Source organism: Ricinus communis, chromosome 6, assembly GCF_019578655.1.
Source record: "Ricinus communis isolate WT05 ecotype wild-type chromosome 6, ASM1957865v1, whole genome shotgun sequence".
NCBI lineage: Eukaryota > Viridiplantae > Streptophyta > Magnoliopsida > Malpighiales > Euphorbiaceae > Ricinus > Ricinus communis.
Window position 1 is genome coordinate 10,025,737 of NC_063261.1, and position 72,089 is coordinate 10,097,825.

General features: G+C 35.6%; 3 protein-coding genes and 2 non-coding genes across 6 annotated transcripts; 2 read left to right on the forward strand and 3 right to left on the reverse strand.

Annotated features, from left to right (window-relative positions):
• Positions 1 to 12,998: 12,998 nt before the first annotated feature.
• Positions 12,999 to 14,468, forward strand: LOC107261380. Its single transcript, XM_048375274.1, has one exon. The coding sequence runs from the start codon at positions 12,999 to 13,001 to the stop codon at positions 14,466 to 14,468; it is 1,470 nt and encodes a 489-aa protein (XP_048231231.1).
• On the reverse strand, positions 13,512 to 13,618 carry LOC112535133. Its single transcript, XR_003079325.1, has one exon. It is a non-coding gene; the product is annotated as a small nucleolar RNA R71 (small nucleolar RNA).
• Positions 14,469 to 29,547: 15,079 nt separating the features above from the next.
• Positions 29,548 to 33,348, reverse strand: LOC8270581 (beta-glucosidase 17). 2 transcript variants are annotated; one of them, XM_002520591.4, is made up of 13 exons: positions 32,799 to 33,345; positions 32,603 to 32,672; positions 32,417 to 32,475; positions 32,269 to 32,344; positions 32,103 to 32,180; positions 31,945 to 32,032; positions 31,608 to 31,860; positions 31,391 to 31,506; positions 31,078 to 31,295; positions 30,957 to 30,988; positions 30,740 to 30,842; positions 30,558 to 30,660; positions 29,548 to 29,921 (listed from the first exon to the last, which is right to left on the reverse strand). In XM_002520591.4, the coding sequence occupies exons 1-13, from the start codon at positions 32,952 to 32,954 to the stop codon at positions 29,714 to 29,716; spliced, it is 1,560 nt and encodes a 519-aa protein (XP_002520637.1). In that variant the 5' UTR covers positions 32,955 to 33,345; the 3' UTR covers positions 29,548 to 29,713. The 2 variants fall into 2 exon arrangements, with proteins under 2 accessions (XP_002520637.1, XP_015575609.1); XM_015720123.3 differs by lacking the exon at positions 32,417 to 32,475 and having other exon boundaries at positions 32,269 to 32,355; positions 32,799 to 33,348.
• Positions 33,349 to 44,258: 10,910 nt separating this feature from the next.
• Positions 44,259 to 45,272, reverse strand: LOC125370274. Its single transcript, XM_048375275.1, has one exon. It carries the CDS (start codon positions 45,270 to 45,272, stop codon positions 44,259 to 44,261), a length of 1,014 nt encoding a protein of 337 aa, XP_048231232.1.
• A 57-nt stretch (positions 45,273 to 45,329) lies between these two features.
• Positions 45,330 to 45,436, forward strand: LOC112535131. Its single transcript, XR_003079323.1, has one exon. It is a non-coding gene; the product is annotated as a small nucleolar RNA R71 (small nucleolar RNA).
• Positions 45,437 to 72,089: the final 26,653 nt, after the last annotated feature.

The window sequence follows — 72,089 nt, forward strand, 5'->3', positions numbered from 1 at the left end:
ATTCGAATCAATATATCAACCATGCACGTAAATACAACCCATATTATAATACCCTATTGAATAAATAAATAAAATATATTTTTACTTTTACGGGACGAGTGGCTGAGTAGAACCCTAACCCCAAATTCTAGTAGCCATTTTGGCTCTCTTAATCCAATAAGACTAGCGCCCAGAGAGCAATGCTCGACCAGGGACCTTTACTCCGGCATATCATTCCAATAGGGTGGCCGAGCGGCTCGACGAGTCCTTAACTCCAAATTCAATCACTTAATATTCAAATAAGCCGGCGCCCAGACAGCGAAGCTCGACCAGGGTCCTTTACTCTGGCATCTCACTCAAATCAGTCCAGAGAGCCATGCTCGACCAGGGAAAAACTCATAATAATCTTATTACCGCAATTTACTTAAATCAGCCCAGAGAGCCATGCTCGACCAGGGCGAACTCATAAAAATCTTATTACCCGTCCATGATCATTACCGGTGCGCACACGGTCCTGATGTGACCCATCAGGCGGCATGTTCTACAAGCCATATTTCCCAAATCGCAATCACCACATTTAATAAATATTATTGTCTAAAGAAGTCATTCAACCATATCAAAATAACGATTAACAATTTACAGTAAGACATCATGCAACTCACGTGGAAAACTGATAATATTTGGTATTATCATAACATTACTATAATAATACTTATATTATCTTCAATAATTAATAATCCAGTGAAATTATTTACGTTGCGATACTAATAACCATATTAAGCATAAACTTTCAAAATAGCATATTAAATTCAGACTTAGCAATAGTGCAACGATTAAGTGACTTTAACTCACAGGATCAGGTGACGGTTAGAGCAAGCCGAACAAACGGACAATCTAGTCACGGAAAATAATTTATCAAAATGCTGAAACAATCGATCATTAATCCTAGGTCTAGACTCCTAGGACTGACTGTCTAAGAATCTCGACTCGGGAGAATTCTACCGAAAATCCGGCAGAACCTCCCCTACAATACGGACATTTACCCCCCATAAAAATGGGTCTAGGACCTATCAGAAAAACACTTCAAATATTCAACAATTCGAGCAACGGGAGTCGGGTCCCCAAACTTCACTATTTCCCGACTCCGCCACATAACACAAAATACGAGGCAGGCAAACTGACCGATAATTATTTTTGACTCACAAATATTAAATACATAACACAAAACAATAAGCACAATTCTAAATCAAAGGATTTCCAAGATCAACGGGCCAGAGAAAATTACCGAGACGCTCGGTCGCTTGGTTGACTCGCCTCCGGCAGCTGGAGTCTGATTGATGATCCGAACACACCATCGGACTCATAACAACGCGCTGACGACGATTTCCACTTTTGATTTTCTGATCTGACACCCGATCATCCGGAGAGATTTGCGGACGATCTCGGCCGTCGATTTGCAAACGGAGCCCGATCGCCACGAAACCGGTGCCAATGTGAAGCTTGAGCTGAGGAGAGTCGGGATATGTCCTCTGATCGTCCATATCTCCGCCGGAGCTCACCGGAAAAATCCAAAAACCTCTACTGCCTCCATTTTCTCTCTCCACCGCGAACCTTCATTTCCGGCCACCATTGTCGACACCACCACCGCCAAAACAAAGCTAAGGCCGAGAGGAGTCGATCGGCACCAAGATCAGCGGCCACCGATGCCGGAAGTGCCCGCACGGCGGCAAGGAAGCTTCGGCCATCGTCCTCCTCGCGCGAGTTCTGCCGCTCATTGGTGCCACTGCGGCGGCCACGCCGCCAACCAGGTGCCTGGACGGACGGCCCGACGCCATGACTCCTTCCTCCGCGTGCTCCTTTCTCTCCCCCGACATCTCTCTTTCTTTTTCTTCTTCTTCCCTGATTCCATTCCTTCTTTCTTTCTTTCAATATCGACATTAAGCACCCAAACTTTCATTTAGCCTTTCAATTAAGCCTCTAACTATTTAATTTGGACCAAATCCGAATTATTGAAAATACAGAATTACATAAATACCCCTGACCGACATATTTATTTACGAAAATACTAAACTCACAAATTTCCATTAAAACTCCATAAAAATAAAATTATACTTTCAATCCTTATTCCAAAATTAATTTCCAATTTTGTCCTAACATAAAATTAATTTAAATAATAAATTTCCAACTTAAAATTTAATACTACTAATCAATTATAATACCAATTTTCCCAAAATTCTTTTATAAACATCCTTTACAATTTCTAGCATAATTTTCTAATATATAATTTTTATTTATACATATACATATACATTAGGGAAAAATTAGAATAACCAAAAATATATTCTACCCTTCAAATAATTTTCTTGATTAATATCTTAAAATTTCAAACTAATTGAGTATAGAAAAATAACTTATTATTAAATATATAAAAATTTCGGGTATTACATCACATGAGGCATTTCTTGGTTGTTGGCTATGGAGTTATAGGAACTCCAAAGGTAAACATGCTTGGTTCAGGTAAATCTCAGGATGGGTGACCTCCTAGGAAGTTTTCGAATCTGCTAAGGGGATAAAACTATGAGGCATTTAGGGGCTAAAGTGGATAATATCTCATGTGATCTGGTTACAGGTCGTTACAAATTTAATAAGTGGTATCTAAATAGCGATAAATTCTGTTGGGTCTCTAAATAGCTACCAGGTTAGCAACCATAAATAAGTGGTCTATATATAGCTACCACACCACGTAGTCGCCAAATGGAAGCTAATTGGTTTCTAAATAGTCTTCTACATGAGTGCATCAGTGACCAACTAGAGACCAAGTAGAGACCACTTTCTATGGTCGCTATCTATAGCGACCACTTCAAGTTTTGGTTGCTATTTTCATTAGCGATGAAGGTTTTAGAGATCACAAGATCTAATCTCTTAATTTAGGATGAATTTGATAGAGACGGGAGGAGGAAGAAAGTACTAGCACTCAAAGCTGGTACAAGAGCATAAAAGAGAATGATATCCCAAGTGATGATGAAAACCAAAAAGAAGCTCAAAGTGAAAGTGATGATGTGCCTCTAATCACTAAGTATGTCAATAGGATTTTAGAGGCTAGGAAAAAAAGAAGCATCAAGCCTTTTACTAACAAGAAGTCTTCCTCTAAGCCAAGACCAAGCAAAAACAAGAAGGATGATGTTACTTGCTATGAGTATGGAAAGCAAGAACACATCAAACTAGATTATCCGAAAGATTTGAAGAGAAAGAATGGAGACAAGAAATAGAAGAAAAGACTTAAAGGCTACATGGAGTGATGTATTCTTAACCTCCAATATGGAGAGTGATAAAGATGAAACGACCAACTTTTATTTCATGGCCAAAATTAAGGACTTGTATGAGGTATGCTCTACTCCTCAGTCTTCTAATTCATCTAATCATTTTTTTGGTGATGATATATTTGATATGAGGATGAGCTTTTACAAAATATGCTATCAAAATTCAATTTTTATAAAAATAAATGCTCCAACTTAGAAAAAGAACTTAAGATTTTAAAGAAATAAGTTACTACTACTCTTAAAACTTCCAATGAGGACTTAAGAAAATCATTGATGAAGTTTCAAAAGAAAAGCTTAAAAGAAATAATTCTTTGAAAAATAAAGTTGAAGAGCTTAGGGATTTAATCTCCAAGTTTCCAAAAGGGAAGGAGTCTCTTGATACACTAATTGTATCTCAAAGACCACCCCTTGTGAGACATGGAGTGGGATTTTATGAAGCTTCCTCATCCACATTTCCAATATTTCACACAATCACTTTTATAAAGGCCACTCAACCCTCAATGGTTGAAAGTACTCCTAAAAGAGCTCAAACGCCAAACCACATATGAAACCTCCCACTTAAAGAAGAGAGGGATAGGATCACAAGTTCCTAAGACTAGGCCAAAAAGAATAAAGCATGCATACATGTATAGGAAAAAAAAGTTAACAAATCTTGCTCATACATGTGTAATAATATGGTGAATGCATTGAGGTCTATACCTCAAGTAAAGGTAGCAAAGAAGACCAACTCTCACACTTCCCAAAATCCAAAGGGCATTTGCCATTATTGCTTGAGGGTTGGCCATGTTAACATTAAATGCAAAATAAGGAAGATGCATATCTTTATGGATGACACTTCCAAAGCTAACACCTAAGGATCCAACCTTGTATGGGTACCTAAAACTAAGTGAATTGACTTTTCCTTATAGGTGTGTCTTAAGTCCACAAGTATAAATCCTTAGCATGTTAAAGGCACATGACAGGAGACATGTCTCTTTATAAACATAAAAAATGATGATGGAGGCAAAGTCACATTTGGTAATGACGCCAAGGAAAAGGTAATTAGCATTGGTTCTATTAGTAAGAATGGTCAATCTTTTATTAATGATGTTTTCCTAGTTGTCAGATTAAAGCATAATTTGTTGAGTGTAAGTCAATTGTGTGACAAAGGTAAGAAGGTCACTTTTGACTGTCATAGATGCTATGTTAATATCTTAATGGATGACACAATAGCACTCAAGAGAGAAAAAAGTGGCAATACCTACTCAATTGACTTACACAAGGTTGCTAACCAATCTTTCAAGTATTTTTTTCTATTAATGATGAATCTTCACTATGGCATAGAAGACTCAGGCATGCAAGTATCAATGTTCTACAAAAGTTAGCCAAATAAGAACTTGTAAATGCACTTCCTAAGATGAAGTTCATCAAGAACAAACCTTGAAAACCATGTTAAATGGGAAAACAACATCCATTATCATTCAAATTATAGAACATTATAAGTATTTCTAAACCACTCTAACTTCTACATATGGATTTATTTGGACCAATTGGAGTAGCTAGTTTGGGTGGAACGTCATATGCATTGTTATTGTTGATGACTACTCTAGGTTCACTTCAGTTAATTCCCTTGCTTATAAAGTTTTACAAAACGTGTTTAAAATGAAAAAGGATACTTGATTTCCTCAATTAGAAGTGGTCATGGAAAAGAATTGAAAATGATTTTTTTTGAATCACTTTGTAATAAAATTAGTATTTCACACAACTTTTCATCTTTAGAACACCAAAACAAAATGGAGTTGTGGAGAGGAAAAATCAAACTCTAGTGGAAATGGCTAGAACAATGCTCAATGAGTACAAACTTCTTACTTTTAGATGAAAGCCGTTAACTGTAGTTGTTATGTTGCAAATAAAGTTTTCGAAAGACCTTTGTTAAATGAAATATCTTATGAGCTTTGGAATGGAAGAAAGCCTAAGGTCTCATATTTTCGAGTGTTTGGATGCAAATGCTACATTTTAAACACCAAGGAGAATCTTAGAATTTTTGACTTCAAAACTGGCATAGAAATTTTTCTAGGCTATTCCACATCAAGCAAAGCTTATAGAGTCTTTAACAAACATACTTTAGCAATTTAAGAGTCTATAAATAATATGTTTGATTAATTAAGCAAGCTTGATCTTAGGAAAGGTATTTGTGTGAAAGATCTTATAGGTGTATTTAAAAAGCTTAATGTCAATCTTGATAACCTATCAAAAGAGATTGAAGAGTCCATTGAAGACAATCAAGAAAGTTAACCAAGTCATAATGCAACTCAAGAAGATCAAACTATTAAGAAATCATAAAGTTTTCCTAAGGAATGGAATTTTAAAAAGGATCATCCACTCACTCAAGTCATTAGAGATATATCAAAAGGTGTAAATACTCATTCTAAACTTATGGCAGTGAGTAATTTAGACTTTGTTTCTCAATTTGAGCCAAGGACTATGAATGAGCTCTAAATGATGAAAGTTGGGTGATTGCTATGCAAGATGAACCCAATTAATTTGAGAGAAACAAAGTGTGGTAACTTGTTCCCAGGAACAAGTTGGATGAGCAAGGCTCTATTTGCTAGGAATAAAGCTAGATTGGTTGAAAAAGGCTACAACCAAGAGAAAGGCATCGGCTGTGTTGAGACCTTTACTCTAGTTGGTAGATTAGAAGCCATTAAAATTCTTTTAGCTTATGCATGTCATATGAATTTCAAATTATTTCAAATGAATGTGAATAGTATATTTTTCAAATGGTTTTATTGAGGAGGAAGTATACGTTGAACAACTTCCCGCATTTGAAAGTCACAAGTTTCCAAATCATGTGTTTAAGTTTACTAAGGTCTTATATGGTTTAAAGAAATCTCTTAGAGCTTGGTATAAAAGGCTTAGTTCTCTTTTAATTGAAAATGATTTTTCAAAGGGAAAAGTTAACACTACCTTGTGTGTAAAGAAACATAAGCATAACACTCTCATTATATGAACTTACGTTGATGAAATTATATTTGATGCTACTAATGAATTACTTTGTGATGACTTTGCTAAGTGTATGACTAGAGAATTTGAGATGAGCATATGATAGGAGAGCTCAGATTCTTTCTTGGTCTTTAAATCAAGCAAAGTAAGGACGAAATATTTATTAACCAATCCAAGTATACAAAGGAAATCTTAAAGAAATTTGAGATGGATGGCCAAAACACCAATGAGTGTCATAATAAATTTGGAGAAGGACTAGAAGGGTAAGAGTATAAATAAAAAGCTTTACAGAGGCATGATCGGTTCACTTTTATATTTAACCACCTCTAGATCTTATATCATGTACAATGTTTGTCTTTGTGTTAGATTTCATTCAAATCCTAAAGAGTCTCATTTAAATGTCATCAAAAGGATTTTAGAATATTTACATGGCACATTTCATTTAGGACTTTAAATCCTAAAAATTCATCTTTTGACATCATTAAGTTTTCAAATGCGGTTATGCGGGAAGTATTTTAGATAGGAAAAGCACTTTCAGAGCTTCTCATCTTCTAGGTGAATGTTTAGGCTCATGGTTTAGTAAGAAACAAGTTTCGGTTGCTCTCTCCATCGTAGAAGCCGAATATGTGGTAGCGGGATATTGTTGCACTTAAATCTTGTGGAAGCAATGCTTAAGAGATTATGTGAGAGAGGCTGATCACATTCCTATTAAATGTGACAACACTAGTGCTATAAATCTTCTAAAGAATCCTATTCAACTTTTTAGGAGTAAGCATATCGACATTAGACATAATTATTTAAGAGATCATATGCAAAATGGTGATATTGTATTAGAATTTATTGATAAAAGTAACAAACTTGTAGATTTTCTTACAAAATCTCTAAATGACGATAGATTAAACTATATGAAAAGAGAGCTAGGAATGATTGATGGAAGTACATTGGATTGATTTTATTTTTTCATAATCATTTCTCATAATTGTGTTTTCTTAATGATTGACATGATATGCTTTATTAGGTCTACTTGTATATTATTTCCTTTATGCATCTCTATTTTATCAAATTGAGTATTTACAACTTTTTTGGGGATGTGAGCTACACAATAGCCCATTAAGCCCTTTCACATTGAATAAAATTAGTTTGTGATCAAAGCATAACTTAGCATGGATTCAAAAATTTCATAAGCTTCCTTCATGTTATATTGAAGATTAAGAAGAGGAAGAGGAAGAGCAAATAGAAAGAGCACCTCACATTGATCTAGTAGTGCTGCAAAAGGCAAGGCTCCATGGTAAAAGAAGAAAAAAAGAAGAGGATGATTAATTTATTTTCAAAATTTCTTTCTTATTTCCAATATTTCTTTTCTTTTCTTTTCATGCATAGTCTCATGCCTTTGATCACATATCCTTAAATTCACTTTATCTTTTGATGTCTTTATATTTATGTTTCTTCTTTTGATTTTGCTAAAGGGAGAAGAAAGTGAAAGATGCTAATAAAGATAGTATTTGTTAATCATAACTTAAAACAGAGAGTGCCTAAATCATTAGGAAAATTTAGCCTTAAATGATAATCATCTCACATTAAAGGGAATATAAGAAAAACACATACATATTAAGAAGGAGAAAAATCACCTAAGAAGACACCTTTTTCTTAAAAAAATATTTTAGTATTTCTTGACATTTTATATCACTTTCTTGAAACCTACTTAGATTAAATGAGAGTGCATATTTCTAATATTGAATTTGTTTATTGTTCATTCATAAAGAGACAAAGTTTGGACAAAAGTGCTTAAGCTTCTCAAGAGTATTTTAAAAGAGCCTAAAAAGCACGAGGGCGCTTTTCAACTGGTTAAAATTGACCATCTATGTGGAAAGACCCCTTGAAAGACCCTCATTCTCATCAGGACACCTGGTAGTCAAAGAGAGCACAAGGGCGCCTTAAATTAAAGAGAAACATAGTTTTTGGCAGGAGGTTCCGTAAGCTGGACCGTGGGGATGCGCTTGAAGTGCAAATACGACTTTGCGAGGGGGCTTCTAGAGTGCAAGGGCAGATTTCATAATTAATTTTGAGTTAGTGATCATTACAAGGACAACCGCTATTATAGTGCCACGTGTCTGGAGCCTTTGGATATCCAACGACTCTATTTAGAAAGCGCGAGGGCACTTTTCAAACAGAAAGTTTCTTTTTGCTAAATCATCAAGGTTTGTATTAAATGAGTTATGGGACCCTTGAAACATCTTTAATATGTTGGTATGAGTATAAATAACCCTTATAAAAACATATTATATAAGTATGTGAAATTATTAGTGCCCAAACTCTTGCACATTAATTTCTCAATTTACTACACTTAATTCTTTCTTTCTATAGTATTCTAAGTTGAATATCTTTATCAACTATACGAAAAAGGGTTGTTGTGTGAACCTACGTCTTAAAAACATAAGGAATTAGTTGTTGAGTTTCCATTAAAACTCAAGAGTTAAGAGACTTAGTGAGAGATTGATACACTGAGGGAAGAAGTTTAGTGTTAGCTTGTTAAAACATCAAGTTGTTGGGTGAACTTATTAAAATCCAGGTTTATAATCAAAATTGATTATAGTGGAATACTCTAGTGTGAGCTTGAGGAGTGGATGTAGGGCGGATTTTCGAACACTATAAACCCCATAGTACTCATCCTATTCCTCTTTTTGTTGATCATTAAGATGGAGAGAAACTCCTTAGTGAGGTTTTCATACCCTAACTCTAAGGATTGGGGTAGAAAACTCCTCTAGACCTATATTTTCTAGGAGTGAATGTACCTCTTCAGAAATATCAAGTTTGATAAGTGCTTCTTCATCAAAAATTAGTTTGCTTGAGTCTTCTTTCTTTCTATTATTATTATACTAGAGTATTTTCATCAATCATTTCTAGTTCTCTTTTAATGAAGTTTAATCTCTCCTCATTTAGGGATTTATGAAAATATCAGCTAATTGGTTAGTTGTATCAACAAATTCTAATGCTACAACACCACTTTGTATATGATCTTTCAAAAAATGATGTCTAATATCTATATGCTTAATTTTAGTATATTGAATAGGATTCTTAGAGAAATCTATAGCACTAGTGTTGTTATATATAATGGGAATGTGATCAACCTCTCTCACATAATCTCTTAATTGTTATTTTATCCATGTGTGAAAAACAACTTGCCGCCACATATTCGGCTTCCGTGATGGAGATAGCAATCGAAAATTGTTTCTTGCTAAACTAAGATACTAAGCATTCACCTAGAAAGTGACAAGTTCTAAAAATGATCTTTATATCTAAAAGACTTTCCATATAATAGGCATCCAAATAGCCTATTATGTCAAAAGATGTTTCTTTAGGATACCAAAGACCTAAATGCAAAGTACCATGCAAATATTTCAAAATCTTTTTTACGGCACTAAAATGAGATTCTTTAGGATAAGATTGAAATCTAGCACATAGACATATACTATACATAATATCAGGTCTAAAAGCGGTTAAGTATAAGAGGGAGCTGATTATACCTCTATAGGTCTTTTTATTTACACTCTTACCCTTCTCATCTTTGTCCAGTTTTGTTGTGACACTCATGTCAGTCTTGGCTACTTTACAATCATCCATCTCAAATTTCTTTAAAGGTCTCTTGTGTACTTGGATTGGTTGATAAATATTACATCATTACTTTACTTGATTTGAAGACCATAAAAGAATTTGAGCTCTCCCATCATATGCTCATTTCAAATTCTCTAGTCATACACTTAGCAAAATCCTCACAAAATAATTCATTAGTAGCACCAAACACAATGTCATCAATATAAATTTGAACAAGTTAAAGTATCATGCTTGTGTTTCTTCACAAATAGTGTAGTATCAACCTTTCCTTTTAAAAATCCATTTTCAATTAAAAAGGAACTAAGCTTTTCATACTAAGCTCTAAAGGCTTGTTTCAATCTATATAAGACTTTAATCAATTTGAAAACATGATTAGGAAATTTATGACTTTCAAAACTGAGAGGTTGCATAACATAGACTTCCTCCTCAATAAATCCATTTAAGAATGCACTTTTCATATCAATTTGAAACAATTTGAAACAATTTGAAATTCATGTGACATGCATAAGCTAAGAGTATCCTAATAGATTCTAATCTAGCAACCATAGCAAAGGTCTCATCATAATCCACTTATCTGTTGGATCTATCCTTGGTGATCAAGCATCTTAGACTTATGGAGTACGACGACTGTGTAACTTTACCCAACTTACGAGCATCCGCCTTCTACACACTTGTGAGACTTTGCTGCCAGTACGGGCAAAAGCAGCAGATTTTGGAATTTTCTCCTAAATTTGAAGGCTTCCTACTGAGACAAGATTTGATGGATAAGATTGAAAGACTCTAGCCCCGTATAGAGCGCACTTTGATTATGAAGCTGATCTGACCATGGATAACAACTTCAAAGCTTGGGTCTAGTTTCAGATTACCACTTGTAATGGATTTGCAAGGTTAAAGAGGACTTGAGAGCTAGCTGTTGAATTTAGGAATACAGATGCAAAGAGAAAAAGAAGATGAAATATGCTTCTTTTTAGATCTCATTTATTTTGCTTAGAACTTTAGCTTTAGTTTTTCTTTCAATTAGTGTGTAAAGTGATAAATAGACATATATATGTTTGATAAGAATTCTAAACAATTTATTCATTTAGTAAAGGCCTAGATGAATGCATTTTGATTTCTCATGGTACAACTTCTGTTATCAGCTAGTCTCTTCAGATTTTTCAATTGATTATTTTCTCTCTTAATGCCTTGATTTTTACTTGACTGGCCTTTTCAGGTTTTCTGATTAGTAGACTATTTTTTATTTTTATATATAGTATTTCTTGAGACGATCTAGGTTAATAGGCTCAGATAATTTGTTCCCTGGCAGGTTTGAGATCTTAGTGGCACCTTTAGGTAGGATCTTCTTTACTAAGTATGGACCTTTCTAATTAGCCCTGAACTTTCCTCTCAGGTCGAATGCAATAGGTATTATGTGTTTCAACACTAAGTCACCAGCTCTGATTTTTCTGGTTTTACTTTCTTATTAATTGCCCTAGCTATCTGCTTATAGTACAATTGCATATGGTATAGGGCCTTTATCCTCTTTCCGTCGATCAGAGCCAACTGCTGGTACCTCTACTCAACCCACTAATATTCTGGTATTTCAGCTTTTAGCACAACTTTTAAAGATTTCAGTTCTAACTCTACTAGCAAGACTACCTTAGTCCCACAAACTATAGACTATTGATAGTGTGCATTTTATGCATACTAATTATCATATTTTCTTGGTTATTATTGAGTATTTATGCTTAATTGTGGATCTTAATTATGATTATTGATTTTCATGATAGACGGAACGTTTTAATGCAACATGAAGCTGAAAGGATGATATTTGATGAGCTTTCATAGAGATTGATGCTTTGGAGAGTTTTGGATAAAAGGGAGAAAAGATGGCAGAAGATCTCTTCAGTTAGAGCGTGCCCACGACGTATTCCAGAAATCTGAATTTATGGAAAGAGGCTTAAAGTGACATTATTTGCCATGTGGCTTTTTAATTTGTTTTTGGGAATGTTTGTTTACTAAAAACCCCTCACTACTTAAGGTTATTTTAGGAATGAATGATTCCTTCTTTAGACACATCATCTAATATTTCTTAGGGGGCAAGTTTTCCTATAAAAAGAAAGAGATGAGAAGATAGGGATAGTTTTTAGGTTTTAGAGAGAAGGGGGCAGCAAACCAGTTTTTTTCTTCCTCTCATCCATTGTTTTAGCTTTCTTCTCTACTTTATTTTCTTTATAATAATTATGTGTGGCTGAACTCTTTCTTTCCAACTCAAGGTTAATTAAGGTTTGAATTCATATGGGTTGTGAGATTTAATTGTTCTTCATTATTTTCTCAAATTTATTAATATTCATGTATCTTCTATGTCTATTAGGAATTCTATTTTTGTTGATTGTGTAAAAAGGCCTATTACCCAATTATCAAGATAGTCTATGCCAAGTTAGAATATTAAATCCATAATTGTTTAATTATTCTAATGATTAGTGGTAGAATAACATACCCATGTTATGTGGATGCATGATTTAGTCTAAATGAATTCATCTTATGTATTTGTTGGCTAGGATTGGGTTTCTCTAGATGGCATTGCTATTGGTAAATTAAATCTTGGAAGCTTTTCTAGGGTTGTTTATTCAATAAGAGAATTAATCAAATGGCTTCCATTGATTAACGAAAAATTAAGGAGAAATTAAGTTGTTAGAGCTTCTCAACAACTATAACCAATTTATTAATGGATTTGGAAATTATATTTGCATCAATGATCAATTCAATAAATTAAAACTGAGATTATACCTAGGGTTGGAGTTTTCTCATATTGATTTATCTTCTCAAATTTTATTATTGCTTCTAATTGATTTCTTTTTTAATTTGTTTTGATTCCAAATTTAAAACCCCCCCTAATTTTATTTGAATTTTGTTAAAGAAATAAATCTTACCAATCTCTGTGGATTCGACCCTACTTGTCACTATTTACAAGTTGTTTTTATTAGAAGAGTAGAAACTTATTTTTGTTGGATTCGACACCCATCAAATTTTGGCGCCATTGCCGGGGATTGGTGTCACTTAATTAGATTTATTTCTTGTATGCCAAGTTCTTCTCATACAGAAAAATTTGAATTTGATCCTGAGATGGAGAAAACCGTAAAAAGAATAAGAAAGGAGACTAAAGAACGTTGTAAGAATTCAAAATCTTCTTCACCTTCTACACCTCTAGAATTGGAAACAAATTTTGACTTGGTTGATTCTTCAAGTGATTCTGAATTAGAAGAAACCATGGAAAATCTAGGAAGAACTCTAAGGGAATTGGCGGCACCAAATGTAGACCAACAACCGCTTTGCATTCAATATCCCGATTTGGAGGTAGCCTTTAAGCTAAAATCAGGTTTGATACATTTATTACCTACTTTGCACGGTCTTGAGAATGAAGATCCTCATAAACACTTGAAAGAATTTCATGTGGTATGTTCGAGCATGAGACCACAAGGGCTATCCGAAGAAAAAATCAAAATGCATGCATTTCCATTTTCATTAGCCGATAGAGTTAACGATTGGCTATTCTATTTGCCATCCGGTTCTATCACCACATCGACGGATATGGCAAGAGCATTCCTTGATAAGTTCTTTCCCGCCTCAAGAGCCGCAAGTATAAGGAGGGAAATATGTGGAATCAAGCAAAAAGATGTGGAGACTCTCCATGAATATTGGGAACGGTTTAAAAAATTGTGCGCGAGTTGCCCTCAACATGGAATTACCGAACAACTTCTCATCCAATACTTTTATGAGGGATTGTTACCCATGGAGAGAAAAGTGATGGATGCCACTAGTGGAGGTGCTATAGTGAACAAAACTCCTCAAGCCACTAGGGACTTGATCTCCATCATGGCTACCAACTCTCAACAATTTGGCTTCGGTCAAGATTCAACATCAAGAAGAGTGAATGAGGTAAGTAGCAATTCTATCGAAACTCAATTGTCTAAACTAACCTCTCTTGTTCAAAAATTGGCCTTAGGAAATGCACCAAAAGCCAGAGTTTGCGGAAGTTGTACTGATCCAAGTCATCCAACCAACATGTGTCCAACACTTCAAGAGGAATCTAATGAGCAAGTCAACATGGTTGGAGGATTTCCAAACAGGAAGTATGATCCTTATTCAAACACGTACAATCCAGGATATAAGGATCATCCTAACCTTAGCTATGGATCAAGAAATCAAAATTTCCAAAACTCTAATCAAAATTTCCAAAACTCTCATCACAATTTCCAACAAAGATCAGGAAATTTCCAGCAATCACCTCTCGTAAAGCAAGGTATGTCTCTTGAAGATATTGTTAAAGAGCTTGCTAATAATATAAATGTTTTTCAACAGGAAACGAGAGCAAGTATTCAAAATTTAGAGGCTCAAGTAGGGCAATTGGCATCTTCATTGAGCAAATTAGAATCTCAAGGTAAATTGCCATCACAAACAATTGTCAATCCAAGGCACAATGCTAGTGTAATAACCTTGAGAAGTGGAAAAGAATTGAAAGAATTTGATGATGCAAAAAGGCATGGGCAAGCCTTAGAAGAGGGGGTTGAAAAAGAAATGGCGACCTCATCGTAAGAAACCGACCAATCTCAAGTACCAAATAATGAGAAACAAAAAGTATTAGTGACAAAACCTCCTTTTCCCGAAAGATTTGCCAAATCTAAGAAACAAGAAGAGAAAAAAAAAAGATATTTGAGACATTTCGCAAAATTGAGGTAAATATTCCTTTACTCGATGCAATTAAGCAAGTACCTCGTTATGCTAAATTTCTTACAAAGTTGTGCACCAATAAGAAAAAGTTAGAAGGTATGGAAAAGATAAGTGTGGATGAGAATGTTTCAGCTATTCTTCAAAGAAAGCTACCTCCCAAGTGCAAGGATCCAGGTACGTTTACTATCCCTTGCAAGATAGGCAATGTTGAAATTAAGAGGGCAATGTGTGATTTAGGAGCCTCAATAAATGTCATGCCTCTTTCAATTTATGCATCTTCAAAATGTGGTAAATTAAAAGAAACGGGTGTTGTTATACAACTTGCAGATAGATCGGTTTTGTATCCTGAGGGTGTCTTAGAGGATGTTTTAGTGCAAGTGAATGAATTGGTATTTCCTGTAGATTTTTATATACTTGACATAGAAGAAGATAATTCTCCTAACTCAACATCAATTTTGTTAGGAAGACCATTTCTTAAAACTTCAAGAACAAAAATTGATGTACATGATGGCACATTTAGTATGGAATTTGATAATGAGATCATAAAATTTAATATCTATGATACCATGAGATATCCTAATGATGTATCCTCAGTTTTTGTTCTAGATGCGATTGACACTTTAGCGCAGGAAACTTTTGAGTTGGAACATGAAGATAAGTTACAAGTTGCACTCACCAACAACCTCAATCCAAAAGAACTTCTACGCCTTGAACAGCGACAAATAGAAATGGAATTAAACTTGATGGCTTTCTTCAAGCACATGGGTTTTACTCCACCATATCCACCTCGTTGTTAGACATTTTCGCCATGCGTAGCATACTCAGGGAAGTTTCACCATTCCTATCTTTTATTCCCAATTTGATATGTTAGGCATTATATAAATACATTGGGGACAATGTATGAGATAAGTGTAGGGTGTTTATAGGCTGTTTTTGGGCATTGCACATGCATGTTAAATTTATTTTTTGGAGTATTGTTCTATGATTGTGACTTATGAATCCATGATTTAAATTGTTGAGAATTGCTTGATTGAGTTAAAATATAATTAGAGATTTGCATAAATGAATGAGTTTTTATGTGTTGCATTGTGAGTATTATTTTTATAATTGATTTGAATGAAAAAGTGCATAGAACTTAACACACAATCACTTTTTGTGAGCTTTTGAGCCTAAGAGCATTCATCACAATATGCTCTATATTTTTCTTGATTGTGTGATTGTGTGATTGTGTGATTGTGATGTGCATAGTTTTACACATATTTGCTTGCATATTATTGTGTATGTTCTTAGCAATTATTGTGCTTTTATTCCCAGATCACCCGTGTTTTGTCTTCTTTTGCATTTCAGGAGCATTTATAGGACCGTAATCGGTGTTTAAGCAATTATAGATCAATACGTGTGGAAATGGATGAGAATTCATCAAGATCACACAAGAGGTCGCGTTGCACACATTGAGCACGGCCTGAGTCGAGGCCGTGCTGACCATCATGGCCTGAACTTTGGTCGTGACCAAACCATCGAAACTTGGTCTTCAAAATAATGGTTTAGGCACGGTTTTTGAGGCCACCACTGCCTCCACCACGGGTCGTGGTGGCCAGCACTGGCGGGGGCACGGCCATGGTGAAAACCTACTTCGTGAGATCCACAGTTTCAACACGGCCTAGACTCCGGCCGTGCTGACCAGCACGGCCTTGACCATGGTCGTGCTGAAACAAAATATATAAGGAAAACGAATTTTTTAGGGTTAGAAAAAGGGGTGGAAGGAGCGACATAGAGCCCTAGCGGCTGGTTCGGTTTCTGCACAGTATTGAGTGCGAGAGAAAGTTGCAGGGAGGAAGAATCCCGGAATCGCAAGGTTCCGAGTGCAAAACAGTAGTGGAGCAATTCAAGAGGCAATTTGGGAGGTTAACCAAAGTGTAGATCCAGATTTGGAGCTGTTCATCCAATTCGAGAGAAAAGGGTGTACATGTTTCATTTTCATTATTCTTTCATTGTAATTGATTTCCTAGATTGTTTTAAACATGAACATGTTTAGCTAGACCGATTAAATCCATTGGGATTTCTTTACTATGTTGGCTTAATATTATATTGTTGGATTGTTTGAGTTGGTTTTGTATTCTTCTTGCTTTCAGTATTAATAAGATAGCATTATTCATGAGACGTTGTGAATTGTGGTGTTTAGATTGCTTTGTGTGATTGAGAAGTCCATTTGGCAATTGGAATTTTGAATAGCAAGAACTGGTTAATAATCACTTAGAGATAAGGATAATTAACTAGCCGGATTAAGAATTAACGAAGCTTAATAGAGGCGGATTAAAGCTTAATGCTAATTTAAGAATCAATCGTTAGGAAGAGATTCCAACTTTAGGTTATTAGGTTTAGGAATTCGGTTATCTCAAGAGAGAAACCGAATTCAATTAAGAATTCGTCCACGGGTAGCATAATTGGATTCATCAATCCTTTATCTTTTGTTTGATCACCAACTAGTTTAGGTTCCCTTTGGGTTTGCTTTCTTGTCTTGGTTATTTCATTTATCTATTCATTCCTGCATCTCCCTTAGAACTTAGCTTGTATCTATTAGTTAGTTTAGAAATTATTCATCATTCATTTTAGGTTAATATAACAAAGAACAAAGAAGTAACTCTGGGCTTTCACTTTCTCGAGGAATACGACATTGATACTCGCCATTAGTGCTAGACTGCATCGATAGGTACACTGCCTTAGATTGTAGCTAACACAATTTAGCCTATCAGATTGTCATGTGTAGATTGATTTTTCTAGAACTTGCTTTATTATACATATTAAGGTCACATTAATGGATTGAATGCATTAATATGATAAGGGCAATTAGGGATAACCAATTTGAACGTCTAAAAAATCACCCTGATTTTACCCCTAGCGAACCAATTTTGAGCCTTAAACCTTTTCTTTATTTATTAATTCCCATTTAACCCATTATGGGCTTTTCTTTCATTTTACCTCTTTTGTAACCTAAATTGAAGGATTTTGTGAATTTATATACATGAAACTTATGGATGTTTATTAGGATTTCAAGTTGCATTTATATTGTGCTATTTCTCAAGTTGTGGAAGAAACTAAATAAAATCTTCTTCAAAGATATTAAAAAAAAAGAAAAAAAAAGAAAAAAGAAATCTGAGTCGAAAAGAAAAAAAGTGAAAAAAATGAATAAAAAGGAGTTCATGAGAAGTTGTGCGTCAAAATGTAACTTGAATTGAATATTATTGTTTCTAAAGGTTCAGTTTCATGTATGTATGTTTTTGTAAAAAATTCTTCAACTTATTGATAGCCAAATTTCCTTATTACCGACCCATTACCTAAGCCTCATTACAACCTTATTAAGCCTCTTTGATTTTTGCATTTGATTCATTGTTTAGTGGTGGAGATTTGATATATAAGCAAGCTTATGGTAAAATTCTCTCTATGCATTGACTTGAGAGTTTATAATTGCCCTAAAACACCTTGAGTGCATTGCGAGAAATCCTTGGGAGGGTGTTAAAGTTTTATTGCACTTTGATTTTGAATTTATTATGGAAATTGATACTCATTTGTGTTAACTTGTAAAAACTCATTTGTGGATTGCATTTATCTCTTGCTATATTTTGATTCGAAAAAGTGAGACGCGATAACTTATATCATGGATGAATATATCATGAGAGGAGTTGAGAGAAAATCGAACATGCTTGATGATTTTAATGAATACTTGAGGACAAGCATTGTTCAAGTGTAGGGTATTTTGATAGTGTGCATTTTATGCATACTAATTATTATATTTTCTTGGTTATTATTGAGTATTTATGCTTAATTATGGATCTTAATTGTAATTATTGATTTTCATGATAGACGAAACGTTTTGATGCAATATGAAGCTGAAAGGATGATATTTGATGAGTTTTCATAGAGATTGATGCTTTGGAGAGTTTTGGATAAAAAGGAGAAAAGATGGCAAAAGATTTCTTCAGTTAGAGCGTGCCCACGGCGTATTCCAGAAATTCGAATTTATGGAAAGAGGCTTAAAGTGACATTATTTACCATGTGGCTTTTTAATTTATTTTTGGGAATGTTTATTTACTAAAAGCCCCTCACCACTTAAGGTTATTTTAGAAATGAATGATTCCTTCTTTAGACACATCATCTAATATTTCTTAGGGGGCAAGTTTTCCTATAAAAAGAAAGAGATGAGAAGATAGGGATAGTTTTTAGGTTTTAGAGAGAAGGGGGCAGCAAACCAGTTTTTTTCTTCCTCTCATCCATTGTTTTAGCTTTCTTCTCTACTTTATTTTCTCTATAATAATTATGTGTGGCTGAACTCTTTCTTTCCAACTCAAGGTTAATTAAGGTTTGAATTCATATGGGTTGTGAGATTTAATTGTTCTTCATTATTTTCTCAAATTTATTAATATTCATGTATCTTCTATGTCTATTAGGGATTCTATTTTTGTTGATTGTGTAAAAAGGCTTATTACCCAATTATCAAGATAGTCTATGCCAAGTTAGAATATTAAATCCATAATTATTTAATTATTCTAATGATTAGTGGTAGAATAACATACCCATGTTATGTGGATGCATGATTTAGTCTAAATGAATTCATCTTATGTATTTGTTGGCTAGGATTGGGTTTCTCTAGATGGCATTGCTATTGGTAAATTAAATCTTGAAAGCTTTTCTAGGGTTGTTTATTCAATAAGAGAATTAATCAAATGGCTTCCATTGATTAACGAAAAATTAAGGAGAAATTAAGTTGTTAGAGCTTCTCAACAACTATAACCAATTTATTAATGGATTTGGAAATTATATTTGCATCAATGATCAATTCAATGAATTAAAACTGAGATTATACCTAGGGTTGGAGTTTTCTCATATTGATTTATCTTCTCAAATTTTATTATTGCTTCTAATTGATTTCTTTTTTAATTTGTTTTGATTCCAAATTTAAAACCCCCCCTAATTTTATTTGAATTTTGTTAAAGAAATAAATCTTACCAATCTCTGTGGATTCGACCCTACTTGTCACTATTTACAAGTTATTTTTATTAGAAGAGTAGGAACTTATTTTTGTTGGATTCGACACCCATCAACTATGGAGTCTATCCTGTCGATGTTAGCTCAGTTGTTCACTATCACCAAAGTGCAAATGGTAACCGAAATAATCAATCTTTATGATTCTATACCATCTATAAGAGTATTATTTTTAAGTTCCTATTAGCTACTTTGACTGCTCCATTCGCTTGAGGTTTGTACGGAGAAGAATTGTGAAATGGGAACCCTCTCCAACCTCCCACTATCTTGTCTTTTCCAACCCAAAGGAAAGTCTATATGGCTAAAGAAAGGTATTAGTATGATGCAATGCATGGTATGCATGATGTATGTGTAATGCATAAGGACAAAAAAAGAGGGCTAGCAAACACATAATATTTTACTCGTCACTAAGATTTTGGGTATGGGCTATCTATCAATAGGGGATAGTAGGCCCGACACGCATACCATAAGTTCTCAAAGTAGATTTAAAGCATACAAGGTGATGTTTTCCAGTATAAGTATAAAGCCTGCATATTTTTAGGCCTAAGGCCTGATTCCACATGTTTTTAGGCCAAGGCATTATAATATGTGGCTTAGGTACTTATAAGGAAAAACATCTCAAATAACCAGCAATATAGGTTCCTAAAGGAGACTGCTATTGTCATTACCATGAGCTAAGTCTTGGGTATGGACAAAAGGTCCCCATAAGTAAAAATTGTCCTTTTTTGGCTCGTCTCCCCACACAAGGGTTCATGTGACGAAGGAAGCTCATTCATTACTTATGAGTGATGGTTAACCGGTGTTGTAATTCCAAGGTTCAAGTGGAACCAAAAAACTATAAACTGACGCCATTGGGGCTATTGGGACCAATAGTAACCTTACAAATGATGCAAGAATCACTCGTTAAATAATAAAATTAAAGATAAGGATACACTAAAATCAACTTCTCTTATCCCTAGTGGAGTCGCCACTATGGGCGACGGTTTTGAGTGCGCACCCAACTGTCTCTAGCAATTACGACACTATAAGGCTTTTCAACCTAATAGGAACACAATAACTAATCAGAAAGACTAGCGCGGAGATAGGAGTTGCCACCTGGGTGATTTTCCGGGACATATTTTCTAATTGAGTGGCATTTCTCAATTTCATAAGGAAGCTTCACCACATCAAGAGATGGATCTAGAAGCCAACTCCCTTATTTGTATATCTTAGTCTTTAATTTTATTTTTTAATGTGTTATTCCCGATATATGTGATAGTTATATTTCTACAAACATCCCTTACAATATGTGAGGTCCTCTTAAATCTAGCCCATTTTACTAAGTCCAACCGATGTTTAATTTGTTAGCCCAATTAACTATTTAATTATGCACAAAGGCCCACTTAGTCTAGCCTAATTGCAAATTATGCATTTAATTTTGACCTTTAAACCTAAATGGACTACCTTTCTATGTTGGGGCTTAATTGGATGATTCTTAATCTAGTGTAGGCGAATTAGTTAATTAGAGTACGACAAAACCCACTAAGTCTATATAGATTCTAATTTAAGCCCATTGTACCATCCTTTAACCTAATGGACTAATTTTTCATGTTAAGGTCCAATTTTAAATCTAAAATATGTGTCCAATTTTTAGTTAAGCATTCACATAACGAATATTTCATATCCATCAACATAGTACATAAATTAAATCTAGCTATTACATCCCTCTTACAAGTAAAAAATTAAAAGATAAACATATAAAACTAAGTTACAATGTACGAAATAGACAAAAATTGCACAAAATTTTAAAATTGGGCAAACATTAATGATCGGTCTAGGTCATAGAACCGATCAGTCCAGATTACAAAATCGATCGACTCACGCAAAATCGAATCCACTCTAGGGCTTGGTCAAGCTGGTTCTATGATTTCCCTTCGAATTCTCACGCTCAAGAGCCAATTTGACATGCACAGAAGGTCAAAAAAATTAACACACGAATAATGAAGTAAAAAGCATAACAACGGATTAAATAAACTAAAAACACATAAAACTATGCATAGATTAAAAAATAAGAAACTGATAGAAGGCAAAAGAACTTCACATAACAGATTTCTAATTCAAATATGAAACCCTGAAAATTTAATATAATTACATAATAATTTAGAGGAAAAATTGAATCTAACATGTTACCTTAATCATTTTACTAATCAAATTGAAAATCCAATAAAACATGTTATCATATTCAAAACCCTATGCAGATCATATTATTAGATTCAAAATCCACTAAAAACATAAACGTGTTAATTCATAACTGATCATATGAATAAAATAAGTCATTCAGAGATCATCGTACTCATGTTTCTATAGTCATAAAAAAACCAAAGAACTAGGAAGGGAAAGAGATGTTGATGATATTGGATATAGCGGAACCCTTAGGTTGTCACCGTAGATTGCTAATATGTGAGTTTCTAAAGCTAATAAAGTAGTTGAATTGAAGATCAGATGAGCATCTAGTGTTTCTAAGGTTGAGAAAATCTACTTTCATTCAATAAAAAACCTTCCTAATCTAAATTCTTTCTTAGTGACTTATTTCTATAGTTACTAGAAAAAAAAAAATTTGTTTTGATGAACGTAGGATTTTTATCAATTGCTAATAATTGCTAAAAATTGGTGAGAATTGGTAACCCTAGAATTAGGATTTAACGACGTATTTATAGAGCTAGGTTTTTAGGAGACACTAAAGCCATAGATAAGTTCACATCAGTTTTGAATTTTAAAGAAATAGATTTTCTTTATTGGTCAATAATATTCAATAAAAATATTTTTAAAAATCCTAATAATTATCATAAAAACTTTATAGAATCTTTTTTTATTCTTTGGCATGTTAAGTCAAAATTTGCATAAAACGATGTCGAAATTTAAAAATTAACCAATTAACACTCTGCATAGAGTTGATTCGGCTATACGCAGAGCCACTTGGCTTTAAGGAGCAAAAAATTTAAAAAAACTTTTGCATTTTAGTCCCTGAACTTGCAAAAGCTACCGTTTCACCCTCAAAGTTAATTTTTTAGTAGGCCCGTGATATCTCGAAGACCTCCCTTTGAGTAAACTATGTGCGGAGAATTTCGCCAGCTTTCTAGTGCAAAATTTTCTATGTGGCTTGAATTAAGGGCTTTGCCCGTCATATCTTAATGACCTCCTTTTCAAGATAAATACATGCAAAGACTTCTCTCTAGCTTCTTGGTTGTACTTTAAAAACCAGTCTAGTGCAGAACTTCTATCTGGCTTGAATTAGGGACTTCTCCCGTTATACCTTGAAGACCTCCCTTCAAGATAAACACATGCAGAGACTTCCCTCTAGCTTCCTAGTTTTACTTCGAAACCGGTATGGTGCAGAATTTCTATTTGGCTTTTGACTTAGAGACTCCTCCATTTTAAATTTTTAGGTGATGGGCACTTCCGTCGCTGATTGTCTGGAATTTCTTGGTTACTTTTTGCTTCGGGAATCAAAAAGTTGTGATTTCCACTTCAGGTTATGACTTGGTCAATTTCCCACTTACGGGTGTTAAACTAGTATAAACTTCATTATCTTTTATAATTTTCACTTCAAGATGTAATTCAACTATTTTTGCCCTTCAGGAACTAAACTGGTAATTTATCCACTAGGGACCAAAATTTAATTTGTCGGCGAGGAACTAAAATGGTAGTTTGCCTCTTTTAGGACGATAACTATCCTTTTTTATTAACTTTTTCATTTCACATATTTTCTCTCTAATTGTCTCTACACTTTTTCTTTGATTTCTTACTCGATTCTTAACCAAATTCTCTCAAATTCATTTTGGAATGGCGAGTTCTTCCTCTAGATCTGTAGGTCGCACCCCAATCGCACTACTTGGGAGTTCTCACCACCGATTTCACACCAGAATGACTTAGGGCTAGCAAAATGGGAGGATATCACCCTCTTGGCTAAATTGAGCATGCATTAGACATTTTCTACCATCGATGAGGTGTTTGCTCATGCTAATCTTGCTTTCTTGTCATTTATACACTTAAACAACATATAAAATGTTGAGAATTTATCCAACATTGAAGCAAAATCGATTGCCCTAGCTGTCAGCACCCATTTTTTGGATCTAGATATCAAGGAATTTACGGAAAACTCAATGATGAAAGTTAGTGCATTTCTTGAGTCTCGGGAAGCTTATAAATATTGACAAATCAAGGGCAAATTGTAAGCACTCATTTTTTAGATATATATATCAAGGAAATTACGAGAAATCCGTAAATGAAAGTTATTACTTCTTTCAGATCTTGAGGAGTTGAGGATGATTAAATTAGAGCAAGGGTCGCAAGTAACAATTATCATTTTCTGAAATCAATTTGGACTAAATTGACAGAAAAATTAAATTTTCAGGGTGAAATTGAACAATTAGAAAGTTCAGACCAAATTGCAAATTTTCTTAAAAATTGCAAACCTAGAGCCAATCGACTTTCCATATAGTCGGCCGGCACCGAGAGCTGATCGGCTTTGCATAGAGCTGGTTGACCTGAAATTTAGATTTTTGTGTCGTTTTGGGGTGTTTTTCGACTTTTAAAATGCCAAAAATGATTAAAATATGTCTTCTAGAAGATTTTATTGATAATTATTTGAATTTTTTAAAATCTTTTTATGATTTAATCAATATTTATCGTTCAAAAACAGTTTCGTTAAATACAAATAATTATTAGTAATTAAAAGAAACGTATATTCTAGCCTCTAGTGTTTCCTCCATCCTTCACTATAAATAGAAAAGAAAATCCTAGGCCTAGGAGGTTAGCAATCATCAACAGTGTCACGACCCCACCCGTGGGCCCGTGACCGGCACTAGGGAATGGGTAGGCTTAAGGCCACCGAAACCCGTAGTAAGCCTGACACTCACTAATTTAAACAAATCTCATCTCAAATTAATATTATTAAAGCCACACTTTATCTTAATAGTTACACTTTACAAAATTACTTCGGTCTACCAGAAAAACTAGGCGAGACCCGAAGCTCAGAAAATTTACAACTGATACATCTACTATTACTACTGCGGAGAATCTAAGATTTACCAATTTACATACCAAATCAAATACATCACCCGATGATGAAGGAGTCGGGTTCCCCGAATAAGAGTCGCGAGAGGACTAACAAATACGAATCAAAAAAGCAGTAAAAATGAGATCATGGGTCTAGAGTGAGTTAAAATCAAATAATCTGGGGACTATTGCATTCTTCTCAGAAAACATAGATTATTCAAATCAGTATATCAAACCATACTATAATCATACCCTACTATTTCCTTCACATAAAATATTAATCATTCGAATCAAAATATCAACCATGCACGTAAATACAATCCATATTATAATCATACCATAATAAATAAATAAATGAATAAATAAAAATATATTTTTACTTTTACGGGACGAGTGGCTCAGTAGAACCCTAACCCCAAATTCTAATAGCCTTTCGGCTCTCTTAATCCAACAGGTCTGGCGCCCAGAGAGCAAGCTCGATCAGGGTCCTTACCTCCAGCCTGAACACTTAAATATCCAAATAAGAAATCTAGTAGCCATTCGGCTCTCTTAATCCAATAAGACTAACGCCCCGAGAGCAATGCTCGACCAGGGACCTTACCTCCAGTCTGGTCACTTAAGTATCCAAATAAGCCGGCGCCCAGAGAGCAATGCTCGACCAGGGACCTTACCTCCGGCAATTTACTCAAATCAGCCCAGAGAGCCATGCTCGACCAGGGCAAACCCATAAATATCTTATTACATGTCCATGATCATTACTGGTAAGACGCTGATCCGATGTAACCCATCAAAGTGGCATGTTCTACAAGCCACGTTTCCCAAATCGCAATCACCACATTTAATAAATATTATTGTCTAAAGAAGTCATTCAACTATATCAAAATAACGATTAACAATTTTAAAGTAAGACATCATGCAACTCATGTGGAAAACTGATAATATTTGATATTATTATAACATTACTAATAATAATATTTATATTATCTTCAATAATTAATAATCCAGTAAAATTAATTACGTTGAGATATTAGTAACCATGTTAAACATAAACTTCCAAAATAGCATATTAAAATCAGACTTAGCAATATTGCAATGATTAAATGACTTTAACTCACAGAATTGGGCGACCTCCTAGCTCTGCTTCGGTGCCTCGGTTGGAGCGAGCCGAACAGACAGATCATCTAATCACGGAAAATAATTTATCAATACCCTGAGACAATCCATCATTAATCCTAGGTCTAGACTCCTGGGGTATCTAAGAATCTCGACTTGGGAGAATTTTGCAAAATCGTGAGAACCTCCCTACAACACGAACATTACCCCGTAAAAGCGGGTCCGGGACTGCCGGAAAAACACTCCAAATATCCAACAATTTAAACAACGGGAGTCGGGTCCCCAAACTTCACTATTTCCGACTCGCCACTGCAACATAAAATCTGAGGCGAGCAAGCAGCGTGGACAATTATTTTGACTCACAAATAACATCAAATACTCAATATAATCTAGTAAACACAAATAACCAAGAATTTCTAAAATTAACGGGCCAAAGAAAATTAAGGGCGCTCGATCGCTCGGTCGACTAGCCTCCGGCCGGAGTCCGATCGGCGATCCGAACACACCATCGGACTCTGGCAGCTGATGGCGATCCCCGCTTTCGATTTTCCGATCTAACACCCGATCATCCGGAGAGATTTACGGACGATCACGGCGTCGGTCGCAAGCGAAGCCGCCCTGCGGTGCCATCGCGAAGTCGAGGAGAGTCGGGATACGTCCTTCGATCGTCCATCCTCGCGGATCTCGCTTTGAAAAACCAAACGGCCGTGCCACCATTTTCTCTCTCCACCGGATCTTCCGATTCCGGCCACCACTGTCGACACCGGCCGCCAAAACAAAGCCGAGGGCCGAGAGGAGTCGATCGGCACTCGACTCGGCCAACACGGGAAGCCGCCGGGAACGGCCTCGAGCTTGTTGCCACCGCCGATTCCGCCTCACGCCTCTTCTTGGGCCGGCTGCTGCCCGGCCGCCGCCTCGCGCCCGGGCTCGCCAGGCGCTGCGGCCCTCTCTCTCTCTTCCCGTGACTCTCTCTCTCTACCTTCTCTCTCCCCGATTCCATTTCTTTCAATATCGACATTAGGCCCCCGAACTTTTCCTTATTGCAATTTGGTCCCTCAACTTTCTTAATTACTTACAATTTCATCCTGCAGAATTCCAATTTGACCCCCAAACTTCTTTTTAGCCTTTCAATTAAGCCCTTAACTATTTAATTTGGGCCAAAACCGAATTATTGAAAATACACAATTACAAAAATACCCCTGACCGACATATTTATTTACAAAAATACCAAGCTCACAAATTTCCATTAAAACCCCACAAAAATAAAATTATACTTTTAATCCTTATTCCAAAATAAATTTCCAATTTAGTCCTAACACACAATTAAATTAAATAATCAAATTCCAACTTAAAATTTAATACTACTAATCAATTATAATACCAATTTTCCCAAAATTCTTTTATAAAAACATCCTTTATAATTTCTTCCAAAATTTTCCAATATATAATTTTACTTATATAAATATGCATTTGGAAAAATTTGAATAGCCAAAATATAATCATTTCTCAAATAATTTACTTGAATAATTTCTTAAAGTTTTAAACTAATTGGGTATAGAAAATAACTCATTTATTAAATATATAAAAATTCGGGGTGTTACAAACAGAGAATGACAATAAGTTTTGAAGCAATGTACAAAAACTTCTGAAAACTAAACACAGCCAAAAACAGTCTAGATTCCTATCCAATCTTTGATTCAACCTTCTCCTTTACTCGTGAGACTCGAGTATCTGCACTATACGGTGACAACCTTAGGGTTCCAAAACAATCATACTATCATATTCCTTCTTTTAATTTTCTCCATTATTAGTAATATGCTAATTTGTTTATGATTGCTCTCTAATGATTACTTCGCATACTTTATATTTCTAGATATAGGGTTATTATGATTAATTACCTAATTTTATGTGGTTTTCATCATGTTTATGTTGTTAAATTTTGAAACTTATAACTTTCTTATTTCTAGATTTCGCATTTAATAAATCATATGAATAGAGATGTTAAACTTTTTTTTGTTTGATGATAATTCATATATTGGCATGGTATCTAGGTTATATTAGATTGGTATGTTTAGCATAATATTAATTATTTTAGGGAATCACAATGTTTAGGAAGTTTCATTTACCACAAGTTTACCTTTTAATTAATTTGAATTTTTTTGCGCTAAAAATATATTTATTTATTTGTTATTTTATGTATTGTAGCATATTAATCATTTTTGTGTATTTTTGTGCAAGTATCTCGGATATATGGGAGTTGAACCACTATAGTTGTGAAATCCAGTCTAGAAAAATCCTAGAACCGATTAACTCTATGAATAGCCGATCGGTTATATGTAGACTCAATCGACTCTGTGACATAACCAATCGGTTATTCGTCTGACAATCGTCCGTTTTTGCTGATTTTGAGGATTTTAGCCTTTTTTTTTTTACCAATTTTAACATATTTTCAATTTTTTTTAGTTAATTAGTTATAGTAGAGTTGTAATAGCTCAGTTTTTATCGTTTTTCTTTATTTTGCTTTATGTTTCTGTAATTTGAAGAACAAATATATGCTATTTGATTGACAACTAAAAAATAGACATCTAGACTTAGGGTTTTTAATTGGACTTTGGTATGTAACATATAGCCTATTAGAAACATGGTGAATTGGGTCTAAATTATAAAATCCACTTAGACTCAGTGGATTTTATCATATTTAATTAATGAACTAACCCACTTAAACTAGAAAAACTGAAACATGCCTTGGCATGAAAAATGTAGCTCATTTAAGATAAATACTTCGTAATTAAAGCATAATTTATAATTGGGCTAGAGTAGATGGGCCTCTTTGTATATAATTAAATAGTTGATTAAGCTAATCAAGTGAATGGAGAATTAGGCTAAGCTTAAAATGGACCAGAATTATATGAGTCTCACATGTTATATTATTTGGTACGTAATATTACTATGTTGAATTTATAGGGAGTGTGCTATTAACTAATAAAATTAAAAGTATGAATACATAAATAAAAAAATTGGCTTATGGATTCATCTCTGAATGTGATAAAGCTTTCTTATGGAATATAATATGCCACTCAACTAGAAAAAGTATTATGGAGAATTACCTGGGCGGTGACTCCATTTCTGCATGCTAGTCTCTATGATTAGTTAGCGTGTTCTTGATTAAGTTCAAAAGCCTTGTGGTGTGGTATCGCTAGAGACACTTGAATATGTACCGGAAACCATCTACTATAACATGCCATCATTAATAATTTTTTTATTATTTGTTGCTTAAGACCAATCCATTATTAGAGAATTTTTCTCTTAGCCAAACAACAATATTATTTTTCCAAAATCTTTATAACCCTCCTTCTGGCATATCAATTCCGAAAAAAGACTAGCTTTTCTATGTATTATTTTCTTTTTTTGGATTTTGTATGCTTTTTTTATAAATTTAATATAATAACAAAAAAGATAAAGCACTAAACTGATAATACGTTAAAAAACTAGAAAAAGAATTTCACCAAAGAAAAAATGATGCTAATAATATTACAGAGACAAGACTAAGAAAAATAAAGAAAAGAATTATATTCATTAAATTTATTTATAATAATAATAATAATAGTAATGAAATTAAAGTAATTCACCAATTAGTAAATATTATAACATGTAATAATAATAAAAATAAAGATATGTAATAATATTTTAATATTATTTAAAACGATTTTTTTATTGAAAATAATTAAACTAACAGTAATTAAATAAATGGGTGTGTAAGAATTTATGTGGATTATATAAGTCTGGATTTCTATATAAATTTTAAATGGATCATATACAAATAAATGGATTGGTCAAAATCCCCTTCTTATATTCGATCAACACACTCATATCTATCCATTTGCCATCTCTAGGCAATTGCCAGATGGTCTGAGTTTCAATCACTCAACGTTCAACAAAGAAGATTCAGTAATTCTGTTCTCATTTTGGAGGAATTTCTTGAACCACAAAGCAGAGCGTTTGAGATATCTTTGTAAACCATTCGTATAATCAATATAAGTGATACCAAATCGAAAAGTATAACCCAAATCCCATTCGAAGTCATCTAAAAATGACCAAATATAGTATCCTCTGACGTTAACACCTTCCCTGCCAAAAAAAAAAAAAAGGAAAAAGATATCAGCTTCTTGTAACTATATTTTCGACTAACTGCTGGATAAAGTAGATCTGCATAAGCATTTGATATGACAGTCTTGGCACAGCAGCAAGCATATTTACGTGCAAAGAAAATGCAACTTTCTAGACAATTGTTTAAATTGAAAATTTCTTAGCTAAATTTAGTATACACATAATTTATAGAAAAAACTGATTATGCAGTGACGTGGTATTTTCTATTATTTGTTGCATTTGTACTAATTGGTTCTTGGTTATGGATGCTTAACAATATCAGATAACTTAAATATGTCAATATAAAATTAGTTTTGCTTATCAATAAAATATTAGATTAATTCTACTTAAAAATTTCTCCGTTATATTAAACTTCTAGTGGGAATATAAGTTCATTCTATTAGTGTCCACAATCCTCTGTCTCATAGCTTCCTTTGTCTGTTGGATCATGTAATAGTTCCTAATTTCTTAGCAAATGAAAAATTCAGCAGAAATGGTGCTCATTTGCTCATGCAAACATAATTTTGAATACTTCTATGCTTTAATCCGCTTTATGTGAGGAAAAATAGAACGTATATGCATAGAATGAAATAATCGTCCAGTGGTGATTGCACTTACTTGATGGCGTTTAAGATATATGATAGATGAAGATGATGGAATTTTATCCTCAGCCTATCTTGGAGAGCATCAGCAAGTGACAATGAGCTCTTATCACCCATTCCTGAGAAGAAAAAGAAAAGGGTTTGACATAAATATGCATGGAAGTCAATTACACCCTTTACATTTATTATTTATTTTACCATTCTCAGTGATGTAAATGACAGGATGGTTGTATTTTCTGTTCAAGTACAGCAGAAGTTCATCAATTCCCTCTGGGTATATGTATAGCCAGCTGACATCAGTCTACAAAACCAGCAAAAAAACAAAATTTGCTCAGAAGAATCAAATTCATTTCTTTCTGTTTCAAGGATGCAGCCTGTGATAAATTTGATTGAGAAACATAGAGAGAGAGATTACTGGTTGACCAATAGGAATCCCATTTTTCTCACCTGAGAACCAAAAGAGAAAACAGAACATTTTAGAAGATAGAAACTGAAATTTCCTACTGAATCTCATGAAGTTAAGAAATTGAAATTACTTGTTTCGTTAACGCGGCTATCAGTTGTATAACTCAGATTCACACTACTATAAGATGTAAGATCATCTGCATAGACTGCTGTGTAGTAATTTATTCCAATGAAATCATATGAGCCTTTTACCAATTCAGCTTCTGCTTCTGTGAATCCTGGTAGTCTATTACCCACCAAATATTTCATGGTTTCGGGGTAGTCACCATAAGTAATTGGATGCATAATCCTACACAAATCAAGTACTGCTCGCAATCACAAGATAACATCTCTCATCTAACAATCATTCTGATATTAAGGTTTGACCAAATCAACAAAACTCACCATCCGAACAGAAAATCACAGGCTCTAGAGGCGGCCTTCTTGCAAGCAGCATCCTGATACTTGGGAACTATCCATGCTGTAAATACTGTAATCCCAATAATTCCTCCTTGAGTAGCCTACATCATCAAATTTAATTGATAGAACACATTGGCATTGCTTAAATCAAAATGCGTACGAAAATCAGTTCAGTAATGAAACGAAAGGACTGCATAGAAACCTGATATTTTTCCCTGTACAATCTCACGGCAGTCGAATGACAGAGAATCAGGTGATGGACGACAATATACGGCTCTGTGGCAGAGTCTCCTTGAGTGCAATTTCCAATATAATCCGAACATCGACCAGGTGCATTAACACCATATGCATATCCATAAATACTCATTAAATTAGGTTCATTGACAGTCACCCAATGCTTCACTCTATCTCCAAATTCTTTGAAACAAAAGTCGACGTAGTCATAGTAATCATTCCTAATTGACAAAAGAACAAACAAACGCTAATCTATAAGGTGAATTGAATACTATTAGATAATCTTAAAAGCTTTTCACGCGTACACAATATTTGGGCTTAAAAGTCCGTTGTATTCATCTTCAAGAGCTTGTGGAACATCCCAGTGGAATATGGTTACAAAGGGCTGTATACCTGCACCATCATAGAAGAAGTTGAGAAAGAGAAACTGAACATTGGAAAGGACTGGAGATCAGAATTCTACCATTTGAAAGGAGCTCGTCAATCAGATAATTATAGAATTTGACGCCTTCCCAGTTCACTCCCCTGCTAATTCTTCCCCCTTTAAGAACAAAAACTCCATGTAGATTATTGATGCTATGCAATCGGAAAAAGAAAAATGCACAAAAGGATCTCTGCTGCTTTTATACCAGGTAGTACTCTTGGCCATGAGATTGATAATCTATAGGAGTCTAAACCGATATCTTTCATGAGAGGAATGTCCTTCTGTAGCAATTCTGAATTATATTATAAACTAGTAAGAGATTAAAAAAAATTTAATATCGAACTTAGTCATACCCCATAAAGATGGTAAAAATCCTCAGCTACATTCCCATTACTGTGGTCTCTAATTTTTTCTGCCATGAGACCACATAAACAAAACTTAAACTGTATGCATGGAAAATGGTCACAAAAGAAAAAGAAACAAAGAGCTTAAATAAAATTCTTTATCAAGAAAATGACAAATGTAAGAGATTGAGAGACCTGGATGTTCTCTAGTGAAAGTATCCCATATACTTGGTGCCCTGCCATCCAAAGCTGCTGCTCCTTCATACTTTATATGCAGATATGAAAACCAAGACCCACTTATTCAAATCACTATCTCACTCAGACAGTGAAGCTCGAGATGTAAAAATAAAAGAGAAGAAAGAAATTTGCGACAAATTTGGTAAGTACCTACCTGGTAAGCACTTGATCCTGCACCAAAGATAAAGCCATCAGGAAAACTACTCCTGGTTAGTGCAGTAGCGGACTGAAATGCTTTCTGCCCTCCAACTTGATCCCAGAAATAAGCAAGATTGAAGAGGCAGAGAAAGAGACACAGTTGAACTATCATTCTGGCCTATAACAAAGTGTCTGGGTTAGCAATTCTGTCCTGGAAATTGGCAGATGATATTGCCCTCTCCAAGAGAACCTGAGCCACTCTGCAAAACTAAATCTCTATATCCCCCGGAAAAATAAGGGATAAAAGAAATCTATGACAGTTCAGACAATGATCTATCATTTGATTATTCAATTAATCACTTATTGATGTAGATGTGGTTCAAAAAGAATAAAATTAAAAAAAAGATGGTTTTTAGCATTTCCTGTGGGACAACATTCACTAAAGTACAAAAAGTATTGTGTATTTCATTTTGTCAGAGAACACCTAACATTCTCTGCCATTTGAAGCAGGAAATTTAGAATTTGGAACTCACTTGTATTCCTTTCTGCCAATTCATTTGCTTAAGAGAAGCCCTCAAAATTTTAGTAAAACTTAGTTAGTTGCCAAATTCTAATTGAAATTTTTTTGTAAACAGAATGTCAAATCATATTAATAAAATTCAATATCAATTTCCTATTAGTCATGTGGAAAATAATGATTTGAATTCTTATACCGCCACTTTGACTATTCTCCTAACAATTCTTATCAGAATGTCACTTTAATATTACTATTCCACTTTGGCTTTTCCTAAAAGGGAAATAAACATTAATGGTTAACTCAAGTAGTAAAAATTATTGCTTTTAGGAGATAGAATTCTTAAGTTCAAGCATTTACCTTAGTACTAGGGAAAATTTCATTATAGCAAACTTGTTACATAGCCTACGATCTATTGGACCTTTTATAGATAATTAAATTTTTTTTTTTATGGAAATACTTATTTTTATAAGAACAATTGTGTCACAACTCAATTCATGGGTCTCTGACTAGTGCTAGGAAATGGGTAAGTTTAAGACCACTAAATCTCATAGCAAACTTAACTAATCAAGAACTCAAGTAAACACACACACACAGATATATATATATATATATACGAATAGGCCAACAACTCATTCACATAATCCCAATAAAATAAATTATATCCATCAGCAAGATTACTTAATAAATTTACCATAGTTTTTAACAGACCAAGCTAAAATATAAAGTTCTAAGTCCTCTACTGCGAAGAGTCTAGATTTTCAAATAATTTGAAATACAAAAATTAGAATTTAATTACAATAAACCCAAAGGAGAAAGAAAGTCAGGCTTTTAAAAGAAAGTCGACGGAGAACCTAGTTGTCACCTGAAAAATAAAATTGAAACTACCGGTCTTGAGAGTGAGTTAAAATCATATACTTTGAATTAAGCTACCGTAAATATAAAATAATATTTAATAGTTTAGAACATAACTAAATATCAAATGCGTGTCATATCGTAATTTTAGAAGAACATGCAATTTTAGTACACACAAGATGAGTACTTCAATAGAATCCTAAATCTCCAATTTTAGTAGTCATTTAGCTCTCTTAATCCAGAAAGACTAGTGCCGAGAGAGCAATGCTCGACCAAGATTCTTAAGTCCAGTCTGGTCATGTAAATATCAATATAGCTAGCACCCAGAGAGCAACGCTCGACCATGGACCTTTCTCTAGTAAATCAGACTCACATAGGCCTAGATAGTTGTACTCGACTAGGGCACACCACCGAATATTCCTCTATTACCTGATTTTGATTTTCACCGGTGCGCACGCGATCCTGATGTAACCCATCAGGTGGCATGTTCTACTGTTGCCTTATCTCGAGCCACAAAACATTAACATCAGTAATATTACATGCAACATGATACTCAACAATCATAGTAGTAATAGCAGTACAATGAAGTAATGTAATTTTATAGAATTAATAATATTTAAACAACAGTAACAATAACAATAATATTAATAATACTATTAATTCAGACGATAATAAATATAATGGCATAAATGGTAATAATAATAAGAATAATAATAATAACATCAATATTAATAATATTAATAGTAATAAAAATAATAAAAATAACAATAAATTTAATAGTACTTGATGTGTGCTAAGTCAAGCAAGACTATGACCTAAGGCAGTGTACCTATCAGTGGAGTATAGCTAAAGGCGAGTACCAAGTGTCGTATTCCCCAAAGAACGTGTGAACCTAAATCTACTCAATCTTCTCTGTTATCTAATCACAGAACATAAATGGTGTTGATGAATAATTTCTAAATTAAATAATAGCTACTCTAATTGTTGTCGAACTACGTATACTAGGGAATGATTAATTCAAGTAAAAGAATAACCCTTTGGGAATTCTTGTCTCTAAGGAATGGAAACTAAGGGTGGAATTGATTGATTGAATCCAATTTCCGTGGGAAAGTCTCTACACAATTAATGCCTTTCTCAAGGACACTAACATCTTAACTTAGATTAATTAGGTTGAAATCTCTTCCTAACTCTAATTACCCAAATTAGCATTATGTACCATTTAACACTATTGAGAGTTGTTAATTCTCAATCCGGTAGAACGAAAACCCTATCTCTAGGTGAATTCAATTCTAGGTTGCAAAGGAAAATCCAAACCTAAACGTCTTTCTCAAGATCATTCAAATTTCAAAAATCATTCAACAAGATATGAAGAACAAATCAATAAATACTTCCATTGCAAACCAATATTGACAATCAATACATTCAATTCAAAATTGAAGTACAAAAATCCCTAGATAAAGAACCCCAATGGGTTAATAAGCTTAGCTAATCATGTTCATAATCACAACCAATAAGAATTCAATTACAAAAAATGAGTAAAGGTAGAGGAACCCGAATACACCCTTGGATGAGAGTGAAATGACTCCAATTCCTCGTGCCCAATTTTGGATCGATTCTTGTTCCTCTTACTCGGATTGAAACCAATCGACAATCCTCGCCAATCTTTGATCTTCGAAGAGAATCCAAGTGAAACCTTGATCCAAGTCTCCTTTTCTCTTAGTTTCAACTCAGAAAACCCTTAGACAGGGAAAAAGATGAGTTTTGGATGTTCTAACCCTAGCTGCCTTCCTCTTTTCCTCTCTTCGTTCTTTTAATTAATACCCTCTATCGCCTCAAACACGGCCGTGTCCCTGGCCGTGTTAAGGACACGGGCTGGTGTTCCTGGCCGTGTTACTCTCTGTGGCCGTGCTCCATAAGATCTTCTTCTTTGATGACCAACACAGCCGTGTTGGGTCCCGTGTTGGTAACACGGCCTGTGTTTGTGACCGTGCTAAGAACACGGCCAGTGTTGAGACCAACACGGCCATGTTCAGTTTCCTCATGCTCGTACTTAGCTCGTTTCGGCAGCTTTGACGTCCAATTATGCTCCAATTCTTTCCTTTTTCATTCTTTGACTTCTTTTAGACCTAATGCACACAAACATACGCATAGGGTGAGTGTTGGTACCGATTCACATCCAAATATCCGTAAAATCGATCTTAAAAACCCTATTTAGATGTGTGTATTTTACGCACATCAAATAACCCCACACTTAGCTCATTGCTTGTCCTCAAGCAATCAAAAGTAAAATAAGGAAAATAAACCACTAAGAGACAACATTTAAACTGACAGACAAACTAGAAAGCTCCTGCACATATCCTTAACAAGTGTAAGTCAAACAGAAAGAAACGAAGCAATCAATTCAAGTATCACAACCAAGATGCTATTGATTCACAAAATACTATCTCAACAAAATTATTTAGAACCAACTCCTCACCAGATTCACTCTAAATCACTCAAAGTGTTTAAAGGGGTAGTGTTTAATCGCTCAATACATCAACTACTGCCTTACTTACTATATGCTTGCTCTTAAATCCTACTCCTACCACTTATGGAGAGTCAACAACCATGTCAAGAGGTCTTTATAAGGGTTGTAATGGGGATTAGGTAGGGGTAGGTAAATTTAGTCAGAGTTGAACCTATGGTGTTCTGCAATGAAATACATGACATGCACACAAGCCACAAAAATTATAAAGGATAAACAATGAACAGTAGTCCAAGGTAGGAAATAAGAATAAAGTCAAAATGTTTAGCTCACTTACTTTCTTTCTTTTCATCACCTTTCCCTCTTATTCTTCTATTTCTATATTTTTCTTCTTTCTTTTTTTTTTCTTTTTTTTTCATAAGGGAAGAACATTCACATAATAGAGTGAATTTCTTTTTGGATTGAAGTAAGCTGCTACAAGATTCCAAAGCTATTCCCAAGACAAAAATTCCTAATAAAACAACTCATGTGCAAAATCATAACCCAAAGCAGAATAAAACTAAGTGGTAATGGAATATGATACAAGAAATGGTGAAAGAAGGGGTTATCTACAGAATCAATAAACAAATGAAGGCTATTTGGCTAGAATGAAAAACCTAAGTGCCTCTATCATACCAAAGTATTAAACTCTCCTTGTGGCCCTCATAAGCATTCTAGAGCAAGTTCTAAAGGTAAAGGCGATGAATCGACACTCTCAACAAGAAATAAATACAAGCATATAAAGTGTATGCTTATAATTGAGGCTCAATTTCTCACAAGTGTGCTTTTTGAGTAGGTTCCAAACAAAAATCATCAAAACAGAATTAAATAAACCAAAGCAACTTAGTGCAAAACTCAAACTAATTATCTTACATTCTTTCGCAAGACTCAACACTATCGGTTTTACCCGATCACATGGACATAAACAGGATTTCAAAAGCAAGTCAACAGTAAGAGCATCGAAACAAAGTGAAAAATTTTCAAAATTTTACAAGAAATTGCACAAAGAATAAACAAATAACTGAGATGGAATAAATGAAATGCGATATATACACTAGAAAAGGATCTGAATTTCATATACAAAATAATATAACATGAAAGCAAGTATATATTGATATCACCACCCCACACTTGAAGGACACACTGTCCTCAGTGTACAAAATATATGAAATGAAAAAGGAAAAAGAAACTAATACTGCCCTGATTATGGCTCTGGAGGGAAAAGAGGTGCATCAGCAGGTATATCAAGGCGTTGGCTGGTCTGTGGTGGAGGAGTGGCTGCTCTATGAGGATCAAAAGTAGTGTCACATGCAGGAGCTGGTGGATCAGCAGGAGCAGCATCAATATAAGGCTCGTTAGGCTGTTGTGTTGAAGGGTGCTCAGTCGGAGAGGGAGGGCCAGCTGGATCATTCGCTAGAGGGATGTCAAAATGGCTCTGCTCTGGAACTCGGCTCTGTGGACAGGTAGGTGCAAAGTCTATAGCAAAAATATCATCAAACATGTCATTGGCCATAGAGGCCTCTAACCTACCTCCCTGCTCAATCAGGGCCTGAAGCATAGCCCTCTGCCTCTCAAACTGAGCCATCATCTAGCTCTGAACCTCAGCCTGATGCTGTAAAAGATCCTGTTGAAAAGCCTCTTGTCGAATGAAATGCTGCTGCTGCTCCTCTGCCAACCTCTGCACTCTAAGCTGCAGCTCTCTAAACTCAATTGGGGAGACTCCTAAAATAACTGAAGAAGACCCAGAAGGAGCTGAAGTAGACGGTCTGGAGGAAGACTCCGGAATATCAGAAGAAGGTAGGACATCCTGTGTACCATGGGCTCGTGAGGCAGGTCGCTCCTCTCTGAGTGCTGCCAAGAGAGCATTCCTCAGTCTATACTCTGGTCCTAGCGGACCCTGCCTACAAGTCACCATCCCCATACTAACCATTTGGGGAAGTCCCAACGTCTCCATCACCCCCAGCTCTGTCAAATGTGGTATTGCTTCCTCCAAAACTCCTAAACTCCTAGCCAGTCGAGTGATGTAAGTCCCAAAATAGAAAAATACCTTCTTTGAGTTGTTGCAGAAGGCACTGATCTGTCCGGCTGGGTAACTACACCACCGCTATCTCCTCTGCCAGTGATGGTCCTAGCCAGTAATGCATGCAAGTACCGCAGTCCCTCAAGCAAGTTAGACTCCTTGGACTGGCTGGCACTGTATCCCTCAGTGTCATCAGAAATCTCGGCCCACATTTGCGGATATGACACACCAGGCGTGTGTATACAGCGACTGTAAACCTCTCTAGCTGCATCCTCCTCAGTCCACAAGCCTAAGTGTACCCCAAACTGCTGTACACTCATCGTGAAAGTTTGCTTTGCTAGTCTGAAACTGATCGCATCCGATTGTTGGAAGTCCCGCAACTGGCTTTGCAAAAAGAAAGTGCTGGCAAACTCCACAGTCAACTCCCTATATGTTGGTTCAAGAATGTCAAAAAAATATTGAAATGGGGGCATCTCAAGATATCGGTGGACTGCAGTTGCAAGTCCGACAGTCTCTAGTACTGGCCAGTCTATCCTACGCCCCTTTCCCAAATCTTTGTGCCTCATCGATTGATATCTCTGCTCAAAGGTGGGCTACCCTTGGAAAAGTAGGAATCGATGGCGCTGCGGTGGTCTAATTTGGCATGAACTAGTCGGTGTAGCGCCTGACGATCGCGAGGAAGAGGAACCATCGGTCCGCCTCCTCTTGTAAACTCCTAATCCTCGTCGGTGGACATCGTACCTGAAAAGGAAACTTTTAGTACTGAGGATCAACAAAATTCTGGCAGCATGACGGCATAAAATGAACAAACCAAACGATTTAACTCGATAAAATTAAACTGCTCAATGTCCTGTAAAGAAAATTTAATCCACAACATTGCCAAGCAATGCTAACCAATTAAATTTGCAATTCATCCATATGGAGTTTACTTCGCCATAATCTATCACAAGGCAAACCAACATGCTAATGGCCGACAATAATAATAAAGAGAAAAATAAGGAATTAATCACAATCATAAATAATGGTGGAAAATAAAAATGGAAAATATGAGCAAGTTAAGTATATAAACTACATTACAGAAAATAAAAGAAAATCAAGCACAAACATGAATGTAAATGCATCCACCATATAATAAAATAAGGAAATAAATTAAAAAAAATAGAAAAAAATTGAAACACAAATTCGAACACAAAGAAAACATAAATTTGAACTAATATCAAAATAAAATAATGGAAAATGAAGTTGGAGGATACTTACTTGACAAACGTAATATCCAAAGCCTTCGAGATGAGAAATAAGAAATAAGAGAGTAAGAGAGGAGAGAATTGCTAAAACTAAGGGGAGAATAAAATTTTCGGAGATTTTGAAATGAAGTGGTATATATAGGCATTGTACGGAACACGCCCGTGTTCACGAACAGGGGCCGTGTTCATGAACACGGTCTGGGTATCGGGCCGTGTTAAGCGAATTAAAACGTGCTGACTTACCACTTCTGAGAACACGCCCGTGTTTCGGACACGGTCTTGGACACAGGAACATGTTGTGGACACGGTCGAGCATAAATTCCCGTGTTGCCTACTGTAAACATGTTCATCTTAATTTGATTTTCTTCAATTAGAACACGGACCGTGTTAACAAACACGGTCTCGAACACGCCCGTGTTGAACTCTAGAAAATGCAAAAGTTGCGATTCCCAGCACTTTCTCACTCTTTCTCACCTGCATAACCAATAAGTCCTCAACTCATACACTCAACCTAAATAAAACTTACCAAAAACAAACTGTAAAATCTAATCAAACTAAGTTCACAACGAAAACTAAAGAATTAAAACGAAATTAAAAGAAACAAGCTTCTTTAAAATCATAAGCTGGACTTTATTCTTTTCTTTGAATCAGAAATGGAGCATCAAATTCACCTGCTCCTCCACATCCAGTGACCCTCCAAGGTAATGCTTCAACCTCTGCCCATTAACCTTGAAATTTCCCTTTTCTGGATGATGCACTTCAACCGCACCATAAAGGAAGACTTGTGTTACTGTAAATGGCCCCGACCAACGACTCTTCAGCTTTCCTGGAAATAAACGGAGACGAGAGTTAAATAATAACACACTATCTCCTACGTTAAATTCCTTCCAATTTTTCAATCGCTTGTCATGCCATTGTTTGGTCTTCGCCTTGTAGATTGTTGAATTTTCATAGGCTTATTGACGCCACTCCTCTAGCTCATTTATCTGCCACTGCCTTTGTCTACCTGTGCTATCCAAATCAAAGTTACATGATTTAAGTGCCCATAATGCTTTATGTTCTAGCTCCACAGGTAAATGACAACCTTTTCCATACACAAGCCTAAAGGGAGTGAACCCTATAGAAGTCCTATAAAGTGATTCTAAATGCCCATAAAGCATCATCTAGCTTTGTAGTCCAATCTTTCCTGCTGGCTCCTACAGTCTTCTCTAAAATACGCTTGAGTCCCCTATTAGTAACCTCTACTTGCCCACTCGTTTGTGGGTGATAAGGTGTGAAGAATCGCTGAGATACTCCATATCTTTTCAGCACTTTCTCAAGTTGAGAATTACAGAAATGGGTTCCCCTATCACTAATTAATGCTCGAGGTGTTCCAAACCTAGAGAATAATCTCTTAAGGAACCTCACAACTACCCTAGCATCATTAGCAGGCAAAGCTTGTGCCTCAGGCCATTTAGAAAAATATTCAACAGCCACCATTATATACTTACATCCATACGAAGAAGGAAAAGGACCCATAAAATCAATGCCCCAAACATCAAAAATTTCCAACACTTGTATACTATGTTGGGGCATTTCATCTCGGGCAGAAATATTACCTGACCGTTGGCATGCATCACAAACCTGGACATAAGCTCGTGCATCCTGGAAGATAGTCGGCCAATAAAAACCGGCATCCATAACCTTCCGGCTAGTATGATTTGTGGCTTGGTGTCCTGGCCGGTCCCTCATGACAATGCTTGAGAATTTGAATGATCTCCTCCCCATATACACACCTCCGATAATTTGATCCGCACAAATTCTAAACAAGAAGGGGTCGTCTCAAATGTAATACTTCAAGTCGTGAAAGAATTTCTTCTTTCTTTGGCTGTCATACCCTTTGGGAGTACCCTTGACCAAATAATTTGCATAATCAGAAAACCAAGGAATATCATTTGCCACCTGCATTGAGCATAAGTGCTCATCCGGAAAGAAGTCATCGATCTCTTGCTCATTAAGCTCCTCCAAGTGCGGGTTCTCTAATCGAGAAAGATGGTCTGCTGCAAGATTTTCAGCTCCTCGTTTGTCCTTAATTTCCAAGTCAAATTCCTATAATAGAAGAACCCAACGAATCAATCTTGGCTTAGAATCATGCTTTGAAAATAAATACCTTAAAGCAGAATGATCCGTGTAAACAATTGTCTTTGACACCACAAGGTAGGAACGGAATTTGTCAAAAGCGAACATGACAGCTAGGAGCTCCTTCTCTGTGGTTGTATAGTGTTCTTGGGCGTCCGTAAGTGTCTTGCTAGCGTAGTAAATAGGTTGGAATTTCTTCTCCTTGTGCTGGCCTAAAACAGCTCCAACTGCAAAATCACTAGCATCGCACATAAGCTTAAAGGGCAGCTCCCAATCAGGAGAAACCATGATGGGAGCCGTGGTTAGTTTTTCCTTTAATTAATCAAAAGCTCTTAAACAATCATCATCAAATTCAAAAGGTATATCTTTTACTAGCAATTGTGTTAAAGGCCTAGCGATCTTAGAAAAGTCCTTAATGAACCTTCTATAAAACCCTGCATGCCCTAAGAAACTTCTAATAGCCCTAACCGAAGTAGGGGGGGTAGTTTACTTATAACTTCCACTTTAGCTCTATCTACTTCCAACCCTGCATGTGACACTTTATGTCCTAAGACTATACCCTCTTGGACCATAAAATGACATTTTTCCCAATTCAACACCAGGTTAGCTTCAATACACCTAGCTAACATCCTTTCTAAATTTTTCAAACAATGGGAAAAAGAGTTACCGAATACAGAGAAGTCATCCATGAAGACCTCCATCGACTCCTCTATCATGCCATGGAAAATGGCCATCATACACCGCTGAAAGGTCACAGGTGCATTACACAAGCCAAACGGCATCCTCCTATAGGCAAATGTGCCATAAGGACAAGTGAATGTCATCTTCTCTTGGTCTTCTGGTGCTATGGGAATATGAAAATAACCAGAAAAACCGTCAAGGAAACAGTAATACTTATGGCCTGAAAGCCTCTCAAGCATTTGATCGATAAAAGGAAGGGGAAAGTGGTCCTTTCAGGTTGCGTCATTCAAGCGTCGGTAGTCTATCCAAACCCGAAAGCCCATTACCGTTCGTGTAGGGATCAGCTCCTCCTTTTCATTTTTCACCACCGTCATGCCCCCTTTCTTAGGAACCACCTGCACAGGACTCACCCAAGCACTGTCAGAAATAGGGTAAATTAAACCCGCATCAAGAAGTTTAATTACCTCTTTTTTAACCACCTCTTTCATATGAGGGTTCAACCGCCTTTGTGGCTGCACCACCGGTTTGAACTCATCCTCCATCAAAATCTTATGAAGGCAGTAACTCGGGTTTATTCCTGGTATGTCAGCCGTCTTATACGCAAATGCCTTTGCATACCTTCTCAAAATACACAGCACCATCTCCCTCTCCTCAGGTGTGAGATGAGCGGAAATAATAACCGGTAAGTGCTTTGCTTCATCTAGGTAGGCATATATTAAGTGCGCTGGCAACTCTTTCAATTCAAGAACGGGCGGCTCCTCCAAAGAAGGCTTCAGCTTCTTTACTCCTGACCTGTCAAGATCAACAAAACCATCAGTCTTTTCATCATCAACATCAGCAACTAATAAGTGCTCTAGCTGCTCCAACACTTGTTCATTGGATAAATTGTCCTCATTTTCTTGCATTGCCACTTGCAAAGGATCATTAATCATTATTTCCTGCAATTGAGATTCCACAATATCATTGATAAAATCAATCGAACAGACAGTACCATCATGCTCATATGGGTATCTCAAGGATTTAGTCAAATCAAATGTAATGCTCTCATCATCTACCCTAAGTTCCAGCTTTCCGCTACTAACATCTATCAAAACTTTAGATGTAGCTAAAAATGGTCTACCTAGGATCAATGGGACATCACTCTCACCATTCATATCCATGACAACAAAATCCACAGGAAATATAAATTTGTTAACTTTAACTAGCACATCTTCTATAATCCCTTTCGGGTACTTAACAGTTCTATCTGCTAGTTGTATACTCATCCTGGTAGGAGTTAGCTTAGAAGCGCTTAGTCCTAACTCCTCAAATAATGAACTAGGCATCAAATTGATGCTAGCTCCCAAATCAGCTAATGCTAGCAATTTCAATTTATCTCCAATCAAACAAGGTATAGTAAAACTCCCTAGGTCGCGTCGTTTGATTGGAATCTTGCTCTGAAACACTGCTGAGCATTCTGCATTCAAGGTCACCAATCCCAAATCCTCTAACTTCCTCTTGTTGCTTAGGATTTCTTTTAAAAACTTAGCATACTTTGGCATCTACGAAATAGCTTCAACAAACGGCAAGTTAATCCGCAATTGTTTAAAAAGATCTAAAAATTTACCAAATTGCTGATCAACTTTATCCTGCCTGAGTTTTGCAGGATATGGAATGGGAGGTTGGTATGGCCTCAAGGGAATCTTCTTCGAATCCTCCTTCTCTTCAACTGCTCCCTTTTCTTTCTCTTCAGGCTTGTCTTTCTTTTCCGACTCATCCACCTGCACATTAGAATCCTTATTAGCGAAAGGCTTAAATGAGCTAGTAAGTTCCTTACCTGATCTCAAAGTAATTGCTTTGGCATGCTCCCTTGGATTAGACTCTGTGTTACTTGGAAGCGTGCCTGGTTGCCTCTCAGCCATCATCCTAGACAACTGCCCAATTTGAGTTTCTAAGTTCCGAATTGAAGCTTGTTGATTCCGAACGGCAGTGTCCGTTTGCTGAAATCTGTTCTCTGAAGTTGCAATGAACTTCATCATCAACTCTTCCAAGTTAGGTTTCTTCTCTTGACTACCTCCTGGTTGATGGGGAATAGATTGCATAGGTTGCTGCTGATGCAACCTCTGGTATCCTGGTGGACCTTGGTTATTGGAGTTCCTCCATCCAAAATTAGGATGATTCCTCCACCCTGGGTTGCATGTATTGCTGTAGGGATCATTCTGCTGCCTACCTACATAATCAACATGCTCAACGTTAGAAACATTAGTAGGCATAGAAGATGCAAACATACCTCCCGCATTACAATTGGCACTGTAATGCGGTCCACCACAGAATTCACATCCGGGCTGAACTGCTTGGACCGGCATCTGAAGTTGTTCTATCTTTTTGGAAAGTAGCTCTACTTGTGCTGCCAAGGCTGCTGTAGGATCTGCCTCAGCCCGATATACAACGGGCCTTGGACCTCTAGCCCGTGGAATTTGCCACTGATAAATGTTGGTGGCCATCTCTTCTATCAAATCCTGGGCTTGCTCAGGTGTTTTACTATTAATAGCTCCCCCTGCAGCTGCATCTACCATTTGTCTAGTGGCTGTATTCATGCCACTATAGAATGTCTGCACTTGCATCTAGAGAGGAAGTCCATGGTGTGGGCAACACTTTAACAAGTCCTTGAAGCGCTCCCAGGCTTCGTACATCGATTCTCCTTCACCATGCACAAAAGAAGATATGTTATTTCGCATTTGAGCAGTCTTAGCAGGAGGAAAATACTTATTCAAAAACTTTTCAGCCAAAGAAGTCCAGGTAGTGATCGTTTTCGGTGGCAAGGACTGCAGCCATCTTTTCGCTCTATCCCTCAAGGAAAAGGAAACCTCAACCGTATGGCATCATCGGTTGTTCCATTAATCTTAAAGGTATCACATATTTCCAAAAGTTGGCGATATGCTCGTTCGGATCTTCGCTCGCCAATCCTCCAAATTGCAAGTATTCGGATCATCCGGATTACATTCGGCTTTATTTCAAAATTATTGGTCACCACGGAGGCCTCACTATCGGTTGCGTCCCTGCTAGAGAGGGCCTAGCAAACTCGTACATGGTCCTTTCATCATTACCTCCATTTGCATTGTGGTTCTCCATCTCACTAGTTTCACGAATAGGAATCTCTGCTTCAATCTCCTCCTCTACTGCCTGCATACGCCTCCTTAGCAATCTAAGAGAGCGCTCGGGTTCAAATAAAGGCTCTGTAAGATTAGGATTAGAGCTCCTGGTCATAAACTACCTGAGCACAATAAAGAACAACAACACCAACAAACGGGATAAGAACAAAACTATACACAGAAAATAAATTATGAACAAAAAGAGAAATGACTAGACTAACAAATATTAAAATTTCAACTTAGTTCACAGAAACCGTTCCCCGGCAACGGCGCCAAAAACTTGATGTGTGCTAAGTCAAGCAAGACTATGACCTAAGGCAGTGTACCTATCAGTGGAGTATAGCTAACGGCGAGTACCAAGTGTCGTATTCCCCAAAGAACGTGTGAACCTAAATCTACTCAATCTTCTCTGTTATCTAATCACAGAACATAAATGGTGTTGATGAATAATTTCTAAATTAAATAATAGCTACTCTAATTGTTGTCGAACTACGTATACTAGGGAATAATTAATTCAAGTAAAAGAATAACCCTTTGGGAATTCTTGTCTCTAAGAAATGGAAACTAAGGGTGGAATTGATTGATTGAATCCAATTTCTGTGGGAAAGTCTCTACACAATTAATGCCTTTCTCAAGGACACTAACATCTTAACTTAGATTAATTAGGTTGAAATCTCTTCCTAACTCTAATTAACCAAATTAGCATTATGTACCATTTAACACTATTGAGAGTTGTTAATTCTCAATCCGGTAGAACGAAAACCCTATCTCTAGGTGAATTCAATTCTAGGTTGCAAAGGACAATCCAAACCTAAACGTCTTTCTCAAGATCATTCAAATTTCAAAAATCATTCAACAAGATATGAAGAACAAATCAATAAATACTTCCATTGCAAACCAATATTGACAATCAATACATTCAATTCAAAATTGAAGTATAAAAATCCCTAGATAAAGAACCCCAATGGGTTAATAAGCTTAGCTAATCATGTTCATAATCACAACCAATAAGAATTCAATTACAAAAAATGAGTAAAGGTAGAGGAACCCAAATACACCCTTGGATGAGAGTGAACAGCTCCAATTCCTCGTGCCCTGTAACACCCTGAATTTTTTTATATATTTAATAATAAGTTTTTATTTAAGTTAATTTTAGCTTTATTTTTATTCGGTTTAATTGGAATGATTATATTTTGGTTATTCAAATTTTTTTTTTCCAAATGCATATTTATATAAGTAAAATTATATATTGGAAAATTATGGTAGAATTGTAAAGGATGTTTATAAAAGAATTTTGGAATTCTTGGTTTAATTGTGTCTATTGGGTTATATTGAGTATTTGATGATTTTGTGAGTCAAAAATATTTGTCTGTCAGTTGGCCTGCCATAGTCGTATTTTTGTCTTTGTATGAGGTCGGAAATAGTGAAGTTTGGGGACCCGACTCCGTTGTTTTAATTGTTGGATATTTGGAGTGTTTTTCCGGCAGTCCTGGACCCATTTTTTACGGGGGGTAATGTTCGTGTTGTAGGGGAGGTTCTGAATTTCGGTAGTTCGAGTCGAGATTCTTAGATAGTCCTAGGAATCTAGACCTAGGATCTATTGTAATTGTTTCATCGTTTTGATAAATTGTTTTCCGTGACTAGATTGTCGGTTCGTTCGGCTCGCTCCTCTACCGAGGCAGGAGCGAGCTAGGAGGTCGCCAAACTACATGAGTTAAAGTCATTTAATCTTTGCGCTATTGCTAGTCTGATTTTAATATGCTATTTAGAATTTGTGCTTAATATGATTATTAGTATCGCAAAATAAATGATTTCACTTTATTATTAATATTTGAAATAATATAAATATTATTATTAGTATGTTATAATAAGATAAACGTTATTATTTTTCCCCTCACAAATTGCACGTTGTTTTACCTTAGATCTTTAATCTTTATTTCGATATGTGTTGGTTGAGTTCATCAAATAATGATATTTATTATATGTGATGATTGCGAATTGGGAAATGTGGCTTGTAGAACATGTCGCCTGATGGGTTACATCAGGACCGCGTGCGCACCGGTAATGATTATGGATATAAGGTTATTATGGATTTGTTTGCCCTGATCGAGCATTGCTCTCTGGGCTGAGTTCAGTTGATTGCCGGAGGTAAGGTCCCTAGTCGAGCATTGCTCTCGGGGTGCCAGTCTTATTGGATTAAGAGAGCCGAATGGCTACTAGATTTCTTATTTGGATACTTAAGTGACCGGTGGAGGTAAGGTCCACGGTGAGCATTGCTCTCGGGCCTTGATCTTATTAGATTAAGAGAGCCGAATGGCTACTAGATTTTGGGGTTTAGGGTTCTACTGAGCCACTCGTCCCGTAAAAGTAAAAATATATTTTTATTTATTTATTTATTAATTTATTATGGTATGATTATAATATGGATTGTATTTACATGCATGGTTGACATTTTGATTTGAATGATTAATATTTTATGTGAAGGAAATAGTAGGGTATGATTATAGTATGGTTTGATATCGATTTGAATAATCTATGTTTTCCGAGGAAGAAGCAATAGTCTCTAGATTATTTGATTTTAACTCACTCTCGAGACTGACAGTCTCCATTTACTGTTTTTCAGATTCGTGACTGTTAGTCCTCTCGCGACTCTTATTCAGTAACCCGACTCCTTCATTATCGGGTGGTGTATTCGATTTGGTATGTTAATTTGTAAAATCTTAGATTCTCCGCAGTAGTAATAGTAGATGTATCGGTTGTAAATTTTCCGAGTTTCGGGTCTCGCCTAGTTCTTCCGGGCACTCGATTAAATTATGTAAAGTGTAGCATTTAAGATAAATTGTGGCTTTAATAATATTAATTTGAGATGAGATTTGTTTAAATCAGTGAGTGTCAGGCTTACTACGGGTTTCGGTGGCCTTAAGCCTACCCATTCCCTAGTGCTGGTCACGGGCCCACGGGTAGGGTCGTGACATGCCCAATTTTGGATCGATTCTTGTTCCTCTTACTCGGATTGAAACTAATCGACAATCCTCGCCAATCTTTGATCTTCGAAGAGAATCCAAGTGAAACCTTGATCCAAGTCTCCTTTTCTCTTAGTTTCAACTCAGAAAACCCTTAGACAGGGAAAAAGATGAGTTTTGGATGTTCTAACCCTAGCTGCCTTCCTCTTTTCCTCTCTTCGTTCTTTTAATTAATACCCCCTGTCGCCTCAAACACGGCCGTGTCCCTGGCCATGTTAAGGACACGAGCTGGTGTTCCTGGCCGTGTTACTCTCTGTGGCCGTGCTCCATAAGATCCGCTTCTTCTTTGATGACCAACACGGCCGTGTTGGGTCCCGTGTTGGTAACACGGCTTGTGTTTGTGACCGTGCTAAGAACACGGCTAGTGTTGAGACCAACACGGCCCTGTTCAATTTCCTCATACTCGTACTTAGCTCGTTTCGGCAGCTTTGACGTCTAATTATGCTCCAATTCTTTCCTTTTTCATTCTTTGACTTCTTTTAGACCTAATGCACACAAACATATGCATAGGGTGAGTGTTGGTACCGATTCACATCCAAATATCCATAAAATCGATCTTAAAAACCCTATTTAGATGTGTGTATTTTACGCACATTAGTACTTATACCACCAAAACAACATAATAATTATTTATTTAAGAATTTCATTTAATGCAGATATGACAGAAGTGATAGAATATATGATTCTAGCCCACAATTCTGCCGAGTTTCGCTATTTGCTCCTATACCTCGAGTGGAGCTGGGTGGACTGACAAATTATCTATTCATGAAAATAATTAAATTAATAAGATGTTCATAATTTTTCCTATGCCTAGACTCCTAGATTAGACTGCCTAAGAAATTTTGATCGATCTTGACTCGAAAATTCTACCAAAAATTTGACAGAATTTTTCTAAAATATGGACATTTACCCCATGTATAATGGGTCCAAAACTTGCTAAAAATACTTCAAATATTCCATAATTATTTAACAGGAATGCGACCACCAAAACTTCATTATTGTTTCGACTCGCAACACAACCTAGAGCATAATGCATAATTAACAGTCCGAAAAAATAATATTATTTCACGATCTTCTCGCATTTTAATTTAATTAATCATAGCCTCAATTTATAAAATAAAATATTAATTATTCTATAAGTAATCTATTAAATAATTTAATTAATAATTTACGACCAACAACTAATGCACCAAATATTTTCTAAGATTCTAAAATAATTTTTAAGGTCCAAGTAAAATTATATTGAGCCGAAATCTGAAATTTTTGCTCATCCGGAACATAGGGATCCAGAAGGCGGTACTGCCAATAGTGTCAGAATACGAATCTGGAAGCGCCTACGTGAAGCTTGAGACACGTTGAAGCTAAAAACACTAAAATCACAACCTTGCCTTTGCGGGAAACTGCTAGATCTCAGTGAGAAGGAAGCTGCTTCGTTAAGGCTCTCCTAAGGTTGCCTTCTGAGGAACGGGGATGGGGAGGAGCTGACCTTGGGTTATCGATGGTGGGGAGCATGATTTCATCATTGGATTTGAAAGGAGAGGACGGTAGGTTGCTGTTTCAGTAGCGGCTGTAAGGAAGGAGCTTTCCTTCTTCAAGCTCGACATTAAACGGTAAGGAAAGGAGAAGAGGAAGATGCCATCGGCGAGAGAAAAGGAAAGAAAAATTTTGTGGCGGTTGGAAGGAGATAGCAGATGGCGAAAATGGGAGGAAATGGTTTAAAACCCGGAGTTTTCTATTAATAATAATAATATTGGTAATAATTAATAAACAAGTTTTTATTTAATTTAATTTAGCTTTATTTTGAGTAATTGAATTGGGATGATTTAAAATAGAATTTCAATGCTATATAAAAATAAGGGAGTTACTTTCTATATCTAATTAGTTGACTTCTTTTAATAAATGAATTAAGTAAATTCTTTGGAAAATAAATTATATTTTTGGTCATTTAATTTTTTCCAATATGAATATATGAATTAAATTCTATTTGAAAGTTATGAAAGAACTAGTAAATAACATTTTATAAAAGAATTTATTTGGAGAATGATAAATTTTAATAAGCAAATAGTGTTGATTTTAATTGGGAGACATTTAGCAAATTGATTAATTAAGTGTTACAATTAAATGGACAAATAAATTTTGGAATAAGGATTAAAAATATAATTTTATTAGTATGGGGTTTAATGAAAATTTGTATGGTTGGTATTTTTGTAATTAAAGGTGTTGGTAGGTGTATTTTAGTAATTTTACATTTAAAAGCAAGGGTAAATAAGTAATTCTCTTTTCTCAATAATTCTAATTTAGCCCAAATTAAATAGTTAGGGGCTTAATTAAATGCTAAAGAAAAGTTGAAGGGTTAATCGGAAATCTTGCAGGGCAAAATTGTTAGTAATTAAAAAGTTGAGGGACTAAATGGTAAAGAAGAAAAGTTTAGGAACTAAATGTTGATATAGAGAAGAAGAAGAGGAGAAGGGGATCGAGTGGGAGACACTCCGCGGTCGTCGATGGGCGACCGTTTGGGTGCGGCAGAGCTAGCCGACAAAGCAGCTGGCGTTGGCGAGCAAGGCGGCAGGGAGGGGTGGCGTCGACAGCAGAAGAAGAAAAAAAAGAGAGGCAACGGTTAAAAAATGTTGTGCGTGGTGTTTCTGACGGCTTTGGCGGCCGAGTCTGGTGGCGATCAACTCACCTGAGTGTGGGCTTCCTTTTAGGTGCAGCGGCGATGCAAATGGTGGTCAGAGTCGGAAGTTTGCGGTGAAGAGAGCAAGTAGGGGCATCCAGAGTTTTTAGGATTTTCCGGTGAGTTCCGGTGAGCTATGGCCTATCAGAGGGCATATCTGGACTCCCCTCAGCTCAAGCTTTCTAATGGTAGCGGTTTCGCGACGATCAGACTCCATTTGAAAATCGATGGTCGAGATCGTCCGTAAATTTCTCTGGATGAACAGGGGTCGGATTGGAAGATCGGAATCATGTTGTTTTGAGTCCATAGGCGCGTTCAGATCGTTGATGGGACTCCGGCGGCTGGAGGCGAGTCGACCGAGCGATCAAGCGTCTCAGTAATTTTTTAGCCCATAAATTTTAGAGTTTGTTGAGAAAAATTATTTGATTAATTATTGTATTGAGCATTAGAAAAATATTGTGAGGATTGTTAGTTGAAATAATAAATTATCGGACCGTCTATCAATAATCGTGTTTTGTATTATGTAGCGGAGTCGGAAAAAATAATAAAGTCTTGGTGACCCAACTCTCGTTAAATAAATTGTTGGAAATTTGAAGTGTTTTCTGGCAGGTCGTGGATCCATTATACGGGGGGTAGACGTCCTTGTTCAGGGGAGGTTCTGCCGAATTTTCAATAGAATTTACCCGAGTAAAAATTTTTAGACAGTGAGTCCTAGAAGACTAGGCCTAGGGTTAATTGTCAAATGTTTTATTGTTATTGATTGAATTGTTTTCTGTGATTAGATAATCTGTCAGTTCAGCTCGCTCCATCCGAGGCATCGAAGCAGAGCTAGGAGGTCATCAGAACAGTGAGTTAAAGTCATATATCTGTTTACATGTGTCATGCTAAGATTCTACGAAATAGTTATGATTAAATGATTTAATTTTTAATTATTTATTTAATCATTATTTATATATATTTCATTTTCTGCATTATGGTTTTTGTGATTGCGTGTTGACTCGGGATGAGACGACAGTAGAACATGCCATCTAATGGGTTGCATTAGGACCGCGTGCGCACTGGTATAAATCTAAGTCAGATAGTAAAAGGGTAAATTTAAAAAATGTAAATTTAGGACTTGCCCTGGTCGAGTTTAACTCTCTAGGCTAAGTAGAGTGTGTTTGCCGGAGTAAAGGTCTCTGGTCGAGCATTGCTCTTTGGGCGCCGACTTTATTGGAAATTTGAGTGATTTGGACTTAAGGACCACGGTGAGCTTAGCTCTCGGGGCTTGATCTTATTGTAGTAAGAGCTAGGAAGGTTAAGGCGGTAGTGATAATTAAGTGACCGGACTGGATTTAAGGACTCTGGTCGAGCTTCGCTCTCTGGGCGCTAGTTTTGTTGGAATAAGAGAGTCGAGACTGTTAGTGATGGGGCTAGGATACTACTGAGGTACTCTGTCCCATAGTATGAAATAAAACTTATTTTATTTTATAGAAGCATAGCATTATATTTATTTTATTATAGTTAAATAAATATTTTATTGAAATATTTATATTCGTTTTAGGATATATATTTTTAACTCACTCTCGAGACTGACTGTCACGACCCCACCCGTGGGCCCGTGACCGGCACTAGGGAATGGGTAGGCTTAAGGCCACCGAAACCCGTAGTAAGCCTGACACTCACTGATTTAAACAAATCTCATCTCAAATTAATATTATTAAAACCACAAATTATCTTAATAGTTACACTTTACAAAATTACTTGGTCTACCGGAAAAACTAGGGCGAGACCCGGGCTCGGAAAATTACAACCGATACATTTACTATTACTACTCTGCGGAGAATCTAAGATTTACCAATTTACATACCAAATCAAATACATCACCCGATGATGAAGGAGTCGGATTCTTTGAATAAGAGTCGGCGGGAGAACTAACGATCACGAATCTGAAAAAAAAATAAATGGAGACTGTCAGTCTCGAGAATGAGTTAAAATCAAATAATCTAGGGACTATTGCTTCTTCTCAGAAAACATAGATTATTCAAATCAGTATATCAAACCATACTATAATCATACCCTACTATTTCCTTCACATAAAATATTAATCATTCGAATCAAAATATCAACCATGCACGTAAATACAATCCATATTATAATCATACCATAATAAATAAATAAATGAATAAATAAAAATATATTTTTACTTTTACGGGATGAGTGGGTCAGTAGAACCCTAACCCCAAATTCTAATAGCCTTTCGGCTCTCTTAATCCAACAGGTCTGGCGTCCAGAGAGCAAGCTCGATCAGGGTCCTTACCTCCAGCCTGAACACTTGAATTCCAAATAAGCCGCCCGGAGAGCATCGCTCGATCGGGGACCTTAACTCCGGCAATCAATCGAACTCGGCCCAGAGCAATGCTCAATCAGGGCAAACAAATCCATAATAACCTTATGTCCATGATCATTACCGGTGCGCACGCGGTCCTGATGTAACCCATCAGGCGGCATGTTCTACAAGCCACATTTCCCAATTCGCAATCATCATATATAATAAATATCATTATCTGATGAACTCAACCAACACATATCGAAATAAAGATTAAAGATTTAAGGTAAGACAACGTGCAATTTGTGAGGGAAAAATAATAACGCTTATCTTATTATAACATACTAATAATAATTTTTATATTATTTCAAATATTAATAATCAAGTGAAATCATTTATCTTGCGATACTAATAATCATATTAAACACAAATTCTAAATAGCATATTAAAATCAGACTAGCAATAGCGCAAAGATTAAATGACTTTAACTCACAGGGATTGGGCGACCTCCTAGCTCGCTCCGGTGCCTCGGTAGGAGGCGAGCAAGCCGACAATCTAGTCACGGGAAACAATTTATCAAAACGATGAAACAATTACAATAGATCCTAGGTCTAGATTCCTAGGATCATCTAAGAATCTCGACTCGGGAACTACCGAAAATTCGGCAAAACCTCCCCTACAACACGAACATTACCCCAGTAAAAGCGGGTCCGGGACTGCCGGAAAAACACTCCAAATGTCCAACAATTTAAACAACGGGAGTCGGGTCCCCAAACTTCACTATTTCCGACTCATACACAGCACAAAAATACAAGGCGGGGCAGCGGACAATTATTTTGACTCACAAAATCATCAAATACTCAATACCATCCAATAGACACAATTAAACCAAGAATTTCTAAAATTAACGGGCCAAAGATAATTACCGGACGCTCGATCGCTCGGTCGGCTACTCTCCGACTCTGGAGTCCGATCGGACGATCGGGACACACCATCGACTCAATGACGGCGATGGCGATCCCCGCTTTCGATTTTCCGATCCGACACCCGATCATCCGGGAGAAATTTACGGACAATCTCGACCGTCGATTTGCAAACGAAGTCCGATCGCCCACGAAACCAGTGCCATCGCGAAGCTTGGTGAGGAGAGTCGGGATACGTCCTCCGATCATCCATCCTCCACGGGAGCTCACGGGAAAAGCCCAAAAACCTCGGCTGCCTCCACTACGGAACTCTCTCCTCCGACCACCAAAGCCGGCCGCTAAAAGGAAGCTCTCCAAGGGAGTTGATCGCCACCAAGATCGGTACGGAAGGCCACCGGAAATGGCGGAGCGGCCTTCAAAGCCGGCCGCCACACGTCGCGCGATTCTGCGCCGACGCCGCCACCGCCTCCATCGCCACCATCGGGCTCGCTGGCGTGCGCTCCTTGAAGCGTCAACGCCCTCGGCAGCCTCCGTCCGTCCACCATGGACGCCCCTCTCTCTCCTCCCGATCTACTTTCTCTCTCCCCGATCCCATTCCTTTCAATATCGACATTAGGCCCCCGAACTTTTCCTTATTACAATTTGGTCCCTCAACTTTCTTAATTACTTACATTTTCATCCTGCAGAATTCCAATTTAACCCCCAAACTTCTTTTTAGCCTTTCAATTAAGCCCCTAACTATTTAATTTGGGCCAAATCCGAATTATTGAAAATACACAATTACAAAAATACCCCTGACCGACATATTTATTTACGAAAATACCAAACTCACAAATTTCCATTAAAACCCCATAAAAATAAAATTATACTTTTAATCCTTATTCCAAAATAAATTTCCAATTTAGTCCTAACACACAATTAAATTAAATAATCAAATTCCAACTTAAAATTTAATACTACTAATCAATTATAATACCAATTTTTCCAAAATTCTTTTATTAAAACATCCTTTATAATTTCTTCCAAAATTTTCCAATATATAATTTTACCTATATAAATATGCATTTGGGAAAATTTGAATAACCAAAATATAATCATTTCTCAAATAGTTTACTTGAATAAAAATAAAGCTAAAATTAACTTAAATAAAAACTCACTATTAAATATATAAAAAAAAATTTCGGGTGTTACATTCTCCCCCCCTTAAAAAAAATTCGACCTCGAATTTTAAAAGAAAAAGGACTACACTCTAAGACTGAAACTAATTAGGAACCTCTCATCTCCAACTCGGCTTCTCGGAAACTTTTCCTCGGCAGAAACTAAACTAAACCACAAGACTCATCAATAAAACCCTTAAATAAAACTGGCGAACCTGAAAATCCGCGATCCTCACTTACTACTCCTCGGAAACCAAATCTTCACTTGCTTCCACACACTAAGGGTCCAACACGAGCAAAGGATCGAAAATACACTTCCCTCGCATTTCGGACTTACAAACAACTGGATTTAACCTCAGAGAACATTACTAATACTTGGCGGCAAGTCCAACTTACATGCCACCTCACCAACCTGCCGACAAAACCAAGGGTTCTCACAACCTTATTTTCTTACCAAACCACATCACTTCTGACCTACCATCCATCTAGTCGCATCAACCGATATAAACCATGCCATCCTGACACAAGATTCCTCTTGACTAAAATCCAAAAGCGTCCTTTATAATCTAACATGGGGCCTACAGCTCCACAAACTTACTCTCTCAGCAACTCAACTCGTCATCCAGAGAATTCTCAAGCTAACACTATTTACTTTGAAAATTTTACTTATTTATTTACTTTATAATCATCACTGATAAAAGCTTTATTATCTTGGAAAAATACTTTTATAAAATCGTAAAATCTCTAGTCATTTTTCTTTATATAAAATTCTATAATATCGCGCGCCAGGGTGATGATGCCCCCTATCACCAAGGGTTGCAATGCACGATGTATGATGCATGTCCTAAAATGAATTTATGCATGCCTAATAGTGAAATGCCATATGCATTCTTACGGGACTGGGCGCAATATTGTGTTTTAAAACATTTGTTCTACTTAGAAAAATAAATAATGTTCGCTTAAGTTTCTCTGGATTCTGAGCATCCGAAAATACTACTACCACCTTTCTTAAGCTTCTTACAACCACAAAACTCAACCATAACAGTCGACATCCGCTCGACTTCCCAGGCACTACCTTCGGCGCTACTCAATAAGACGATGCCTGATGCGATGACGAGGCAGCTCATGACACGACTGCAACCACTCTCTACACTAAAACTGACTGCGGTGCCCACCATCGAAACCACAATCAAAGCTTCTAAAGGCAGACTGCACTAATCACTTGAAGAAACAGCACGAGTCTATCGCGCTTCGGATCTTCCCATCGCTACAAAGCACATTCTCAACATCGCACCAAAGACAAGCTTACGAGAAAGGAAAGACTGACTCTCTAACAGTGAAGGCTGAGACACTGGAGTCAATGAAAACAACAAGACAGACATGATCCTAACTCCGCAGTACCAAGAAAAATCTTAACTTAGGTCGAAGGAAATCTAAACATAAGCTCTGATACCAACTTTGTCACGACCCCACCCGTGGGCCCGTGACCGGCACTAGGGAATGGGTAGGCTTAAGGCCACCGAAACCCGTAGTAAGCCTGACACTCACTGATTTAAACAAATCTCATCTCAAATTAATATTATTAAAACCACAAATTATCTTAATAGTTACACTTTACAAAATTACTTCGGTCTACCAGAAAAACTAGGCGAGACCCGAAGCTCAGAAAATTTACAACTGATACATTTACTATTACTACTGCGGAGAATCTAAGATTTACCAATTTACATACCAAATCAAATACATCACCCGATGATGAAGGAGTCGGGTTCTTGAATAAGAGTCAGCGGGAGAACTATGATCACGAATCCGAAAAAAAATAAATGGAGACCGGTCTAGAGTGAGTTAAAATCAAATAATCTAGGGACTATTGCTTCTTCTCAGAAAACATAGATTATTCAAATCAGTATATCAAACCATACTATAATCATACCCTACTATTTCCTTCAAATAAAATATTAATCATTCGAATCAAAATATCAACCATGCACGTAAATACAATCCATATTATAATCATACCATAATAAATAAATAAATGAATAAATAAAAATATATTTTTACTTTTACGAGACGAGTGGGTCAGTAGAACCCTAACCCCAAATTCTAATAGCCTTTCGGCTCTCTTAATCCAACAGGTCTGGCGTCCAGAGAGCAAGCTCGATCAGGGTCCTTACCTCCAGCCTGAACACTTGAATTCCAAATAAGCCGGCGCCCAGAGAGCATCGCTCGATCAGGGACCTTAACTCCGGCAATCAACTGAACTCAGCCCAGAGAGCAATGCTCGATCAGGGCAAACAAATCCATAATAACCTTATGTCCATGATCATTAATGGCATGACGCGTCCCGATGTAACCCATCAAAGTGGCATGTTCTACAAGCCACATTTCCCAATTCGCAATCATCACATATAATAAATATCATTATCTGATGAACTCAACTAACACATATCGAAATAAAGATTAAAGATTTAAGGTAAGACAACGTGCAATTTGTGAGGGGAAAAATAATAACGCTTATCTTATTATAACATACTAATAATAATTTTTATATTATTTCAAATATTAATAATCAAGTGAAATCATTTATCTTGCGATACTAATAATCATATTAAGCACAAATTCTAAATAGCATATTAAAATCAGACTAGCAATAGCGCAAAGATTAAATGACTTTAACTCACAGGATTGGGCGACCTCCTAGCTCTGCTCCGGTGCCTCGGTAGAAGCGAGCCGAACGAACTGACAATCTAGTCACGGAAAACAATTTATCAAAATGATGAAACAATTACAATAGATCCTAGGTCTAGATTCCTAGGACTGACTGTCTAAGAATCTTGACTCAGGAACTACCGAAAATTCGGCAAAACCTCCCCTACAACACGAACATTACCCCCTGTAAAAACGGGTCCAGGACCTGCCAGAAAAACACTCCAAATGTCCAACAATTTAAACAACGGGAGTCGAGTCCCCAAACTTCACTATTTCCCGACTCCGCCACACAGCACAAAAATACAAGGCAGGCAACTGACAGACAATTATTTTTGACTCACAAAATCATCAAATAATCAATACCATCCAATAGACACAATTAAACCAAGAATTTCTAAAATTAACGGGCCAAAGATAATTACCGAGACGCTCAATCGCTCGGTCGACTCGCCTCCGGCCGCCGGAGTCCGATCGACGATCAGGACACACCATATGACTCACAATGACGCGCTGATGACGATCCCCACTTTCAATTTTCTGATTTAACACCCGATCATCCGGAGAAATTTGCGGACGATCTCGACCGTCGATTTGCAAACGAAGTCCGATCGCCACGAAACCAGTGCCATCGCGAAGCTTGAGCTGAGGAGAGTCGGGATACGTCCTCCGATCATCCATCCTCCGTCGGAGCTCGCCGAAAAAGCCTAAAAACCTCGGCTGCCTCCACTTCGCCGGAACTCTCTCCTCCGGCCACCAAAACCGACGCCGCTGCCGCCAAAAGGAAGCTCTCTCCAAGGGGAGCTGATCGCCACCAAGATCGGCCGGAAGGCCGTGAAATGGCCGAACGGCCTTGAAAGCCGCTGCCACACGTCGCACGATTCCGCTTCGACGCCACCGCCTCCACCGCCACCATCGGGCTCGCTGGTTGACGTGCGCTCCTTCCGACGTCAACGCCGCCCTCGGCCTGGCCTCCAGCGTCCGTCCACCATGGACGCCGACGCCCCTCTCTCTCCTCCCGATCTACTTTCTCTCTCCCCGATCCCATTCCTTTCAATATCGACATTAGGCCCCCGAACTTTTCCTTATTACAACTTGGTCCCTCAACTTTCTTAATTACTTACAATTTCATCCTGCAGAATTCTAATTTAACCCCCAAACTTCTTTTTAGCCTTTCAATTAAGCCCCTAACTATTTAATTTTGGCCAAATCCAAATTATTGAAAATACACAATTACAAAAATACCCCTGACCGACATATTTATTTACGAAAATACCAAACTCACAAATTTCCATTAAAACCCCATAAAAATAAAATTATACTTTTAATCCTTATTCCAAAATAAATTTCTAATTTAGTGCTAACACACAATTAAATTAAATAATCAAATTCCAACTTAAAATTTAATACTACTAATCAATTATAATACCAATTTTCCCAAAATTCTTTTATTAAAACATCCTTTATAATTTCTTCCAAAATTTTTCAATATATAATTTTACCTATATAAATATGCATTTGGGGAAATTTGAATAACCAAAATATAATCATTTCTCAAATAGTTTACTTGAATAAAAATAAAGCTAAAATTAACTTAAATAAAAACTCACTATTAAATATATAAAAAAAAATTTCGGGTGTTACACTGACAGTCTCAATTTCACTATTTTTCAGGTGTGATTAGTTTTATGCAGTTCTTTTTATCTAGGAGCCCGACTCCTTCATCCTCGGGTTAGATGTAACTGATTTCATTGGTATGTTGACTTTTAAAATTCTAGATTCTCCGCGGTAGAAATTTTAGACTTATCAGTTTGTAATTTTATGTAAATTCAGGTCTTGCCTAATTATGCTGGCAGACCGAATTAAATATGCAGAATTTGATGGTTAAGGTTAATTATGAATCAGTGCTTTTGGATTGAGTCCGAATTTCAACTTGATTGAGTTAGTGAATAGTCAGGCTTACTACGGGATTTGGTGGCCTTAAGCCTACCCATTCCCTAGTGCCGGTCACGGGCCTACAAATCGGGTCGTGACAAAGTTGGTATAAGAGCCTAGGTTTAGATTTCCTTCGACCTAGGTTAAGATTCTTGGTACTGCGGAGCTAGGATTATGTCTGTCCTTGTTTGTTTTCATTAACTCTAGTGTCTCAACTTTCACCGTTAGAGAGTCTATCATTTCTCTTTCTTGGGAGCTTGTTTTCATTCTGTATTGAGAATCAGCGCTATAACGATAGCAAGATCATGAGTGCGGTAGACTCATTTCCGTTTCTCCAAGTGATTAGTGCATATCGGCCTTGGATGCTTCAATTGTTGTTTCGGCGGTGGGCACCACAATTTAGGATTGGTACAGAGCGTAGTTGCAATCGTGTCATGAACTGCCTCGTCATTACATCAAGTATTATCTTAATGGGTAAAGCTGAAGTTAGTATTTAGAATGCCGAGCAGAGGATATGGTTGAGTTTTGTAGTTGTAAGAAGCATAAGAATGGTGGTTGGTGTATTTTTTTTCGGACGCTCGGAATCCAGAGAAACTTAAGCGAACACTATTTATTTTTCTATGTAGAACAAAGTGTTGTAAAATATAATATTGCGCTCAGTCCCGCAAGAACTCATTATGGCATTTCATTGTTATGCATGCACAATTCCATAACTCATTTTTAGGAGATGTATCATACATCGTGCATTGTAACCCTTGGTGATAAGGGGCATCATCACCCTGGTGCGTGATATTGTAGAATTTTATATAAAGAAAATGATTAGAGATTTTATGATTTTATAAAAGTGTTTTTCAAGATAATAATAATTTTTATTAGTGATGATTATAAAGTAAATAAATGAGTAAATCTTTCAAAGTAAATTGTGTTAACTTGGAATTCGTTGGATGACAAGCTGAGTTATTGTGAGAATGAATCTGTGGTGCAATAGGCTCCATGTTGGACTATAGCTGAACATAAGAGACTTTCTAAGTTCCAGTCGAGGAGAGTTTTTGTGTCAGGATGGTATGGTTTTATGTCGGTTATCGCAACTAGAAGGATGATGTGACGTGGATGATGTGATGTGGATGTTAAGGGTATTTTGTACATGTAAAGGACATGTCATTAAGAAAGAATTTGGCTAATGGAATTTTAGCAGGACCAAAATTGGTCTAGGTCATTTCAGAGAAGATTCCTTTTACTCGCGAGCGGTTGAAGACAACTTTCAGAAGATAGAGGAGTTACGCAGACCCGAAGCAGGAGCGCGTGGAGGTTTGTATTAGAGAAGTGTGTATTCCTAAGGCGTCTTATATGCAAGAAGTAATGTGGTTTGGTAAGGAAGGCAAGTTAGCCCTTATTGTGTGGGGCCCTTGGAATTTTCGGCAGGATTGATGAGGTGGCTCACGAGTTGGACTTGCCGCCAAATTTTCTTGCAGGTCAATCCGGTATTTCGTATAACCATGTTGAGGAAGTGTATTTTCGATTCTTCACTCATGTTGTAACCTCGGTGTGTGGAAGTAAGTGAAAATTTACTTCGAGGAGCAGTTAGTCATGATCGTGGATTCTCAAGTTCGCAACTTTGTTCTTGAGTTTTACCAATGGCCAAGATTTGTTGGTTGAATTATTCTATCGAGGAAAGTTCTCGGGAAGCCAAGCTAGAGATGAAAGGTTCCTATTCTCATTAGTTTCAGTCTTAGTGTGAGTCTTTTATTTTAAAATTCGAGGACGAATTTTCTTAAGGGAGGAAGAGTATAATACCCGGAATTTTCTATTAATAATAATAATAATATTGGTAATAATTAATAAACAAATTTTTATTTAATTTAATTTAGCTTTATTTTGATTAATTGAATTGGGATGATTTAAAATAGAATTTCAATGCTAGATAAAAATAAGGGAGTTATTCTCTATATCTAATTAATTGATTTTTTTTAAGAAATTAGTTAAGTAAATTCTTTAGAAAATAAATTGTATTTTTGGTAATTTAAGTTTTCCTAATATGAATATATGAATTAAATTATATATTTAAAAGTTATGAAAGAATTAGTAAATAACATTTTATAAAAGAATTTATTTGGGGAATGATAAACTTTTGTTAGCAAATGGTGTTGATTTTAATTGAGAGATATTTAGAAAATTGATTAATTAAGTGTTAGGATTAAATGGACAAATGAATTTTGGAATAAGGATTAAAAATATAATTTTATTAGTATGAGATTTTAATGAGAATTTGTATGGTTGGTATTTTTATAATTAAAGGTGTCTGTAGGGGTATTTTAGTAATTTCACATTTAAAAGCAAGGGGTAATAAGTAATTTCACATTTTAATGAGACGACAGTAGAACATCTCACTTAATGGGTTGCATCAAGACCACGTGCGCATCGGTATGAATTTGAGTCAGATAGTAAAAGGGTAAATTTAGGACTTGTCCTGGTCGATTTTAACTCTCTAGGCTAAGTAGAGTGTATTTGTCGGAGTAAAGGTTTCTGGTCGAGTGTTGCTCTCTAGGTGCTCGCTTTATTAGAAACTTGAGTGATCAGACTGGACTTAAGGATCCTAGTCGAGCTTCACTCTATAGGCGCCAGTCTTATTGGAGTAAGAGAGCTGAAAGGTTAAGACTGTTAGTGATAATTAAGTGACCAGACTGGATTTAAGGACTTTAGTCAAGCTTCATTCTTTGGGCGCCAGTTCTGTTGGAATGAGAGAGTCGAGACTGTTAGTGATGGGGCTAGGATTCTACTGAGGTACTCTGTCCCGTAGTATGAAATAAAACTTATTTATTTTACAGAAACATAGCATGACACGTATTTTATTTTAATTAAATAAATATTTTATTGAAGTATTTATATTCGTTTTGAAATATATGATTTTAACTCACTCTTGAGACTGACAGTCTCAATTTTACTGTTTTTCAAGTGTGGCCAGTTTTCTGCAGTTCTTTTTATCTAGCAGCCCGACTCCTTCATCCTCGGGTTAGATGTAACTGATTTCATTGGTATGTTGACTTTTAAAATTCTAGATTCTCTGCAGTAGAAATTTTAAACTTATCAGTTTGTAATTTTATGTAAATTCAGGTCTTGCCTAATTATGCTGGCAGACCGAATTAAATATGCAAAATTTGATGGTTAAGGTTAATTATGAATCGGTGCTTTTGGATTGAGTCCGAATTTCAATTTGATTGAGTTAGTGAATAGTCAAGCTTACTACGGAATTTGGTGACTTTAAGCCTACCCATTTTCTAGTGCCGGTCATGGGCCCACATATTGGATCGTGACAAATGGCATCAGGAAGAAAGAAAGGAGAAGGGGGATAGGGGGTTTTGTAATTTTTTTTTTGGAAAAGATGAAAAGAGTGCACATAAGTCCCTCCCTTACTAAAATAGCTACAGTAGCACCCCACTAAAGAAAATAAACACATATCTATATTATATTAATAATTCAAGCTTAGCCTAAAGCTTAATAAAATCATGAATGCCATTAGTAACAAAGTTTAGGTCCATTTAAAATAAAATAAAATAATAAAAGTAAAAATATGATAAATAAATAAATAAATAAAATAAATATTCATATTAAAGCCGAATAAAATAAAATAAAATTTGGCTTGCTAAATATTACAACACAATATTCCAATTCACCAAAATTTCAATATACTATAATATTGAATAATATTAATGAAATGATACATAATTCACCTCAAAAATTTAGTTTACTAAAATGCCCTCCAAAAATAATAAAATTAAAATTTTAAAATTCACGGGTATTATAAATTGCAATTTATCTCAAGAAAAAAATATTTGCAAAATATTTTTTTTTATAGAAAATATATTTATAAAAATACGCTCAAGTCAAATATATCTAAACATCAACCACCAAAAATCTATATTAATAAATGTTTTTTCGCTTTATGTGAGTACTTTCACTTTATTTATATTAATAGAATTTTTCTTCTTCAATCTCAAGATGGAAATTTTTCTAAAAAGAATAAGATTATTAATGCGAAATTGAAACTTAATATCTAATATTTTTCAACACATAGACATAATTTTTCAAACAATAAAATAAATTTCTAATATCTGAAACTTGTTCAATGGGTAAATAACAATTTAAGTAAAGAAATTGAAGACAGATATAAAAATCAATAAAACATCAACTAAAATAATTTACCTAAAAATTAAAAAATTTCAAATCAAAATAATTTATTTTACATAAAATCTTTTAGAAAAAAATTGAACTTTTACATAAAGAAAAATCTAACAAATATTTTTAAAAAATTCAAAATGACTATTTTTTTTATACATAGAAAAGCTAAAATGATAGAGATGAGAGAAAGAAAAAAAAGAAATTGACACAAAAAAAAACAGTTATAAAGAAAAAATTGAAGAAAACTCTTCATAGATATGAAAATCAACCAAACATCAATAAACATCAACCATACCAATCATAAAATCAACAAAATTATTCAGAGTAATTATGTAATATCCTAAATTTTCTCGACTTACTATATTTATAAAACTTAATTTTCAAAATGAATAAATAATAAATTTAAATTAGAATAATTTAGCAATGATATTATTTTCAATTGTATAATTTTTTGTAACGAACCAGAACTAGACAACATGAGATATTGTCTGTTTTGGCCCCTCGCTGGGCTCACGGTTTTGTCTCCTTGGTAGATTCGATAACTTCCCAAGAGATCACCCATCCTGAAATTTTTCCAAACCAAACACGTTTAATTTTGGAGTTTCTATAACTGCACAGCCAAACAACCAAAAGACGGTTTATGTGATCTAAAACATATATGTTATCAATCATTCTCCGTCCCATTTTGATATGCAATTCGATTCATTCATGTACTTCCATACCTTAGAGTGTTGCTATCCTAGAAGCCTGCCAGAAGCCGCTCTTTATCTAGGTATTCTATCCTTGCCTCAGCGTCCACTTTCAAAAGCCGCTCCTTGTCTAGGCATCCTATCCTTGCTCCAGCGTCCACTTCTCGCCCTTATCGGATCACTTCTCTAGGCTAGGCTGTCACATTTTTTATGTATAATTAAGGATAAATTTCAAAAACCATAGGCTGTTACTTTTTAATATAAAAAATATAATTGTCCTCAAATCTAAAAGCATTAAACCACGTAGTAATTTTTTTAACTTTATTTTATAATTAAATTAAACAGTTAATACAGAATTTAGTAATAACAATGAAAATTGAATATATAATTTTGTTACTAATGAAATAATTTAAATACGGTGAGTATTAAATTATGATAATAATTTATATAATTAATTTATTTGAATTTATTTAATCAATTTAAAGAAGTAACTATATTACATTAATATTTAAAATATAAATAAATAACAATGGTATAAACTGAATTCTATGTAAAGGCTTCGTGCTGTTAAAGCAAGTTAAATAGTTAATATGACTCTTTAAATCACTATGTTTTTGAAATTTTGATGTCATTAAGAAAAAATTTAAATAATTTTTTAAATATTAAGAGTTTAATTGATAAAGTGGTTAGTTTTATTTATTTTAATATTGATTGAATTTAAGTCAAATTTCTTCTGTAAATTTTACATTGACTACATTTATTAATTTTTTCAACTTTCTATCAAAATAAATATTTAGTTCCTTAATTTATTGGCTTTCTTCTTTGAATGGATATTCAGTCTCAGTAGCTTGATACGATGGTATATCTACGTTTCAAATTAATTTTATATTTTAAAGAGAAAATGAAAATTTAATTGATAACTGAAAAGCAAAATCAAATATGTAATTGATGCATAGGATAAAATTCTAATTTTATTAAAGGATAAAAGTAAAATTAATTTATAAATGCTAAGATCTAATCTACTAAATGACTAATTTAGTTATTTTATATTAATTGTATCAAAATTGAATCCTACTAACATGCTCTACTTTATACTCATTAATTAATTATTTAAATACTAATATTATGAATATCTTATCTCACAACACTCATTAAAAAATTTTCTCAAACTAAATTAATATGTTAATTAGTATTTCTAGTTCTAAATTAAAAATTAAATACAAATATTTTAAAAAGTATTTTAATTTTTTTATAAAAATTATTAATTAACGTGATTGTAGAAAAAAATTTATAATATTGATGAAAATAGATGTGAAGGTGGAAATGGGGAGAGAAAGAGAAAACCATGGGATGGAGTACATGAAATGTTTGCCCCTACAAATGTTGAAAGTATAAAAAAGAAAAAAAGAAAGGTCTACTAGACAATAGAAAATTAGAGAAACATGCATCAATTTTTGTTAAGTTGGATAAAAAATGTAAAAATATAAAAGGAAAGCGTAAAAATGTAAGAAAGTGAAGGATGAGATATTTTTGTAATTATTTCTAAAAAAAGAGAGTATTTTTATAATTAATCCTTAAAAAAGAAAAATAATAAAACTTTCTAGTAATCAGTTTTCCACATTATTGGTATATTTGTATTAATTTAATTTCAATCATGGATGTTAATTAATATATTTATGCCGCTTATATTAATATATGATATTATGTAATTAATCGTCTCAGATTTCAAATAAAAAAATTTCAAATAAATTAGATTATTTTCAAAAAGAAAACACATGGAAAATAATAACTGAAAATGGAAAATGGGAATAGAAAGTGGTAACAAAGAATTATTTTCTCGAATGAAATAAAACAAAAGAAATTAGAAGAACTTACACCACCTATTCCCTATTTTATAACTTTTATTTTTATACTACGCGTTTTAAATTTTCATTTTTTTGGTACTCTCTTATCTTTTTGTACCTTTTTTTTTTGTTTTTTTAGTTTTTATGTCACGACCCCATCTGTGGGCCCGTGACCGGCACTAGGGAATGGGTAGGCGTAAGGCCACCGAATCCCGTAGTAAGCCTAACACTCACTGACTTAAACAAATCTCATTTCAATTAATACTATTGATTCCACAATTTCGTAACCATTAAATTTACAATTAATTTGGTCTGCCAGAAAAAAATTAGGCAAGACCCGTAAGTCATAAAATTTACAATTGATACATCTACTATTACTACTGCGGAGAATCTAAGATTTTATAAATTAACATACCAAATCAAATACACCACCCGATGATGAAGAAGTCAAGACTCGAGTAAGAGTCGGGAAGACTAACGATCACGAATCGAAAAAAGAAATGGAGACCGGTCTCGAGAGTGAGTTAAAATCAAATAATCTGGGGACTATTGCATTCTTCACAGAAAATATAGATTATTCGAATCAATATATCAATCATACACATAAATACCAATCATACTATAATCATACCATAATTAATAAATAAATAAATAAATAAAAATATATTTTTACTTTTACGGGACGAGTGGCTCAGTAGAACCTTAACCCCAAATTCTAGTAGCCTTTTGGCTCTCTTAATCCAATAAGACTGGCGCACAGAGAGCAATGCTCGACTAGGGACCTTACCTCCAGTCTGGTCACTTAAGTATCCAAATAAGCCGGCGCCCAGAGAGCAATGCTCGACCAGAGACCTTTACTCCGGCATCTCATTCCAATAGGACTGGCGCCCAGAGAGCGAAGCTCGACCAGGGTCCTTAACTCCAGTCTGGTCACTTAATATTCACTATCTGCCTAAGCCTTTCAGCTCTCTTATTCCAATAAGACTGGCGCCTAGAGAGCAATGCTCGACCAAGGACCTTACATCCAGTCTGGTCACTTAAGTATCCAAATAAGCCGACGCCCAAAGAGCAATGCTCGACCAGGGACCTTACCTCCGGCAATTTACTCAAATCAGCCCAGAGAGCCATGCTCGACCAGGGCAAAACTCATAATAATCTTATTACCTGTCCATGATCATTACCGGTGCGCACGCGGTCCTGCTGTAACCCATCAGGTGGCATGTTCTACGAAAGCCACATTCCCAAATCGCAATCATCACATTTAATAAATATCATTGTCTAATGAAATCATTCAACACATATTGAAATAAAGATTAAAAATTTAGGGTAAAGCAACGTGCAATTATTTATATTGCGATACTAAACATCATATTATGCATAAATTTCTAAAATAGCATATTAAATTCAGACTTAGCAATAGTGCAACGATTAAGTGACTTTAACTCACTGATTTGGCGACCTCCTAGCTCTGCTCCGGGGGCCTCAGTTGGAGCGAGCCGAACAGACACGATTCGGGAGAATTCTACCGAAAATCTGGCAGAACCTCCCCTACAACAAGGACATTTACCCCCTGTAAAACGAGTCCAGGACCTGCCAGAAAAATACTAGAAATATCCAACAATTTAACGCAACGGGAGTCGGGTCCTCAAGACTTCACTAATTTCCCGACTCCACCACACAGCACAAAAATCACGAGGCAGGCAAACCGACAGACAATTATCTTTGACTCACAAATATCAAATACTCAACACAAAATAATAAGCATGAATTAAATCAAAGAATTTCCAAAAATTAACGGGCCAAAGAATATTACCGAAACGCTCGATCGCTCGGTCGACTCGCCTCCAACCGCCGGAGTCCGATCGACGATCCAACCTCACCATCGAACTCGAAATGACGCGCTGATGATGATTCCCGCTTCCGATTTTCCGATCTGACCCCCGATCATCCTAAGAGATTTATGAACAATCTCGGCCGTCGATTCGCAAATGGAGTCCGATCGCCACGAAACTGGTGCCATTGCGAAGGTTGAGCTGAGTAGAGTCGGGATACGTCCTCCGATCGTCCATCCTTCGCCAAAGCTCGCCGGAAAAGCCAGAAAACGTGGCTACCACCACAAATTTCACTTTACCGGATCTTGCAACTCCGGCCGCCCTAGGCGTCGCCGCTGCTGCCAAAAGAGAGCCTTCGCTGAGAGGAGCTGATCGCCATCGAGATCAGCCAAAAAGGCCGCCGGAAATGGCCAGAACAGCCTTCGGAAGCTGCTGCCTCCTCGTGCGCTTCCATTGTGCTCGCCTGCAGCTCCGTCGGCCGGCCGCCTCCTTCTTCTTCTTCACGCGTTCTCTCTCCCCGATCTCCTTTCTTTTCTTTCTTCTCCATATCAACATTAGGCCCCTGAACTTTTCCTTATCACAATTTGGTCCCTGAACTTTCTTAATTATTTACAATTTCATCCTGCAGAATTTCGAATTAACTCCCAAACTTCTTTTTAGCCTTTCAATTAAGCCCTTAACTAATTAATTTGGGCCAAATTAGAATTATTGAAAATACATAATTACATATATACCCCTGACCGACATATTTATTTATAAAAATACCAAACTTACAAATTTCCATTAAGACCCCGTAATAATAAAATTATACTTTTAATCATTATTTCAAAATAAATTTCCAATTTAGTCCTAACACACAATTAAATTAAATAGCCAATTTGCTAAATATTTTCCAACTTAAAAAATTAAATACCACTAGCTAATTAAAATACCAATTTTTTTAAAATTCTTTTATAAAAACACCCTTTACAAATTCTTTCATAATTCTCCAATATATAATTTTATTTATATAAATATGCATTTGGGGAAAATTTGAATAACCAAAATATAATTATTTCTCAAATAATTTACTTAATTAATTTCTTAAATATCCAACTAATTGGGTATAGAAAAATAACTCATTTAATTGTCTAATATTAAAATTTCCATTAAATCATTTCAAATTAAACCAAATAAAAATAAAATAAAATTAATTTAAATAAAAAAAACTCATTTATTAATTATTATTAATATAATCATTATTAAAGAAAATTTTCAGGTATTACATTTTACTTTTCACCATTTCTTTTATAATTTTTTTAGTACTTTTTATTCCTACTCTTGCTTCAAAATCGAAAAATATTTTCTTCATGCAAGTGGTTATTTTTCGATTTTGAATTTTTTAAATTCTATTTAGTATGGCTACTTTTTCATCTTCTTATTATTCTATTTACTTTCGTTAAAATAGTTAAGCTTACTAATTTCCTTCAATTTGCTTTTAGTTCTTATATTTGAGCCCTTCGTATGAAGAAACCACCATTGTTACCGTCGACAATAGCGGTATGCATAAGAGACTAAGATCATGTCTTTAATTATCCATTTGGCTCAATATTTAATTTCTTCATTATTTGCAACAGTTTCATTAAAAATTATTGTAGTGTCTTATAACAGTTGTTTATTAATTTTATTATTGTCTCTAATTTCAAGTTTTCAAATTACAGTACAGAAAGAAGAGAGAGGAAAAAGTATATGTATTGTTTGAGAATTGAGCAACTGGAAAGGTAACAAGAGAAGATAAATGGAAAGATGAGAAAAGGAGACTAAAAAATATTTGTTAGTTGTAGATATTAAGACTTAATTCATTATCATAATCTTCATTTTGTTCTTTTAAATTGATGTTGTTGTTTTAGTTTTAGTGTACTATATATTGTTAAATGTATTTTTCATGTTAATTTTAGTCCTACTTTTATATTTACTTGAAAATTATTATTTAGTTAATTTTAATTCTTGGTTAGAATTTTAAAGAAAAAGTTCTTTTTTTTTATTCACATGATATGATCTTGTTAGATCATATAACTCATGCACCTAATAGCTAAAGTTTTGGATTTTTAAAAACAAAAATGCAAATCTTGGTAGCTTTTTTTAATTAAATCTTCAAAAGTGAAATTTATAGTTTTTCTTAATTCTTTTTACATTTTATTAGTTTTACATATGTATGATTTTTTTGTAATTATGATTTTTAAGCAATAAGCTGATAAATATTAGAAGAGACTCCAAAATAGATAAAAGTTATGATAGTGAGTCTGAATCATGTAACAAGCTTAAGGAGGTGGATAGACCGAAGAATATTTAGAAAAAAATTTGATGTAATTCTCACGTGGCTTTTTTTGGTAAATAAAGAATTACCTGGGTGATGATTCCATTTCTCCGTGCTAGTCTACATGATTAGTTAGCGTGTTCTCAATTAGATGAAAAACCCTTGTAGTACCAAAGTCACTAGAGACACTTAGGTGCGCGCCCGAAACTGCTGCCCACACCGGACCTATAATATATGCCTTTGAAAATTTAAGCAAGGCTAAACCCTTTCCTTAATAGGCCTTACCTTAAGCCAACAAGTCAGATCTTCCTTCACTATCCCAATCAGACAATAATGGACCCTATCTCCACCCTAAGATTGTATGATAATTGTAATAATGAATTTTGGAATAATATCTATTTAGTGACAGTTTAATACTTAATAATGGATGTATCTACATTTCACCACAAACGAGATTTATTAGAAAATACTTTTTGTAAATGTAAATGCATTGATATTTTAATGGCATTATTATTTTATTATTTAAATCAATATTAAATAAATATTATTTGAGACTTCATCATTTGCATTTGTCAAACGATTTTGAGCTATTAAAAAGGCATATTATCGCTCGATCATGATATTCATGGGAGATTTGGCTTAGCCGACTTGGATTAAGATCCATTAAGGATAGGGCTT

Bases quoted from the DNA above. Each gene is read 5' to 3' on its own strand.
- LOC107261380 (XM_048375274.1), top strand. From the start codon at position 12,999: ATGGAGAAAACCGTAAAAAGAATAAGAAAGGAGACTAAAGAACGTTGT.
- LOC8270581 (XM_002520591.4), bottom strand. From the start codon at position 32,954: ATGATAGTTCAACTGTGTCTCTTTCTCTGCCTCTTCAATCTTGCTTAT. The intron at 30,843-30,956 runs GTAATCTCTCTC...CTGGTTTTGTAG, and splicing joins GGATTCCTATTGGTCAACCA to ACTGATGTCAGCTGGCTATA. The intron at 30,661-30,739 runs GTAAAATAAATA...TTTTCTTCTCAG, and splicing joins CATTTACATCACTGAGAATG to GAATGGGTGATAAGAGCTCA.
- LOC125370274 (XM_048375275.1), bottom strand. From the start codon at position 45,272: ATGGTAGATGCAGCTGCAGGGGGAGCTATTAATAGTAAAACACCTGAG.